The sequence below is a fragment of the Lytechinus pictus genome, chromosome 2, assembly GCF_037042905.1.
Source record: "Lytechinus pictus isolate F3 Inbred chromosome 2, Lp3.0, whole genome shotgun sequence".
Classification (NCBI taxonomy): Eukaryota; Metazoa; Echinodermata; class Echinoidea; order Temnopleuroida; family Toxopneustidae; genus Lytechinus; species Lytechinus pictus.
Genome location: NC_087246.1, coordinates 62,722,543 through 62,794,631, shown reverse-complemented (window position 1 = coordinate 62,794,631; position 72,089 = coordinate 62,722,543). Strand labels below are relative to the sequence as shown.

The 72,089-nt window shown below is 34.7% G+C and overlaps 3 protein-coding genes across 7 annotated transcripts in view; 2 read left to right on the top strand and 1 right to left on the bottom strand.

The window, feature by feature from the left end:
• The first annotated feature begins 29,145 nt into the window (after positions 1-29,145).
• Positions 29,146-39,745, top strand: LOC129269945 (development-specific protein LVN1.2-like). Of its 4 annotated transcripts, none has more exons than XM_064095364.1 (7): positions 29,146-29,502; positions 30,953-31,055; positions 35,153-35,310; positions 35,948-36,032; positions 36,234-36,428; positions 37,599-37,693; positions 38,304-39,745. In XM_064095364.1, the coding sequence occupies exons 2-7, from the start codon at positions 30,965-30,967 to the stop codon at positions 38,361-38,363; spliced, it is 684 nt and encodes a 227-aa protein (XP_063951434.1). In that variant the 5' UTR covers positions 29,146-29,502; positions 30,953-30,964; the 3' UTR covers positions 38,364-39,745. The 4 variants fall into 4 exon arrangements, with proteins under 4 accessions (XP_063951434.1, XP_063951432.1, XP_054763365.2 ...); XM_064095362.1 differs by having other exon boundaries at positions 29,383-29,625; XM_054907390.2 differs by having other exon boundaries at positions 29,394-29,619.
• A 6,071-nt stretch (positions 39,746-45,816) lies between these two features.
• On the top strand, positions 45,817-56,523 carry LOC129269963 (mitochondrial import inner membrane translocase subunit Tim21-like). 2 transcript variants are annotated; one of them, XM_064095361.1, is made up of 9 exons: positions 45,817-46,076; positions 46,718-46,876; positions 47,415-47,605; positions 48,802-48,931; positions 49,865-49,927; positions 50,493-50,590; positions 52,729-52,802; positions 53,946-54,045; positions 54,724-56,523. In XM_064095361.1, the coding sequence occupies exons 3-9, from the start codon at positions 47,444-47,446 to the stop codon at positions 54,811-54,813; spliced, it is 717 nt and encodes a 238-aa protein (XP_063951431.1). In that variant the 5' UTR covers positions 45,817-46,076; positions 46,718-46,876; positions 47,415-47,443; the 3' UTR covers positions 54,814-56,523. The 2 variants fall into 2 exon arrangements, with proteins under 2 accessions (XP_063951431.1, XP_054763380.2); XM_054907405.2 differs by lacking the exon at positions 46,718-46,876.
• A 9,554-nt stretch (positions 56,524-66,077) lies between these two features.
• The window catches only part of LOC129269980 (protein O-glucosyltransferase 2-like), a 12,793-nt gene continuing 6,781 nt past the window's right edge, over positions 66,078-72,089 (bottom strand). Inside the window, exons 3-5 of the mRNA XM_054907422.2 lie at positions 70,233-70,322; positions 68,992-69,096; positions 66,078-68,225 (exon numbers count right to left, since the gene is read on the bottom strand). Of these exons, the coding sequence (XP_054763397.1) occupies positions 68,208-68,225; positions 68,992-69,096; positions 70,233-70,322 (213 nt within the window). The 3' untranslated portion in view covers positions 66,078-68,207. The remainder of the gene's footprint in view (positions 68,226-68,991; positions 69,097-70,232; positions 70,323-72,089) is intronic.

Sequence of the window (72,089 nt, the reverse complement as noted above, 5' to 3'; positions counted from 1 at the left end):
TTTTTTAATGCATTTAACCTTGTGTCTGAAATGCACTCGAATACTCTTTTACCCTACCATGAAATTAATAGAAATGTGTTTTGTATATTTGACATTTTAATATGCGGTTCTGCAAAAGTATGGGATAAATCTTTTTAAGAATTCCTGATGAAAAGGGAATTTCAATATGCATTCAAATATAAACAAATGACTTTAATAAAGCACTCACTGTTCACAACATTGAAGACATTTCTTTTTCTACCTTACTTTATTAATTTTCCCATGTGTTTTCTTTACTTTACGTTGTTAAAGCCCATCTATAAAGGTAAAGGGTCGATTATGTGAATAACATGAGTATCATCTAGTATTCAATCTCATAAATGTGCAGTGGTTACAGAATTTTGCTTTACGATTAATCTTCATGAAAATTCATTTTCGATTTATTTGGTAAACAGTACCCTCTCTCTGTAATGATTTTGATTTTTCTTAAAATAGCCTTTTGATCACTTATCTCACAAAAAAAGTAATCTTATACCGGGGGCTGTTTCACAAAGATTTAAGTATGACTTAGAGTCGCACTTAAATGCCAAGGCGTACATGATATGCAAAGCACAATCTTATTGATCAATACGCAATAGTGCGCATCCTCTTGGCGTGATCTGACCAATGCGGTCATGCCTTTAATACCATGCACAACTAGGTATGTAAGTACAACACGAAGTCATACTTAAATCTTTGTGAAACATCCCTCCCCCTATATCAGAAAGCTACAGAGATTATATCCTATCATTTCTAGATCATGCCAGGATTGAAAGAGTGGTTCAATATATAGAGAGATTTATTTTTATCAGGCACGTAAAATTATGATATATTTCACATTGCATTTGTTTTATAGCATATTATACAAACTGCCATACATATTGTTATAATCTAGTAATGAATTGAAAAAGTTACATTCGCTTTAGTGGAATTTATCAAAGTCAATTCACCCTTATTTCACACACATCCACAGCCAAGTTTGACATAAAAAGGGTGTTATTCATAATCATCCTCATTATCTGAACTTGAAGAAGGGGCTCCATTGAATCAGGATTGTGATCTGTGTTGCCTTTGATCAAATTCGATGATTTTGGTTCTGCAGAATTGCATTATTTCTGTTCATAACCTGTTATCATTACGACCGACACTGTCTAGACACCTTTTGACAAAATATTTATTGTTTTGGGCAGATAACTCAAATTACGTTATATCGTAAATCTCAGCTGATTCAGGTTTTGGTAAGTTTTACTGTATCTTGAATGGGATAACAGCAAGTAGGAAACGTTCAGTAAGAAAGAGGATTCTTGTAACAATGATTGCCTCATCATGTCATATATCATGGAAACAGAGAGAGGCTCATAGCCTAAGATGAGTCACGCCTCAAAGTCAGATTTAATGAATCGCAAATGGGATAACTGTCGGGAGACAAGCAGCAGGACATTAATTCGAAACACTTAACCACCACACCAGACTGTACGGCGCCAGACCGAAACACTTCAGTGTACCTTTCGCACCTCTCTCCCTCCCTCGTGGATCGGACAAATCGGGAGAAACAAAAATGTTTTTGTAGAATTCCCAGAGCTTTATTTAACATTCTATCTGATATATGATGGGATCATCAGATCCGTTCCTAACCAAGCACTCTCATTTGTCATTCATACATGTATCCTCTTCAGAGAACTCTAACTTCTGGCCGCCAGTTGCTATGTCTGTGCATGATAGTTTTTTAGCCAATGAGTTCAGTTAATAAAACAGTGGAAAGTTCTCTGCCATTGCCCAATATCCTTAGAAGATAAAAGTTTGATCAATATTCGGTCAAACAATTAAACTTAGGACTAAAAGAATGCTGTCTTTTTAAGTAACAAACGAGGCACATCTCCAGATGGTAGTTGCGAAAGAAAGCAAAGGAGTGACACAGAGGATTCTATGACATTTGCATCTGTGACAGTTGTTCCTGTGGAAAATACTAACATTAAGCCAATCACAGCATTAACGAGCCAACCGTTCATACTTCGTTCTCTCAAACCCTTTTCTCAAGTTTTCTTAATCCCGGACTATCAATAACCCCATACTATCCTTAACCCCAAACTATAATTTTTCCTTTTCGCACAGGCCAAATTTGCTGCGTTATCCCGGCTAAGGAAATGCTTGCTTTTCTCAAACAAAATTCAGTAGTCCCAGACTAGTGGTAGCCATTCATGAGCGCTTATCTCTGATTGGACAACAGGGCTGGCTCCGTTGCCCCTAGATAGGGCATACATCAAGCACCGTCCTTGCTTGGCCGGGTCTCTTTTCTCACAGTGACTCTTAACCCGGGACTTTCATGCTTAAAGGGATGGTCCAGGTTGGAGATATTTATATCTCAATAAATAGAGTAAAATTCACAAAGCAAAATGCTGAAAATTTGATCAAAATCGGATAACAAATAACGAAGTTATTGAATTTTAAAGATTTGCATTATTCCGATGAAACAGTTCTAGGCATGTCTTTATGAATATTCATTAGGTGGGCTGATGATGTCATATCCCCACTTGTTCTTTTGTATTTTATTATATGAAATTAGGTTTATTCAAAATTATTCTACAAAGAATTAAAACAATTGGATTGACAACTGATTAAGTGCATTAGTTTTTTACTGCCACAACTTATTTCATCGTAATGGAGACACATCATTTACACATGTATGAAAAAATGAAACATTATGATTTCATGTAAATAACATAAGAAAAAGGAAAGTGGGGATGTGACATCATCAGACCACTCAATGAATATTCATGAGAGGTGCATATAACTGTTTCCACAAAATATTGATAAACTTTAAATTTATATAACTTCGTTATTTGTTATCCGATTTTGATGAAATTTTCAGCATTTTGCTCTGTGAATTTTACTCATTTATTTAGATGTAAATATTTTCAGCCCGGACCATCCCTTTAACATCCCGAATGCTCCGTTAACCCTGGTATTTTGCAGGGCCAAATAATCCTGTACTATATACGGTGGGTTAGGAAACTTTGCAAAATCGCTGTGAGAAAAGAAATTGGGTTAAGCTAGACTATTATAGGATGTGCTAACTTGCCATTTAGCCCCACCTATATGTACAGTACAGGGTTAAGGAAAATTTCACCTGTGAGAAAAGGATACCAGTTTTAACAGTAAAAAGCATGTATTTAGTGTCATGTGATCCAAGCACATGTTCACTATTGAACTATTTCTTACTATTAAACAAAGTGCTGAAATAAGTTCCCAAAATCTGCATAAACTATGGTGTCATATCATGGAATCAAAACCACATTTGTGAATTTGGTCCAGAGAGAGAAAGAGAGAAAGACAGACAGATAGGTAGATAGAGAGAAAAGGAGGAAGTGAAATAGACAAAAAATGATAGAGTGAAGAGAAAGGGACACGAAGCAAGTTGAGTTATATCCTAATTTTCATATACGGCGAGGCACCAATCCCATTATGGTGAATTTTTCAAAGAAACACAAGCACAAGTGACTCTGCATAAAAATAAGAAGTTGAAAATTGCCCTACATCTTCATGACGTCAACTCACTCGTCTAATACAAATAAAATCTGATATCCGCTCCCTCCCACTTTAGGTCTTGCAATAATATCAAATATCATTGTGTAAGCTGTCCCACTTAATTATATTTTTATCTTTAATTCTTATTACTAATGCTATTTTCGAGTTTGAACTATTCTTTATCCCATTTGTTTGAAATACATACTTCATTTGTCATCCCCTCTAAATCCTTCCCCTTCACTAATCTCCTTTAAAAGAGAATGAAATCCTTGGAGCAAGTTAGCTTGGGTGAAAGCAGAAATTAAAAAAAATAGGATCTACAAAAGTTTTAGTAAAGTTGGACAAACAATAAGAGCGTTTTGAGCATTTGAATATCAAGATCACTAGTGCCATGCAGATCTTCCCAATGGCAATACAACCAAGATCTCTTCCAAACACTGAAAATAAACCCCAAAACATCTCTTTTTTTCTCATTCTAATGATATGACAAGCAACCCATCCACGATATAATGTTGTAAAACATCTATCACAAGTCCTCATTCAGTGATATTTATAGGAATAGAGCAAAGTTGATCTGACGCTGCACCGTAGCTGCGGGCCTGCGATCAATTGGGCAAAATGAATTTTCAGATTTCTTGTTCAAACAAAATATGGATTTTCACATTTCTTCATTTTCATCTATGATATGACACTGATCTTGTATGGCTATTCTGAGGCACAGAATTAAATGAGTACAATATCTGTTTTCATTGCCTATTTCGTCGGCGGTCATCCGAACTGTCCTATCAGCCAATTTTGGTCAAAAAATTGATTTTGAGATATTTTCATAAAATGAAAGTACAAGTCCTACTCTATTCATAACTAAATTTCTAGGCAGCAATCTATTTTATTTTCTGAGATATGAGAGGATTTTCGAGGCGATGCCATAAAAATTTTTAATAAAATGCGCAAAATCCATTGGAAACATGTACTGTAACAGAGCGATACAACGTTTTGACTGACCGCGATTTCATTTCGCGCAGTAAGCCAAACCGTTGTATCGGCACTGGGAACTGCATTGACTTTGCACGTGAAAAGCGATACGACGTTTTGACTGACCACGCACATTGAAATCGCGGTCAGGGTTGTTGTAATCCCTATGGCGTTTTTGTACAGGGAAATTCTAAACCGCTCAAACCAAAATTACAAGCATGTAGCTCTTTAACGATATTTTCTCGGATTCTTAGTTTTGTGTAAAAATAAATATACCAATGTCAAGCAATTGTCTTGGTCTTTCCAACCATGTATTTTTTTAGCAATGAATATGTTGTAAGGCTGGGGAACTAAGTGTGAAAATCATAGTAAACTTTGAAGTTGATTTTCTCTGAAATGGGTTTGCACTGTCGTATATGTGATACGACGGTTCGGAAGACCGCCGACGATTTGGGCTCTTTCAACATCTCTTCGAAATCAAAGAAAATTTTACTTTATTTAGACAAGACAATTAGATTACCATCAATGATTACCCTTGGTGCTTTTTCATTTTATCAGCTTTTCAGAAATTATAGTATACAAATAATGAATGATTATGAGTGCAATGGACAGAATACCTCATGAGATGAAAGATTATAAAATGATCCACTGAATGACACGTCTGCAGTCTCGGTGCGCACGTGCAATGGACAAAATCGTATGGATCCAAAATTGCACGGTTGATGACGTCAAAATGAGCTAAATGATCGATGTAAAAAATCCAATCAAATCAATCAGGATCTATCTAGGTGTCATATAAACCACATTATTAAATCAACATCAAATAGTATTAATATCCCACATGTACATGTAAATTCAATTCTAAGATATTGAATCACGGAATTGCTGGTGATTGAATAAGGCATAAAATATGATAGCAAAATATCTATATATGCTTCTCAATGAGCCCCCTTTTCAAAGTAATAATACCTTCAAGTTTTGACACAATCTACAGACATTCATACAACATGCCTCAAATGTCAAAACCCTTGTTTCAGCATAGATTGCATATTTCTTGGCAGGATGAACCAACAGTCATTATTTAAGCACTGTTAATTCTCCAGCATTCTGAGGAAATTGATCCGCATGGAAGAGGAAATGCACACAGAAATGGAATCCACCATTCTTTCCTTTTCCATCTCCTTACGACGGAGCAAGCGCACTGGCCGTTAACATGAAATCTACCAGGGTCCGACACCACTTCACTGACATCTTGAGTGAACTCGACGATCACCGTGTTGTCTTAGTAGCTCCTGATTTAAAAGTCAAAGAGGTCATTACTGCGATCATCTGACAGTCAACGATCGTGCCAACTAAAGATCACGCGCCAAAGAGGGAAAAAATCAAGATCATAGCGTTAAAAAAAACTTTTCAACAGTCACACAAAGATGAGGAGAGATTGCAAGGCAGACGTTGACATTCTTGTACACGATCTTTCTTTTGCAGTTTGTTGACAGTCAAGTATATCCCCATAAAAAAGCAAGCGTGATACAAGAAATTTCATCACAATTGGATGTAAAATAAGAAAGGACAATTTAAAATGTAACTTAATTTTTTTCAATTACAAACAATGGTCAGTTGCAATTGGGATAGCAGATGTCACACATTTAATTTTCGTCACTATGATGGAAAACGCAAGTTTGATTAATTCATGAACATGATGAATTTACATCATTTTAAGTTATATAACTCAAACAAAGATTCTTGCCATCTGATTGGTTGAAAGGTGTTCAATATTTGGTCCATTCTTTACTGCATGCATTTTTAAATTTTCCATTGCACGGTGACCGTGCATTTTTTATTTTTCCATTGCACGGTACGCTAGCACCCCCTCAGTATGTACCACTAATCATGTGCATGTCTACTTCAATTTTTAAGTGTATATATATGTGTGTGTGTGTGTTTGCGCGCGTGAAGTTAGAGCAGATCAAACTAGAATGACTGTGCGCACTTGACAGATCCAAGAATCTATGCGCGTCACAAAATAATTAAAGCAAGGGGCTGATGAGCTGTCGATACATGGGCTGGTGGGGGAATCTGCTGTAGGTCGACTATTAATTATCAGAGAAAAAGAGTTGCTGGAAATAGGCCTACCTCATCTTTAATTTTATCTATTTTATTTCTTTAAATTATATTTTCTTTAAACTTTGTAACCTATATGAGTTATATATAACAAATAATGAATGTAAATATTTGTGCAATGGAAAGAATATTTACATTCAATGAAAGATGAAAATGTTCCATTCAACTTGGCTAATGCCTCGTTGAATGGAACTTTTCATATTTTATCTAATGAAAATATTCTCCCCATTGCACGCATACACATTCATTATTTGTATATTATTGTGTTTCAAGAAAGAGCATCCCAAACATGCACTTTTTTCAAAAAAATGAAAGTTATTTTAATTGTGGGGTGGATATATCACCAGATACATCATTTCACGCCCCTTTCTATACAAAAAGCATTTTTGTATTCATCAATAAAAATGAGAGTTTATACTATATAAATTCATATTTATGGGTTATCATTAAACTTTCACCAATATTTTTCTTTATTTTCTGATTTTATTGGAGTCAATTATCTTCTGGGTGAACTCCCCCATTACGCATACGATGAGAGAAAAAGGGAATTTTAGCTTTTAAATGCTCATTCACAGATGAGTCGATGGATCAAGCAAATTTTCACACAGGAGCTTATAGTCAAGGAGTAAAGTTTCCTCCATTCATACAAGATCAGCATGAAAACGGGCTCCCACAACACCAGTGCAGAGAGAGAGAGAGACATTATTAAAAATATTTAGCCATTTAGATCAAATCTAATACTATAAATAGATTAAGAATGTCAACTCATAACAATCTCAATTTCATCACATTTTATCAATTTCTGCCTCTTGGGAAAATTTTTGACAATAGTGACATGTATCTCAAATTGATGTCACAAATGTATTCAGTAAAGAATTTCATTCCACAATTTGTGGAATTGTGGAATAATTTAGTAACATAATAACCAATAATTGGTAATAATTTGCATAAAGAGGAGTTTATCAATAACTTACAAATATGTTAACAAAAAAGCAATATTTTGTTTCCAAACGCACCTGCAATGATTTTACATATGAAAATGCTTTACATAGGATACTATACCTTCTTGAGCTTCATTCTTAAAATGGTTATATACTTTTTAACTTCCTTCAGCATTTTTTATCAACTTATGTTTATATCTAAATAATAAAACAAAATCATGAAATAGCATCAACTATCACACATTTCCTGATAAGCATTACAATGATTCTGCAAATCACAGCTAAACTTTCCTCAAACAAGCAAGTCAGTGGCACTCAGAAGTAGTCAGGAGACCAACGACTTCTCCCAGATAAAAAAATATTGAACATTCCATTTTGACTCCCACAGATTAATCAGCGAACATACCCAATTTGATGTGGAGATTTCCTCCAATATTCTGCATCTGTAATTCATTATTTCAAGTCATTTGCGGATACCACTACCCAAAAGAAGGAGTGCAATTTACCCCAATCAGCTCTCCATAAAAACTGATTGGATAAAGTATGGAAGGGGATTTTCTTTGTGCTTTGTAGCACTGTCGAAAAGTGGGTAGGTTTCAAAGTTTGTTGATGTCTTACGGGTTTATGGCATTCCATGGTAATGAAATATGCATTTGGGCCGTTTTCTTCTTGTAAGATATTCCAGCCCCCATTTCATAACCTACAGATAATTCACCAAATATTTCAAATGAACATCTTGTCAATTCTCACAGCTTATGCCACAGTCCCACTTTCAAAACCGACTCTAGACCGACAAACGCTATCATGTTATGGCCAATGACATACTATCGGTCCATTTGGAGTCTGTTTGGTTATTGTGACTGAAGTATTATTTTCAGTTTTTATCAATCAATGGCATCACTCTTATTGATGCTTCATGTAGGAAAGAAAGATAAGCAAAGTAGAGCAATATATTAAAATAAGTGGAGTATTTTATCATTGAGACTCCTCACTACGTTGAAATATCTGATAATTTTTTGCACGCACAGATTATAATTCACTGAAATACTTCATTTTGCATTATCAACAAACAAGAGCATGGCAGGCCCTTGAATATTTTTAGGGCACATTCTTACATTAAAGCACAAATGCGTAAAATCAAAGAGGACACAATATCCAAGGCCAATCAATTGCACATGCAAAGCCATGGTCTTGGTGGCCTTGGACCAGAAGAAAAATTACACAGGAGCTCGAGGAAATTTTGCACCTGAAATCAAATGCCCAAAAAAGCCAAAAATCCCAGTGACTTACAATGCTAAATCTTATCCAATGTTGCAGATTTAAGCTCAAGGTCCCGAAAAGTAACCCCTGAATATAGAAATAAAACAAAATCCTGCCTGGGATTCAATTCAAGCCCTGGCAAAGTCTCCTTTAGAAAAATGCGCTCACCTGGCTTAAACTTAGAATGTGAAGAGCGGTTGCTAAAAGTCACTCTTCCATCACTGAACATTTCCTACTCTGATTTGGAGGAAGCTGTATAGTCGAAAACTAAAATGCCCCTTAATCCAGATACATAGCAAGCATACATACCACTTCCTCCACTACAAATGTCGAAAGAGAGTGGCTCCTTTTAAATGTCTTAAGAAAGAAAGGAACCACTTTTCGATGCTGGTAAAGGATGAATTTGATGAGTAATGATAATGACTGATATTACTTAAGATCAGCACTAAGACTTCATTTTGAAAGCCATTAGACCGGTCCCAATTTTCAAAAGCAAAAAAAATATATATTCCCTTCTATTCAATATTGTAAAAAATGAATTGAAAGAAATTTCCTTAGGCAAATCCACTTTGTTTAATTCTTAGGGGAAAAAATTTGAATTAACATTATCTAATAAAATACTAAAAATATTGGACTGTAATCAGTAAAAACCTTCAGAATTTAATCTTTTCTGTTTCACTTCCAATTTCAAAGAAGTGTTCATGGTTTGTTTCTATAATTTCCAGTGGCCTAAATCCAGTCCGAGCAGTGGGGGGGGGGGTGATAGCAAAATATCAAGCTGAAAATTAAAGATTTGGGGGCACCCCCACATCAAGGGCTATGTATAAAGGAACTGGAATATATATAAAACGTGTACACAATACAACTCAGTTTTGGTGATGACAGTTACGGCCTACATGTATCATAATTTTTTTAATGGTTATTGTAATGGTTTTGTTGAGATCAGATATATAAACTACAAATTTCAATTGGACTGATCATTCATATCGATATGCAAGCAAAATGAGCAAATTAGGATTGAAGAATCAAATTTTTTTCCATGAAAACTCACTGGTTAGAGGTGAGATGAGATTTTAAAAAGATGGGATCATGATGATTGGGAATAAGGGTGTCTGACATGAATCATATGTAGGGCTGGGACTAAAACCCGGGAACCCGGGTCCCGCCTGGAAGCCTCGGGTACCCGGGTAGAAAAATCAATACCCGATACCCGAAAATTGCTTACCAGTGTAACGTATATGTATTTGATTTGTATTGCGTAGTGTAAGACATGATTGTAGCTCATCACAAAAGTACACAAGTCTCATTTGAATCTCACCAATTACCCTCGAAATATTCATAAATATAAGTTTTTCAAGTGATGATGTCAATGAGACCGTTCAATCGTTGCCATGTTTCTTTTGCACAATTGCAGCCTGAGCATACGAAGCGCCAGCCAATCACGTTCGTGTTACCATTTTCAGATCATCATACACCAAAATTGGTAACACGATCGTGATTGGCTGGTGCATTCGACGCTCCGAAACCTGGAAATCAATTGACTTTGTGCACGTAGCGATAGATTCTACAAACTCACGAACATGATGTAATATCAACGCTACTTCGTAAGATTTGACGGAAAAGCAAGAAGTAATCAAAATTTGCTTACGTGTGGTATCGGTGAGAAAACAGATCCTCCGAGAAAACCGTTCATAATTCATATAAAATATAGGAAAGTGGAATTCTAGGTCGATTTTGGTACGAGATGACAGAGTATTGTAGTCTTATTTTGATGGAATACTGCGTGGGGGCCAGCACGGGAGGCTTGTACTGCGCATGCCTACTATATTTTCATTCATAATTGGCTAGCGCTTGCGATGCGATGCTGCGCAGTAGCTAGATGACGTCACCTATGGGGTTTTTCCACTGGTCATATTTCATGCAACATGATTTTGGGTACCCGGGTACCCACCCAAAAATTATCACGGGTACCCGAAGACAAAAATTCCCGAAAGTCCCAGGCCTAATCATATGCCATAACAGACCACAATAAAAACTCTCAAAACATGGAAATAGCATAATGATGCAAATGAATAGGAACAAATTGTAGAAAGGACAGACATTAAATAATCTTTATCCCTTTGAACCCTGAATTATTAGGGGCGGCAGTGACCCATACCCTGAATTATTTGCACGTATTAACCACATTCACAAACTCCCCCATGATTCGGGACCAACAGCATCTTCTCCCCGCTAGTACCCGGACCGGGCCAGGTGAAGTTGTTTAGCTTCTCGTAGACCTAGTTTACAAACAGAAATATCAACTTTAGTGTCTGTTTTGGGCTCAAAATCACTGCTTTGACTAAAGTCAGATTTATCACCCCGTATTACATCATGTATTACTGCACATGCTACACAAGCCACCGCTGTAGAGAAGCATATTTTGGCTATTTTTTATGCTAAAACCTTCCGAAATCAATACCAATCTTGACTGAAATTATCAACTAAATATCCCTACACGTACTAGAAAGATGACATAATTTTTAAAAGATCACCTGACATTTAAAACCCATGTTTTTTAAGTCACATGGCTTCAGGCCGGTATTCCGGCCTATCGGGTATATGCGCGTTCACTGGTAGGCCGGAATACGGGCCTATCGGGTTCAAAGGGTTAAATTCATATTCAGAGATGATGCAAATTCAAAATTCTGAACAAAAAGTCTTTCACATTTTATATGTGATTAAATTGCTATGCTTTAAGGCAATTATAAGTCTCGGATAAAATTTGATAAAATTTAAAAGAAATGGAAGATATTGCTGTTAAATTTTTATTGTTCGGCATTTATTTGATCGATGTCATCATTAACTCCTTGTAAATTTAACTTGAAGAATGGGATATATTTGTACACTTCCACAAAGATGCCAGGATTTGATCCGCCCATTCACACCAGTGTATCTAAAAGGATGGTTGATTGGTTTATAATCCAAGTTATAATAATAATTTAAAAGTCACTGGAATCGTACAAATCATACATGGACTTATCAAAACCATAATATTGTGATACAGTAAATATAACCATTGCAGGAAAACCAAAGTTAAACGTAAGAATTTGTCATAGCCAAATTCTTGTAAGATTTGCATTTTTAGAATGGAAATTTGAGCCAAATTAAGCACTTTCACAACATTAAAAGATAAATCCACCCATCAATAGTAGTAAATAATTATTTGATGATTGAAAATATATATTTCTGTCTTGAAAAGTTGTGGAATGATTGTACAGGCCATCCCCCTCTCCTCTCCAACAAGTGGGGGGACAAACCTCCCGTCCCCCAACCCCCCCCCCCCCCCAATTTATGCCGATGTTAATTTCATTGAAATTCTTTAGAATTTTTTTTTTCTGGTGAACTCACCTTTAACTGATAAAAGCAAACTTATTTCCCTAATACGCAAAGGCTCTATTCAAAATTAAAATCAGCTTTAAAAAAAAAGAAAATTGTATTAGAAGGGCAGCAAATTCACTAGGAAAAAGAAAAACCCTCGAGTATCAGCAATTTTCTACTATACACAATGATAAAAAAATGTTTTGAAAGTAATGATCTCTTCTGAGCTTCAAAAATATTTAATAATTAGGCTTAAAAAAAGAGCAACACTGCAGATACACCCCCCCCCCCGGATTTCATACAATATAAGATGTGCAATACATGTACACCCCTACACTGCTTCATATGCAATCATTGAAATGGTTCTCATTCTAGAAAAAAATGACAATAACAAAACAACCCACTGCAGACCTATTTTGTTTCACCACCTTCGGGGATAAAGAATGTGCCTGGTCAATTCTCAATCAGTGAGGGGGCTATTTATCTCTTTCAGCTGGTTAAAAGATATATATATTATGGAGGAAAGGAACATGAACGAACAATTACAATGATGCATTATTGCCTCTTTCTCTGGTAGCAAAAAATGTAGCGGGTCTATTTCTGTTTCAAAAGTTGCTTTAAAAATGAAATTTAATTAGGCTCAGTTAAGGCTTAGGATTCACTAATGCTGCAATTATCTTTTCCTATAGGAGACCTTCTGATGTAGAGATGTGTGTGCAGGGAGCATTATACTGAAACTTACACTTCTGTAATGTAAATGAAGAAAAATCTTTATAAATTTCGAATCCTTTATTAAAAAAAATACAAATGATTGATTGCAGACAATACTTACCTACAAAAGAAACACATGTACATGTAGTTGAAAAGTCTTGACAGCAATCCTGCAACAGCAAAAGAAATATACGCATATTGTGTTAAATGTGTCAAAATATTATACCATCTAGTCCATCTTTGAGATGAGACAAGTGTCAAACTACTGCTTAATATACTTTTTTTACTTGACTTTTATTTCATGAGGTACATGTACATCAACTTTTAACTCCTTTTGTACTCCATTTGACTCTACTTAGGACATCATGCATATCACACCCAAACAAAAAATAATAATAATAGCAATAATAATAACAATAATAATAATAGTAATAATGATAATAATAATAACAATAATAGCAATAATAACAATAACAATAATAATGATGATAATAATAATATACATAAAAAGGTAATTAATAAAATAAATGAAGGAATAAAAAATACATCATAAATACATAACAATTTTCATTATTGTTGACTTGTTACTAATTTTATCATCATTGTTATCTGTATTACTGACTGACAGACAGAATGACTGACAGACAAAATATCCGACAAACTGACAGACAGAATAACTGGCAGACAAAGAGGCTGAAAAAGACAGACAAACATACAGACTGGCAGACTGTCTGAATTGATACTAATTATTATAAATAAATACATGAATTTATAAACATCTAATGAAAGTTTAAAAGTGGATTATCAATAATAATAATAATAATAATATTTGTTATCATGAAATGGTCATCCGAGTTCTTCTATATGCATAAAAGTATTTATGATTATTCAGTAATTGGGAAAAAAACCTCAGTAGACGAGTCTCTTACCAAAGATAATAAAACTTTTTTGACCTACATTTGTGATGATACCAATTAACATTGATAATTTCCGATGTCATTATTGGTAACTCATATCAAAATATATTATATCCTTTTCAGTCATAATTTTTTTATTTTTTATTAAATGATCAGAAGTACGTATAATTTCTTACAATGACAATCCAAATGTTCAGTCTCATCTATTTTACCAGTAATGTTAGGTCACATCAATTGTCTTTCTTTAACTGTTAGAAGGGATTATTAAAATATTATATCAGGTTATACAATATTGTTCAATAATTACATTCTTGATTTTCTGAGCTACATGTATACTCTTTAAGTTTTTCTGTCTATTTAATGTTACAGTGTATTTCCTTTTATTTTCTATCACTTGCTTTTCCTCTCCAGCCAAATAAAGTCTTTCCTTTACCTCCCAGACTCTAAAAGGAGGTTAGAAATGAGCAAACTTAACTCTCCAAAGAAAAAAAAAATCAACAAAACAAGATTCAAAGAATAAACTCAAATTTGTTCAGCATGCCTGCACTTGTACGCCCTAATGGTTTTCCCCCATTAATAAACTTTTGCATTTACATTACTCGCTCCATTATGGCAAACAATTTCATCACTGCCTGATCAAAAACATTGACAAGGGTTCCAATTTGCGATGCCATTTGCGGTCCCCACCAGTAATTTCCCTCCTTCCGGACAAAACAATATCTTCTTTATTTATCCACTTCATTCAGCTTTTCATCTCTTTTGCAGATCAATTTTCCCTCTCTTTCCCTTATTCTTTTATCCACTCCCTCTTTCCCTTTCTCCTTCCTCTCTTTACACTCCAGACTGTTCAATTTGTGAGGGGGCAAACTCAAAATTGGTAATTGTGTCACATTCTATTTGCCTGGGCATTAATCATCATCCGTGTAATCAAAATTCTCTACTGGATGTACCTTTCTACCCAATCCGCTACATAATCCCTCTTACAAACCCAAATGTTAAGTGTGTTCATAATTAATTGCAATTAAGCGGGAGAACACGCGAAAGAGGGAAATGATAATTTTATGATTATACTGCCAGTCAGTGAACTGCCATTGTAGAATACAGACTGCACTTTTATCAACTAATGAGAGTTTTGATTCTTAATTTAATCTCTCTCTTCGTAATTCTTCACCTTTCTCCCTAATCTCTCAAAAATGAAATACACAGACGTGAGCCTGATATTCAGAAATTGATGCACAAGTAACTGTTTTTGGCTAAACCTTGAATTTCCTAATTGGGTATTCATAACTTTGAGTCTACTGGCTCATGACATAATTGAATTAATTTACTTCAATCTGACTGTACTTTTCTAATATATTCTAAATAGGAAATCAAATTTTGTAATCTATAATCTAAGTAAATACTCTGAGCAAATGAAAAATATTCCTTAAACAAATAACTAATGGGCTTTTAATCATTCCCACAGCAAAGAATTCTATTAGTATCCCTCAATCTTTTTCTATTTTAGAACATGAGCGTGGTTTGAAGAATGATATTTTGCAGTCTGTTAAAAACCACTTTCATTCTTTTTTTCTGAATTTCTTTTCATTTTTATTCTCTTTTCACATTCTTTTCATATCTCCCTTTGATATCTTTATAGATTTTCTGTACTTTAAATGCTTAGCTTTTCTACCATCTATATACTGTGTATATCCAAAATGTTTTCCTTAACCAATTTTTCATTCTTAAATTTTATACTTATTAATTGCAAAAAGCTCATCTTTCTAATGTCGTTCCAAACCTGGGCCAGTATTCTGAAAAGTATTTTATCTTGTATGTTAAATTCAATAGTCATAGTGATCAGAAATGAGAAATGCCATTTACTTTCTTGCTGTTCCATGGGTGCATTACGCACTTCAACCTATCTCAAGTACTCCTTGAAAATCCTTACTATAATTTGCTAATCTTGAGTCACCCTTTGTCCCTAAATGTATGTCCTCCCATCCATTTTTTTAAGTCGGATTTCTGATTTTCTCAAAGCTTTTTTAGAGAAATTTCTTTGTAAACATGTTAATTCTTGATGTACATGGGGGCATTTGTGGTAATTTGTTGCATTCTGTAACAGTTTTTTTTAAGAATTCAGAACTTAATTTTGTAGCAGCAGGGCCTGTTGGGAGAACAGTTTTCGGAACTACAGTGTAGGATGCAAGCTAACTCGGCAATTCAGACAACTCAACCCATTCCCTCCTGGCATTCAATGGGCAGCATAACTCAATCGGTAACACAAACGTTTATAAACTTAACAAGCCCAAGTTCAACCCCATTCAAAGTTGTTGTTTTTTTGTCTCGCTCATATTTCTTAAATGTAAAATATTGTCAATATAAAATTAGCACCTGAATTTTTTTCCTTTTTTATCATTAAAATTACTCTCCTCCTTTCCCTACTTTACACTATCTACCCCCCCCCCATGCAGTCTCTCAGTCGGGAGTGAGAAGATAGCGAGCTTACTGATTTAGGATAGGAAAAATAGTTTTAAAAAAGGACAGCTGATAAGAACAAATTATACATTATTATCATGACGTACATTTCTACAATAAACTGAGATTCAAGATTGAAGGCAACAGCTATTGTATGTATACAATGTGACTGAGCAAGAAGAATCCAGGAAATTGGTAGCCCCGGAAGTTGTATTTAAAGATAAATATGGTAACGATCGTACGCGCACGTCGTGACCTCTGCATGACCTTTGATGACATGGACAGTTGACCCTTGACCTCAAGTTGATGTGATGTAAATATGCTTGATTTTTTATAGTTGATAATGAAGATATGTTTGATAATGTGATTTTACAAAATGGCGTCTAGATGACATCACAATGACCTTTTGACCTTGAACTTGTTTCATACAGATGACATGATAAGTCCCCATGATGATATTTTGAAGAAAATTGAAGATGTAGATTTTGAGATTGTGTTAACAAGAAAAGGGCGGAAAAATATAAATAAATAATAAACAATAAAAAAGATCCATATACTTTCTAAGTTATGCTGCCATTTAAAAAATTTTACCTTCGGTTAAGATTGATGTTGACGCCGGAAAAGCGGCGCCTATAGTCTCACTCTGCTATGCAGGTGAGACAAAAACTACTGTAAATTCAAATTTTTTGTTGGACAATGTGTAGTATTATCAATACTTTGATTGAAATAAATAGGTAATAGCATATCAATGATGTGGAGCTCATCCGGCATTTCGAAACGAAATTTAACACAATTTTAATTTCAGCCCAGTTGACACTGTAGTGAATTATATTGCTGACATAAATTGAGGATATAGAATTGAAATTGATAAAGAAATGACATAGAAGCATTTTTTGTGAACTACGAATAAATTTCATATAAATTAAAAGCATAAATAATTTTCTAGTCAAAATTTCTTAACTCTGTGTAGAACCTTGGTGAACCTCATGTAGCTCTCAGATGAAACAAAAATAATCAAATCAATCAACAAATAAAAAAAATAAGTATTTTTTGCAAGTTTTGAAAATGTATGAATAAATTAGCATATTCAATGAGTTTCAAAATTCTGTGTTGAAATTTTGTATCACCACCTAGAGCTATCATATAAAGCAAACAAAATTGAAATTGATAAACAAATGAAGGAGAAAAAAACATTTTTTGTGATTTATGAATAAATTTTGCATAAATTAGCATAAATAATTTTCTAAATCAAATTTCAAAATTATGTGTGGAACTTTTGTAAAGCTCATGAAGCTCTACCAGATGGAAGAAAAAAATCAAAATCAGTCAACAAATAAAGAAGAAGAAGCATTTTATGTGAATTTTTTAAAATATGCATAAATTAATTTCGCATAAATTAGCATAAAATTGTTGTCAAAATTTCAAAATTCTGTGTAGAAGTTTGGTGAACCTCATGAAGCTCTACCAGATGGAAGAAAAAAAATCAAAATCGGTCAACAAATAAAGCATTTTATGTAAATTTTTAAAAATATGCACAAATTAATTTTGCATAAATTAGCATAAAATTTCAAAATTCTGTGTAGAAGTTTGGTGAACCTCGTGAAGCTCTACCAGATGGAAGCAAAAAAATTCAAAATCGGTCAATAAATAAAGAAGAAGCATTTTTTGTGAATTTTGAAAAATGTGCATAAATTAGCATATTTAATGAGTTTCAAAATTCTGTGTAGAAGTTTTGAATCCCCTACTTACTACTTAGTTTGGTGAACCTCATGAAGCTCTACCAGATGGAAGAAAAAAAATCAAAATCGGTCAACAAATAAAGAAGAAGAAGCATTTTATGTGAATTTTTAAAAATATGCATAAATTAATTTCGCATAAATTAGCATAAAATTTCAAAATTCTGTGTAGAAGTTTGGTGAACCTCGTGAAGCTCTACCAGATGGAAGCAAAAAAATTCAAAATCGGTCAATAAATAAAGAAGAAGCATTTTTTGTGAATTTTGAAAAATGTGCATAAATTAGCATATTTAATGAGTTTCAAAATTCTGTGTAGAAGTTTGAATCCCCTACTTACTACTTAGTGCTATCATATAAAGCAAACAGAATTAAAATCGGACTTAAAAATGGCGAAGAAGAAGCATTTTGAAATTGTGGACAGACGACGGACGCCACGCCATGAGCTCATCTGGCCCTTCGGGCCGGATGAGCTAAAAACAAGTCTGCATTATAAGTTTGTGGGGCTCTCCTGAAGCTGTCAGAGCTTCCAATGCTTTTAAGTTGGTTAGGAAGCACATTCCACAAAACAGTTGCTGGTTTTGAGAATGCACAAGAGCCATAAGTTTGGGTTGATGAGATTGGAAAAGAAGATTTTTAGTTGAAGAACGGAGGTTTCTAACGGGTACATAGAAACTGATAATTCCAAACAAATGAGATATCAAGGGTCTCATTGGCTTACAGTGCAGTGCATGGTTGATAATGATTTTGAAAAATCCATCAAATTTTTACTAATATTACTGTCTATTTCTGGCGGTATGTACATGTAACAATCAGAACAGTTGTGATCTTTTCATCAAAATTCCCTCACTCGCAAAAAAAAAGATTATTCATGTGTGGATTTTTTTTAATATAAATATTTGGAAGGAATGAGATAATGATCATGTTTGATTGCCCACCAAAGGCACCAAGTCGTTAAAGATGCGCTATCGTGACTACTCCGCTCAATTTATTTGATCCCTTTCAATCTGCATATCGTCCCAGCCACAATGTGGAAACTCTCCTGGTCAATGTGTCCAACTCCATCCTTCAGGGAATGGACATAGGAAATGTCACTGCCATGTTCTTACTCAACTTGTCTTCCGCTTTTGATACGGTCAATCATACTAGTCTGCTTAATACACTCAGTTCCTTTGGCGTTAGGGGTCAGGCATATGAATGGTTTGAGTCTTATCTTTCCTGTCACTCACAGATTGTCTGTTTTAATGACTGCAAATCTACCAGTATGCCTCTCACTCACGGTGTACCGCAGGGTTCTGTGGGAGGGCCCACTTTATTTTTTATTTACTTGATTAGTTTGGGACATTTTTGATGCCATATTATCAATTATCATATCTATGCCAAAGACATCCAAGTCTATCTCTCATTCAAGCCAGACCAGGCTGATGCAATAAATGCAATCACCCGTTTTGAGAATTGTCTATCTGACATTCATTCCTGATTGGATCGTCATTCATTAAAATTGAATCCCTCCAAAACTGATTTCCTTCTTTATGGTTAATGGGCTCAACTCAGAAAGGTAAAGTCGTCATCTGTCTTTTTTTTCGGGATGTACCGTAAATGTGTCCCAGACGTGTCATAACTAATAGGGGTCATGTAAGATTGTGGAATGTTATGTCAAATCAAATAACCAACATCTGTAGATCTGTGGTATTAGCTCCACAATATTGGGTTCATAAGAAAATACTTGCCAAAATATGCCACTGAAAAATCAGTTCATACTCTGATTTCTTCACAACTTGATTTCGGTAATACCTTGCTTTACAATTTACCCAACACCCAGTTGTCTAAACACTAAAAGCTCCAAAATGCTGCAACACGCATGGTCACCCTATCCAAAAAACAAGTTCATATCACACCCATTCTGAAATCTCTACATTGGTTAAGGTCAACGATCGCATCATTTTCAAAATCCTTCTTGTATTCCATGCAATTACGGTTCTGCTCCACAATACAATATTAATGTAATTAACAAATACACTCCTGTCAGGTCTCTATTATGCTTTTCACATTGCATTTCCTTAACCCCATACTATCCTTAACCCCGGACTATCCTTAACCCCATACTATCTTTTTTTTGGATTCACACTGTCTTTCTTAAAAACCCCATACTATCTGCTTAGCCGGGGTAAAGGCCTTAATCCCGGACTATCCCACAGCTCATTAATATTGATGATTTTACCATACAGAGCGTGATTAACGTGCAATTTCGACTTGTGATTGGCTAAATTGCTTAGCCCCACTTTTCCTTAGCCCGGTTTCGTTTCACACTGCATCTCTTAGCACCGCAATTGTGGTGCTAGCACCACAATAAGCCGGCTAACCCTGCTTTTTTGCAGGGCCAGATAGTACCGTACTATTTACCGTGCTAGCCCACTTTGCTAAAACATAGTGTGAAAACGAAGTGGGCTACCCTTAACCCCAGGAAATTGGTGGGGCTAAGGCCCCCCATTAGCCCCACCAATTTCCCGGGGTTAAGGAAAAAAAGTAGTGTGAAAAGCATATATGTTCATCTAACTCTGGTTCCCTAGTTGTTCTTAAATCTGTTAACACATGGGGGGCATAGGCTTTTTCTCACGCTGGCCCTGTTCACTGGAATGATCTTCTCCTGGTTATCTGTGAATGCACTTCCAGTGACACATTTAAACGCTACCTTAAGACGCGTCTATTCAATGCTTCCTAAGTACTCTTAACTGTTCCTTTATTTATCTTTATATTTGTACTTTTCTCTCTTTCACTGCGCCTTGGGCACTCTGCAGAGTGAATTTAGCGCATTACACATCCCATCTATTATCATTTTTTTTATTATGTGTAAATTACAGGAGTTTCTCATGGGAAAAATCCCCTATGTCTGTCAAACACAGACAAGAGGGGTGCTCATTTTCATCTCATTAAATTAGGAAATGACAGCTAAAAAAAACCCAAGGCCTATATATTTTCATATTCAATGGCATATGAAAGTACCTAATAGTACTACCTAGGTACTACATGTAGTTAGTAGATATCAAGTATACAATATACATGTAAGGTTAGGTTCTAGGATCTAGATCTCTAAAGGGGAAGTTCACCCAAAAACCAAAATACCAGAAAAGTAATAAAAAGTATAAATTTGTGAAGGTTTGAGAAAAAACCATTAAAGATTAAGAAAGTTATTATAATTTTTAGTATTTGATTTGTAACATCATACGAGCGGCTGTCCAATACATTTTATATGACATAACATACCGTAATAGATGTTATGACTGCAATATAAAATGCATTTTCATAAATTTAAATTATTTGATGGTCAAATGACTAAATAGTTTCTTCTTTTAGGAGCAGATGTGAAATAATTTCTGTTAATATACATTGTACTGAAAAAAGTAAAACCCATTTCAATTGATTTTTTTGAGAAAATGACATTTCATTCAAATCTAAATTCTAACAACTTTTTAAATCTTTGATGGATTTCCTCATACCTTCACTAACATTTCTTTATTATTACAATAAACCCGTTTCCAGGGTGAAGTGAACTTTCCATTTGTTAATGCTCCACTCCTGCGCATGCTCCAGGCCAGTCTCTGCCTCTCTGGGGGGGGGGGGGGTCAGTCAAATATATTGCTGCACACGCGTGACCAAAAAATGCGTTTAAAATTAAAGGGGTGTTTTTTCAGTTTTGGACGCGGTCCGCGCGTGGACTCATTAAGGGTTTCAAAAACACTGATTTTCAAGAAAAAGGGTGGTTTTGAAAGACTGGTCAATGGTCAATCGCGGGGCAAACGTATTTAGGGTATACCCTAAATACGTACATGTTTTTTCCCCAAAGCTTTTTTTTAAAGACTAGCCAAACTTTTTATTTAGGGGCCAAAATAAAGCCAGCAAAAAACTTGTTTAGGGGGTTATTTTGCATACAGAGAAAAACTCATTTAGGGGGTGTTTGGAAATTCCTTGGTCTCGCGTGTGTACAGCAATATATTATTTGACTACCCGGGTTAGTACCCCCCCCCCCCAAAACAAAAAAAAAGGGGCAAAATGATTTGCACACAAAATTTAGCTTGCTAACTTAACTTAAAGGAGAATGAAACTCTTGGAGCAAGTTAGCTTTTGTGAAAGCAGAAAAATCAAAGAATAAGATCAACAAAACTTTGAGTAAAATAGGACTAGCAATAAAAGAGTTATGAGCATTTGAATGTCGAGATCACTAATGCTATGGAGATCCTCCCATCGGCAATGCGACCAAGATCTGTGATGTCACACACGTACAACTCTCCCATTTGGACACTGAAAATATACCCCAAAACATATCTTTTTGCTCATTCTAATCATATGACAAACGATTCATCAATGATATAATGTTGTGAAACCTCTGTACTTGTCATCTCATAAAGAGAACACCTCACCTTGTTTATAGACTCTATAAAAGTGAGAATATACGTGAAATAAGTACTAAAGTAATGAGGGAGTTGTACGTGTGTGATATCACAGATCTTGGTCGCATTGCCGATGGGAGGATCTACATGGCACTAGTGATCTCAATATTCAAATGCTCATAACTTTCTTATTATTCATTCAATCTTCCTCAAACTTTCAACAATATGTTTCTTTGATTTTTCTCTTTGATATGGATTCAGCTGGTTTCAAGGGTTTCATTCTCCTTTAAGTTATATACAGATATACGCCACATTTAACATCTTCCTATCCTGCAATACCTGCATAATTAGACCCCCCACACGTTGTTTGGCATTGGGCTTGGGTCCACTCGAACTCCAAAAGCCAACGCCACCGCCGCGCCGCCTTTTTTTGGCCGGTCGGGCCGCAGAGCCAGAGCGGCGGTCATGATCATGCTCATATCATGGCGCGCTGGCGGAAGAGATGGCCGATTGAGCAATTATATTAAGTCCACCATTCCACCAACCATAACTAACTGCGTCTGCGATTGTTCACAATTTTCATTCACGCAGTACTGTACACACACTTGCACTTCAATACAATAATAATAATATATCAGTCAGTTCCCTAAACTTTATGGGGGAGAAGAGAACAAAATCGTAGATCTAATTGTAAAAATATGACCGGTTTTACAAGACTATTTTGATCACATTCGGTATAATATAAGCTGCTGACCGAAAACTACTTGCATGTCGAATTAGAAAGAAATACACCAATTTAAATGAACAAATTAACTCTTTTAAGATACAAAACTAATAAAAATATCTATTTCTAAATATGTTAAACTCAAAATAGAGTTGACCCTTACCTAATTTACTCGGCCGGCCAGTCCAAATAAGCTCAAAATAACTCAAAAGCTAAATTCCAGCTCCGGATTCTAGCACTGTTCGCACCACACAAAGACGATAAATGAGACAGACATTTTCATGCGTTGCCAATTTGATTTTCATTTATGCATTTTTCTATAGAGATATACTGTTACTAATAATTTTTTGTTTGCTTATTTATCAATTTGTTTTTCAATTATTCATCTAGGGGGTGGGTGCGCGAAGCTTTTGGTGTTTCCTAAATTAAAATGGAAAAGAGCCGTCTCTCTTGTCTCTAGTACCTATATCAGCTCCATAGAGATGTATATACATCTCTATGATCAGCTCCAATTCAGTTGACTATCTTGTTTTAAATATACCGAGTTTTTTACCTGACTGCTAAGAAAGCACGAATGCCTGTGAGCAAGCAACCAGGGGACCAACAGCTTAAGGTCCTCTCCGAGGGACCTGGTAATGAGGATAAATGCCTTACCAAAGGGCACTAGCGCACCACTTGGGAATCGAACCCGGGTCACCGGAATCCGAAACCCCCGCTTTACCGACTGAGCTATCGCGCCTCCTCAATCATGAACCTTGTTTTCAAAAGTGATTGTGAACGCACAAAAAAGGAATACAATGGAGGAAACTAAAATGATAATAACCCGCGCGAAGCGCGGAAGCTAAAGCGTTTTATCAATTTTTTTGCCATGAAAAGGGTCCCGAGAAAAGGGTATTCTCAAAGATATATTGAATACTTCACTTGGAAAGATCAGATTTGATTACAAACAATTTACCGACAGTGCGTATCTTTAACTCCCAAAACAGAGGAGAAGAAGTGTATATGCCGGGAGGAACATATTCCTCCCCGCGCAGAGCAATAAAACTCTGAAATTTCAAAGGGCGGACGTTTCATCAAATGCAGATATCTCTAATACCCCATCGGCTCTAATTCAATTGATTTTCTAAGATTATTGAACTTCATTACAAGGAAAATTGTGCCCAAAAATTGAAACTTCTGTAATTTATTGAAATTATATGAAAAAGCTGCCTAATTTATTTGAATTATCCTGAAGCGCTTCATTTTGAATTATAAAGAAACTTAAGTGTCATTCAAAATTTTAAACTGAGGGCGCAAAACAGGACAGGAGATGAATGTGCAGGGAAATGACTTAAGTTTAATATAATTTGATAAAAAATATTGTACTTTTTTATTTAATACGACACTAATTTTATACCTTCCAATTTTTAAATTAGGAACCTGTTTGCCCCAAAATTATGGTTGTTTAGTTATGAGCTGAAAAGCGGGAGAAGTTGACTTTATGGAGGTGACGGCAGAAATTGATATAAAGATTTTACCACCCGGAACCGACCCAACCAGAAGTTGCGCGATAAATAAAAAAGAGATAACTCCATATACTTCGGCCTAACCTTATACTTGCTCTAATGTTTACATTTGAACTTTAACTGGCTTGAAACACATATAGCTGAGGTGGAAAAACAGAAAAAGAAGGTTAGAGAAAGGGTGGGGAAACAATGGAGAACTTCAATATTGTCATTTAACCACGCGCAGCGCGGAAGCAAAATTCATATATAAATTTAGAGCAAGAGTGAAGGAGTTTCTCTTTTGAGAGAATAAAAAAAAAAAAAACCACAAAGCTACCTTTCTTCCCTTTCCTCCCTTCCCTTTTCCTTTTCTCCTCTCTTTTTTCCCTTCTTTTTTTTTCTTTTTGGGGACGTTTATTTGGGGGGGGGCGACCGCCCCCACCGCCCCCCTGGCTACGCGCCTGGTAGTAGTAGTAGTAGTAGTAGTAGTAGTAGTAGTAGTAAGAGTAGTATATTCTATTAGTGATAAAAATTAATGCTTCTTCACTTGCTACTACTACTATACTACTACTACTACTCAATAGTAATGGTATTATTATTACTATTATTATTATTATTATCATTTTCATCATTATCATCATTATTATCATTATTATTATTATTATCATTATTATTATCATCATCATCATTATTATTATTATATCTTATTATTATTACAATTATTATTGTTTTTTGTTGTTGTTGTTATTATTATTATTATTATTATCATTATTATTATCATTAATATTATCATCATTATTATCATTTGTTATTATCATTATTATTATCATCATCATCATCATTATCATTATTATATCCTTACATTATATGGCGAGTTCCAAAAATGAAAGTCTCAACATGACAGATATAGTTGGGAGAAACATTTTTTGTTACCAATGTATATAGAGTATTTTGGAGAGAAAATGATAAATGCACTGCAGGAGTAATTGTGTCCTGGAAGCAATTTTTTCTGATTTTTTTTTTTTTTTTTTTAAAGTTATGTATATACGCCCATTTTTACGAAAATTCGTTATTCCGAACACACTTACGCAAATTGCATACAAGACGTTCCTTAGTCGTAAAATATGAAAGGGGCTTTGTTAATCCTAACATAATTATGTGGTATCACTGCATGCAAAATAAATAGTTTGCTATCAGTACGTGATAGATCTGGAGGTGTCAAGATATTTCGATATATAGTGTGGCAAGACGAAAATGTTACTATTTTTTTACCCAAGTAAATTTTATCTACTCTTCTTTCTTCTCTATTTCTTTTTCTCCCTCTTTCCTTTGGCCTCATTCTGTGTTTTCTTTTTGTTTATACCAATTAGAGCGGTCGATCGCCCCCATGTCCGCGAATGTGCACCGCCCTTGTGGAAATTAACATTCCTGTTCGAAACATCGATGCTATTTGTGTGTTGAACAAAAGGTGGTTGATTGGAATAATTACCCTTTTTTTTTTCAACTGTCATAAAATGTTTGAAGAAAAATTGATTTCTTTCAGTGGCGGCCCGCCCTAAGAAATGCTGGATCCGCCACTTGATCGTTATTCAGAAGGTGGTTCGGTGAAAGTCTGAAAATGAAAATAAGGTTTCTTAAAGGGATGGTCCGAAATAAGGTTCGTTACTCGATCAAAAGAATCGATAGTCAGAAATGAAAAACGAATCGGTAATTTTCGTATTAAAGAGATGGTCCGGGCTGAAAGTATGTATAGCTTAATACATAGAGTAGAATTCACTGGGCAAAATGCAGAAAATTTCATCAAAATCGGATAACAAATAATAAAGTTATTAAAGTTTAAAATTTAGCAATATTTTGTGAAAACAGTCGTCATGAATATTCATTAGGTGGGCTGATGATGTCACATCTCCACTTTCCGTTTTCTTTTGTTAATACATAAAATTATATTATTTTCATTATTTCATACTTGTGTGAATAATATGTCTCCCTTATAATGAAATAAGTTGCAGCAATAAATATCTAATGCACTAAATCAGTTGTCAATCCAATTTTTCTAATTCTTGGAGGAAAAAATTTGAATAAACTTAATTTCATATAATAAAATACAAAAGAACAAGTGGAGATGTGACATCATCAGCCCACCTAATATGAATATTCATGACGAATGTTTTCACAACATATTGCTAAACTTTAAAATTCAATAACTTTGTAATTAATTTGTTATCCGATTTTGATTAAATTTTCGGCATTTTGCTCATTGAATACTACTCTATTTATTAAAGGGGAATCCAGCCTTGGCCATAGAATGTTGTGTTGGGAAGGAGAAAAATAAATTAAACAGAATGGCGAAAGTTTGAAAGAAATCGGACAAGCAATAAGAAAGTTATAGCTGCTTTAAAATTGAGATCACTAATAGTATGTAGATTTCAAATTGGCAACTGGGTAAGTAAATTATGACAAGGGGCAAGGACAACTTTCCCATAGGCCATGTACTTTATTATCAGGGATTTGTGGTTTTCTCCTAAGTACCCATTCCCCTGTGGCTGTAATTCTAAATATAATCCAGGTAGTATATTGTTTTATGTCCTCATGAAAGAAAAATATACTTTGAAATAAAACTTTTGGGAAAAATGACATTTTAGCCATAATATGTATTGGAGTACATGGAAGAGTAGTCCTTGCCTTACATCACTATGACATCCCATATGCGGCCAATTTGAAGTCTCCATGGGTATAGTGATTACCAATATTTACAACTTTTAAAAATTCATAACTTTCTTGTTCTTTGTCCAATATTGTTCAAACTTTCACCTATCAACTTGTCTGATTTTTCTTTTTCTTATAAAAACAAGTTTTTATTTGGATTGGATTCCCCTTTAAGCTATACATACTTTCAGCCCGGACTATCCCTTTAATACGAAAATTACCGATCGATTCGTTTTTCATTTCTGACTATCGAATCTTCCGATCGAGTAACGAACCTTATTTCGTTTTCGAATTAACGAACTTTTCGGAATAAAAACATTCGGAAATTAACCTTTGGAATTAACAATGAACCTTTGGAATGAGAAATATTTAGAATAACGAGGTGAATAACCAATTATAAGGAGAGAGAGGGGATGGGGGGGGCAGGACGAGGAAGAATGAAAGGACCGAGCTGACGTGATTAGGTGGGGGTAGGCCTATATAATGTCACCTAGCTATGTTGATTTGTCTGATGCCATGATCACGTGGAGCGGCATTCTTTTCGTTTCGTCACCTAGTGACCCGAATGTAGGCCTATGCAATACAATTCACTGGAGCTATAAATAGGCTTTACGCATTTGACATTTTTTTGTGAAGTTATATGCACAGGGGCCGCGGAACGGTTTTCAAAGTGGGGGGCTGACCATGCAAAAAAAATCACAATCATATAGTAATTTTTACGTGTTTGTACATGGTTTTCGAAATTTAGCAATAATTTGTGAAGTTATATGCACAAGTGCATATCATCATGACCATGCACCCTTGCAACCATCTTATTTATTGTGATTCATTTGATTATTTGTATACAAAATTATTTGTTCATTAATTTAAATATTTATTTTATTGTCTAGATTTCAGTGAAAAATGTTGCAAAAACCAATAAATGAAATGAAATAAAATTTGTCAATCATTATTTTTAATTCTTGAAGGAAAAATTTGGAATTAAAATAACTTCATATTATAAAATACAAAGAACAAGACAGTGGGGATATGACACAGTCTGTCCATTGAATATTCATGAAGACAAAATAATGCAAATCTTAAAAATGTCATAACTTTTCAGATTTTGATAAAATTTTCAGTGTTTTGTTTTCTGATTTATATTAATCTGTTTGAATCATACTATTTTCAGCCAGGACTACCCCTTTAAAATGGTTCGTTAAAACAAATAACTCCTACTTCTCTGGTTGAAAGTTACATCATAAAACAATACACTGGGATAAGAAGTAGGGGAATCCCCCGGGGAATCCTATCCTAACAGCTAACTTTGGGGAGGAGGCGTTGGTCTTTACAATGAATATAACCCATGCAGCAAGAAAAGGGAATAATGAGTTACTAATAACATTCAACACCGTTAAAAAATGATAATGATATTTCCCATATTTTTTACGATTTCATCAATTTCAATAGGTATTTTTGAAGATCTATTCATCTATCCATCTATCTTTTTACAAGCTTTATACTGTCAGTAACGTCCAGGAATACTTTTTTTGGCGATGAAGGTATATATTCTTATAAACCAGTTCGACACGTCCAATGGATGTGCACCCTAGCTCTCACCCATTCTTTGAGATTCAGGACAAAGAGGGATGAAATTTTGGGATGAAATTTCAAAAAGTCGGCATGAGAAGGGGGATCAGAGGATCATACGAGGTATTACAAAAAAAGAAGAATGCATTTCATCATTATCATGTGATGAGTGATTACGTCAGGTGGATTCCATGTTGAAACTGCATACTTAACTTGTAACATAATGCCTCACGTGATGATCGATAAAACAAGGGGGCGTGGCTAAGTAATATTCCAGCTGACCTTATTTCCAGCTAAAATTATATCTCTATAATCCGCATGCTACGTACCTAATTTTTTTAGAACTGTTGATGTTTTCTTTTATTTATTTTTTAATATTATAATATAAGTTTGCCTAATTTTCGTTATTTTCATTAATTTTAATTTCTTGATAAGACGTTTATAACATCCACTATTATGATAGAGAAGCCTGAATTTAGGCTAATAATCCGCACTCACGTGAGTACCGTTCATTATTTGTAAACAACGTCGTTGACGAACCTGAGCTGAGCTATTTTTGTCTTGGACTGGCTTGACGAAAAAGGTCTGATGAAAAATCGCTGATCAGGCATATAAAGTAAGATGTTTCATGGATAAAACTTGAGGGGGCTTAAACATCTGATTAATTGCACCGTTTGATAGACTTCTTGCTGTTACATTCCACGACTTTTTGCATTAGCAGCCAGCAGCGCAGGTACCGGTACGTAAATTGAACCAAGTCAGCAAACCACGGCACAGGCCAGGCCCAGCCAGGGGCAGGGAGCTCCGCCGCGAAGCTAATTTTGGACCGGCGTGGACGTGGTTATTGTCAGTTTCGTCTAACTTACTAATCATTTCATCTGCCATCAGTTCGTCCACTATCCACATTGTCTAATAGCCAATTCGCCTAATAGTACCAACCAGTTGTTGGTCCAATATAGCCATTTCATAAATTCAGTGGACAGGTGGACTGTGTCGACTGTCATGACTTAGTCTAGTCTTGAGGACGCAATGATGATGACTTTTAAAATAATGATGAAGAAGTCTAGATCTATGCTAATTGTGCAAAATGAATTGGATATTAGAACAACTGGTTATGAGAAGAAATGGTCATAGATGAAAGGTTATTAGAAAAGAGGCCATGGCATGTATGATGTAGTGAGTCACTGAGTGGACGAGTTGGCAGTAGACGAATGGGCAATTCACCGTTATGTCACCCTTTGTACGCTCGCGCTCTCTAGTATTATCTGTACTAGTAACAAGTAGTAGTATGGCCATGGGACTGCTGCAGCTGCGTAAAAGCCGAACAAGTCGTTTTTAATGAATCACACATTTTGACCTACTTTGGGTTGATCTGTATGGACAGAAATAGATCTAGGCCTAACCATCTTTGTCTTGGCCAGGGATTTATTGAAAATTTCCAGAAATTTGAATACTGACTCTGTGCAGCAGCAGCCAGAAAGAATGTTGATAGGGTCTTAGACTTAGAGTTAGAGAGAGTTGTTATTTTAGTTTTGGCTGGCATGGATCCAAGAAAATTTGTAAAAATGGTTTCATTTGAGAGCAGGGACTCTCTTTTTTCCATTGTCAATTTTTTTATCCACGGGTGTTTCTTATATAGTTGAAATTATGACATTAATGCCATGCTATGAATTCCTATACATAGGCCAAGGACTGTCTGGATGCAGTAAACCGCGCTGCAGTGCTGGTACGCTGATCATCTTGAAGCAGCACTAGACCGATTAATCAGTCTATTTTGGTCAGGGATATCATGGATATGATCCGCTGAGACTCGGTATGGAGGACTGGAAAATGTTGAAGAACTCTACTTCTTCTTCCATGTAGTCCAGTCCACCTTTGGTGTATATAATCGTACACAGCGGATATATCAGTCTAGTGTCACTTTAATACTCTGGAAGAAGACGACATCTTGTCACCGTTTCTGCACCATTTTGGCACAGCTCAGTCACAACTGTGTCATGGTTTGATTTATTTTGTCTGACTGGTACTCAAACTCTTATTGTTAATGTTATATGATTAAATTACAGGTACAAACCAGAATGCTAAGACTGATTGTCATTGCCGCTGTGCTGGTATCATCAGCTAGTGCTGCATGTAAATGTGGTCCTGCTCAATACGTGGGAGGCCTTGGTAAGTCTCCTTCAGACTTTAGCATATTTATGTTGTGATATAGACCAAAAATATCAGTCTATTTTGGCCAAGAGACTTCGCTAACTTCATGGCATTCTTCCCCCCAGGAGGACAACTAAAACAAAATCAGGAAATGTAAAAAAAAATCTTCTCTGAAAAAATAAATTTTTCAGTCTAGTTGCGATACGGATAAAATATATAAAGTACATGTGCAAAATGAGCAGCTAACAATACTGTTATTGAAATAGGTCAAAGAGTCCCTATCTGTTGCTGTTAGGTTATTGAAGATTTTCGGAGTACTAATAGGCTATTCCCAGTACTCCTTAAATTTTTCTGAATCTGATAGTTGGACCTATTTGACGTGGAAATGTAGGAAGTTCACATTTTTCTGTCACATCATTGTACTATGAATGCAAATGACAAGAAGGAAACCCCTGTGGTGAAAAGTAATTGAAGATTCCAATTGTGCTCTTGGGATCAACTGACTTCAAATCACTTTCTAATTTATCTCAAATGTTAAGGTTGTTTGTGGCTAAGTAATATTTTGTGGATTGCTAATTAATACATACTTAGTTTGTATATCACAATTTTGAATGCCAGCTGATTCAGTATACTGTATATGAACTACATTTTGAAGAACAAACCCATAAGAATTGTTGGCGAAGTAAAATGTTAGTTTTCACTCTCATCAATTATATAATCATACATGATAGTATGATACACATAAAAAATTTAGGGCAAGCTGGTCTGTTAAAGAGATGGAGGCTTAACTGCAGAATACCCCGACACTGCTCACTACCCAATCGTTGGTCAGCCAACACAACGATGTCAAGACCTATAGCTATATACTAATTCAATGGTATATAGCCTAGATATATCCATACTATTATATACGTACATGCATTACTGGTACTACTACTACTACTATACTACGTACGTACGTACGTATGACGGTACGTACGAGCAATGCATCCAGGCCATACGTAATGACCTTTGCCCTTTGACTACTACTAGAGCTATAATTAAACATCGTTGGGTGCGCTGCTAGCCAACGACCCACGTTGTGACGGTACGGACGGTGCAATATAATATTCAAAACATCGCTAGCCAACGACCAACGATGTGACGGTGCCATGTAACATTTAAAACATCGTTGGCTAACCAACGACCCACGATGTGAAGGTGCAATAGTACAAGATTAATACACTCTTTTAAATTACCTACTACTACTAGCTATTGCTATACATCGTTGGGTGCGCCGCTAGCCAACGACCAACGATGTGACCGTGCAATGCAACATTCAAAACATCGTTGGCAAGCGTTTCAAAGTATGGTTTCACAAAACAGTTTAATATATGCATATCCTGGTTAGTGAGGTGATCGATGTCATTCACTCTCTATTTCTTTTGTATTTTTTATACATGAAATATTTTGATTTTTTCTTCATTAAAATATGAAATAAAGTTTTAATTCCCATTGAAGGAATTCAATGGGAATTGAATTCAATGGGAATTGAATTCAATTAGGGTTAGGGTTAGGGTTAGGGTTAGGGTTAGGGTTAGGGTTTAGGGTTAGGGTTAGGGTTAGGGTTAGGGTTAGGGTTAGGGTTAGGGTTAGGGTTAGGGTTAGGGTTAGGGTTTAGGGTTAGGGTTTAGGGTTAGGGTCAGGGTCAGGGTTAGGGTTAGGGGTTAGGGTTAGGGTTAGGGTTAGGGTTAGGGTTAGGGTTAGGGTTAGGGTTTAGGGTTAGGGTTAGGGTTTAGGGTTTAGGGTTAGGGTTAGGGTTAGGGTTAGGGTTAGGGTTAGGGTTAGGGTTAGGGTTATATTCACATCGTTGGCATCGCCGGCAATGTTGGCCTCTACAACAGGCATATTCACATCGTTGGCATCGCCGGCAATGTTGGCCTATGTAAGATACATTCACATCGTTGGCACTGTTGGCATCTACTACAGGCACCAACACATCGTTGGCATCGCGGGCGCTGTTGGTATATACATACTAAACATACATTCACATCGTTGGCATCGCCGGCAAAGTTGGCCTATACTTACTAAAGATACATTCACATCGTTGGCATCGCCGGCAATGTTGGCCTCTACTACAGGCATATTCACATCGTTGGCATCGCCGGCAATGTTGGCCTCTACTACAGGCATATTCACATCGTTGGCATCGCCGGCAATGTTGGCCTATGTAAGATACATTCACATCGTTGGCACTGTTGGCATCTACTACAGGCACCAACACATCGTTGGCATCGCGGGCGCTGTTGGTATATACATACTAAACATACGTTCACATCGTTGGCATCGCCGGCAAAGTTGGCCTATACTTACTAAATATACATTCACATCGTTGGCATCGATGGCAAGGTTGGCCTGTACTACAGACACCAACACATCGTTGGCATCCTGGCCGGCGCTGTTGGCCTATACGTACTAAAGATACATTTACATTGTTGGCATCGTTGGCACTGTTGGCATCTACTACAGGCACCAACACATCGTTGGCATCGCGGGCGCTGTTGGCCTATACATACAAAAGATACATTCACATCGTTGGCATCGCGGGCAAGGTTGGCCTATACTACAGACACCAACACATCGTTGGCATCCTGGCCGGCGCTGTTGGCCTATACGTACTAAAGATACATTTACATTGTTGGCATCGTTGGCACTGTTGGCATCTACTACAGGCACCAACACATCGTTGGCATCACGGGCGCTCTTGGCCTATACCTACTAAAGATACATTCACATCGTTGGCATCGAGGGCAATGTTAGCCTGTACTCTACAGTACAGACACCAACACATCGTTGGCATCGCGGGCAATGTTGGTCTACATAGGAAACTACAGATATGATCGCATCGTTGGCATCGCGGGCACTGTTGGCATGTACTACAGACACCAACACATCGTTGCCATGGCGGGCAATGTTGGTTTACATAGGCAACTACAGATATGATCGCATCGTTGGCATCGAAGGCAATGTTGGCCTGTACTACAGACACCAACACATCGTTGGCATCGCGGGCAATGTTGGTCTACACATACTACGGAAATATACACATCGTTGGCATCGCGGACACTGTTGGTCTACATACTACAGAACACAGATATAGATCGTTGGCATCGAGGGCAGTGTTGGCCTGTACCGACTACAGACACCAACACACCGCTACCATCGCGGACTGTGTTGGCCTACACGTACTACGAAAATATACACATCGTTGGCATCGCGGACACTGTTGGTCTACATACTAATCGCGCGCGCTCGCATCGTTAGCGTTACAGTGCAGTCTGAACACTTAGAATCTATTCAAAAAATACTTGTAAGTTGTAAATCATTCAATTATTTATTATAGCTGATTTTCTGATTTGATAGCTTAAGTACATCGTTGTGCGTTGGCTCTCCAACGATAAGGTAACGCAGTGTCCGGGTATTCTGCAGTTGTTCCGAGATGGAACACTTATGCATACTAAGTTATGAGAACTTTGCCATTTTCATGATATTTGACATATTACTGAGAATTGCCTTGTCCTTTGGGTTGAAAGTTGTGAAGTTGCCTATTGTGACACTTTATATAGCACTGAAAGGAATTGGCGGATTGTGAGTTTTTGTTCTCTTTTTACTAGATTCCCATCATTGATTAAAGTGACAGTTAAGTGATATATGTATGTAGAAAAGTAATTGGGGGAGTTATACAAGTGTGGTATCACATATGTAGGTCATATTTCCAATTGGAAAAATTTCCATAACATTAGTGATCTGAACATTCAAATGATTATAACTTTCTTATTATTCGTTAGATTTTTCTAAAAATTTCATTGATTTGCTTCTTTCATTTTTCTGTTTTAAAACAGGATAAATAGTTCCCTGGGTCTTCATTCTGAGTGGGTGTGCTAATACACCCAGGCCATAGTATTTGAGTATCATGAGCCAGATCTAGATCTACAATTAAATGATTACAGCTAACATTGATTTTAAAGACTTTCTCACAAATTCATTGTTTGGTGTGACTTCAGGTATTTATGGTTGTTTATTGTGGAAACAGACCCCTGATTTTTATTGAGTCTCTTTATTTTCTTCATTGACAGGGAGTGTTGTCGGTGAATCAACACAGCCTCCTCTTGGACTGAACGTTGCTGAGGTTGGTGCATGGGACTTTGTGAACCGTAGGTTCGGATTTAAGGTTGATCTGGTTTATTCCAATGGCACTGCAGTCAGCTACAGGATGATCCAGAACTATACAGAGGTATGGGGATGCCACCATACAACCCTACTGGAAAGACCACAATGTTCCACAGTGTGTTCACAGTGTGGAACACAATGTGAAATCACCTTTACGCCATTAAATTTGAGCAACAGTGTGAATCACACATTCACGTAGTCAACCATGTGAAAACGCTGTGAATTTTCACACTGTCAAGGTGTCCACATTGTAAAAATAATCTTCACTCTGTTGACTTTGAGCATTTTAACAGTGTGAATAATATTTTCACAAAGCCCACTATGTGAACACACTGTGAATCTGTGTTCTTTCCAGAAGGGAAGATCTAGGCCAATATCACTTTTCAAATATAAGATGCTTCAATATGTTCAAGTACTGGTAGATTTTATAACATTAGATTCAATCATAAAATTGGTTGTTTGGTTTTTGCATTGATTTTATGCTTTAATAATGTTGGGAGTCAATAATTCTGTGCCTATTTTCACTTTCAAGAACAAAAAGGAATAAAACCCCCAAAACTTGATAGTAATAAGTATTAAAAGCCCACATGTCAAAAATCTTTTGTATTGGAAAATTAATGAAAGCTTGTTTTACCACGTCACATACAATAAACTGTCGTTCAGGATCTCATGATTTCCTTTTGATTTGCTTTGTATACTAGGGTGCTCAGTGGATTTTCATAGATGAGTACAAGTTCTGTGAGAAGCAAAAGGCAGCATTACCAGAGCCTTCAAATTGCATTCCAGGTAAGATAAGCCATATCTCTCAAGGGTGGCACTCTCACTGCATTGGTGTTGTGTATTCTAAAAATCCATCATTTGTATATATTTCCACATGCTTGTTGTGTTTGTTTTACTCCCCAAACTAGTATACACTCTATAAAACATGCCTGTCTTATCTTATTAGTATCAATGTATATTCTAGATGTTTTTTTTTCTCTCTACCAGAAACTGCGACCTCCTTTGGTAAACTGTACATTGGAGGCTTTAGTGGATCTAGTGAGACATTAGAAGTGGAGACCTGGGTTAATACAATCAGTGAAGGCACTCTGATGGGGTCTGGTAGTTTGTCAGTGAGGACCAAGGACTGTTTCCCTGTAGGTGCTCAATTCATGGGCACCAGTACTGAGATGGGACAAACAAGTGAGTCTGGAAATCATGACAGATATTTATGTTCTCTATTTGGGTGTGACTTAACCTTAAATAGACAAGGATATGTTGATATCTTGAAAGACTTGGGGAGCTGATTTAGCCAACCCCACTCTTAAAGATCTCAGCTGTTGACTGCATGATCTCAATGGAACTCTGAATGCACATAGTGTCTGTGATGTTTCTCTAAGATGGAGATTTTTTTTCTTCAAAATTGTTTTTTTGTTCCCTAAATTATGCCAAATTATGCATGAAATCAAATTTTTACTCCCAGTCACAAAATGATTCTTTAAAATTAAAATTGGCAAATTTTCTGTCTAAATACTCTTATTTTTCAATCCTGGTTTATTATAGCTGTTTTGCCTTAATACATTGGTGAGATTTTTACAACAAAAGGCATAAAACAAATTGAAATTGAATCTGTACCTGAAATCATATTTTTTGAGCAATTTTTGGTCTGCCATGCAAAGGACCAAACCTAAACATGCGCAAATTTGGAACCATAATTGTCACGAAATTGGTCTTCGAAAGATGCTCAATAATAAAAAGAATGATATACAACATTGCAGTGATAGATTCGGGCATGTAAGACTTATTGCAAAAGCAATCAATCAGCCCCATTATTTTTAGGGTTAATCCCTAGTCTGGATATATGATTGAACTATGGGTAGCTATAAAAATGTGGAAAAATTTCAATTTTTGGTCAGGTGGCAGGACATTTGGCACCCAAACTTTAAAAGCCTTCTGGGATTGATAAGAACAATAGTACCCTTTCCCACTGGAGCATGAAGAAAAAGTGCAGAGACCCGCTTAAAAAACGTCAGAAAATTTATACATGATGGAATGAATCATTGCAATATGAAGTCCCAAACTGTGAGGTTGATCCTTTTCCTGACATATGAAATGAGCAATAATTCAATTGTTTTTTTTTCTTCAATTTATCAATTTACGCAAGTGCTCCGGAGTATGTTTAAAGACCAATATACTCTAAATAGTTCTTGGTTTTACCTAGAAAAGTATCATACTTATCAAACAAAAGTACCAAAATCACCATCACCAACACCACCAACACCACCACCCAGAGAATAAAATTGCACAGAATAAATCACATTTAAACTCACTATTTATAAGCAATATCCGATGTATTTTTGTTGTTGTTGACAGCTTCGGTAATTATGTCCTCTGGTTGGTATAACATGACAGAAGGTATCCCCCATCCTGAAGATTGGTTTACCCTTCCCAGCTACTGCAACTCACAGGTAAGAAAGACAATGGGACAGGTCGAAGGTCAATATGTAAATGAGAGAGCTGATGATGTCACACTGTATTAAAAAAAAAACTTTATATGATACATAGAAGTTTTCAATTTTTGTAAAGACGGCAATAAGGAAGTTCTTTATTGATTCACAATGGGTTGCAGTAATGGAATTACTGATGTTCACAGAGAAATTAAACCAAGTTTTTATTATGAATAAGAAAAATACAAAATTTCATATCTCCCATAATGAAATGCAAAAGAAATACAGAATGAGTTTTGTTATTGGTTCCCTTATTTCCTTACTGCATCTGTTGAACACATTACTCATTTGTGAAAATAAGCCAAACTGAAAATTTATTACTTTCTTTTATTATTTTTTTTTTTTAATGAAATTTATAGCATTGTCCTTGTTTGATTTTTAGCTATTCATTCAAATTCATGTTTATGTGGGGTGGTCTTAACCTTAAAAAAAATTTCGGCTAATAAACAATTATCAGATAAGTATCAGTTTCCAAATCAATCTCTCCTTTTGTGAAATGTTGAATTCTTCCTTGCTTGTAATAATAATCCAAGTTGAGTATGAATTAATTTCTTTGTTCAATTTCTTACAGGAATCGAATGCAGTAAAGTTCCATCCTATGCATAAGCTGAATTTCAAGAGGTTCTTCTAAGTATTGTCCTGTTGCAAAGGAATCCAGATCAGATGTATTTTACATAGGGAATTTGATATTTGAAAAATTTACATTTTTTTATTACCAATTCGTGATTTGTAAATTATACAAAATAATGAATACACTATAGGATAAATATTGACTCACATGGTCCTTGTAAAGTGTAATGATGTTCTCTTTATCATGGAGGCTTGCACCAATCAGAGTGGAAGAAATTTTATTTCTATTTTGTGCATTTAAATAATACATGCTCACCATCATGCATTACTAGTATCATGTTAGTAAACCATTCTTTCAAGACTTGCATAATAGCACTGGTGGTAAATGAGAATTTGAAAAAATAAAGAATTATCTGATTTTTATCTCACTAAAAGATGAAGCCAGCACTGGGAAGAATGAAGATCAATTAGTAGAGTTTAAGAGTGGGATCCAGGGAAGACTAGTGTTCAATTGAGGTTTGTATTAACTTAGAAAGAGAAATGCAGTGATTAATACATGATGTTGAGTATACTTTGGGCAACCAATCTCTTGGAATGACATGAAGGATTGGTGTCCCAATACAGCCACAATTTTTGCCCATGTGTTTTAAAATGCACAAATTATTCCCTCTCCGTTCTAATTGTCAACAGTACTGTGTGTAGATGCAATGGAAGCTATAGCTTTTGAATAGTTGATTAAATAATTTTGAAGATATTGTTATCTTGATTCTTAAGATAAATTTTGAAATATTCAATCATCTAAGCAATAGAAAATCAGTTGATATAATTATATATACATGTAACTTTTTAATGTGATAAAATCATTTATATGAAACCAATTGTCTCCCTATGATTGAAGATATCTGTATATAATGATGAGTGTACAAAATAATTTGTGATGTTCTTTGAGTCAAAGCTTTAATTATTGTGCATTTTATTTAAAAATAATTATATTACTTAACATTTCATGAGTCAGTAATAACTAAAGTGTATCAGTTTTAACTTTTCTTGAAATCCTCAGCTGGCCGAGTCATATAAATTGCTAGTAAATATAAATGAACAAAAATAACAGTGATAATAATACATCTAATGATATGATTATTATGAAATGATGAAATTGTTAGTCGTGAAAAAGGGGAGTGCCTCGTGGAGAGTGACTGCAATCAGGATTGTCCCAATAGAAAAATGTAATACAAAATCATATTTCATAATTACATTTGATAGTATATAACTGATAGTTATCAGATAAAGAGAGTGTATAAATATTGATTATAGACAATTGTTGGCTGTTCAGATGAGTAATTTCCTGCTTTTATTGTATTGTATCCTCAAGTATTCTCATTGTGTGCCTTTCCCTGTCTATCATATTAAAGTAAAATCATTACTGATTTGTCTTCAAACTTACTCCTTTGGCTTTTGTTTAGTTTGTTTTAATGTTGATTTTTATTGTTGGCCCGTAATTTATTTTTTTTAAAGTCAAACAGTCAGCCTTAGAAAAGGATGGATACATGACAAGAATCTGAATTGATTAATAAAAATCACTAAATTTTACAAAATACCAATTAAAGGTAAAATGTTTCAATCATTTATAACCAACAGGTGTAGGCTATATATCCCCCTTAAAACATATTTTCAGTCATGTTTTCATATATCACAAAGAAAGATGAACAGGGCTAAAGAGAAAGAGTGTGACCAGTAGTGGGGGGGGGGGCAGAGGGGCACATGCTGCCCCCATTTGACTAACTGTGCCTCTTGTGCCCCCTCCCTATTTGAAGTGAGGGTGAAAGTTTTCAGAGAGAATACTCAATTTGCCTGTCAATTCTTGTCTTGTCTGCATAGATAGTTTTTTTTTTATAGAGGAATTAGTTCAGCATATAGGGGGCCTATTGTGCAACTAGATGATGTTCTTAATATTGTGTTCAGGACCGTTTGCTATTTATTTCGGAGCATAAACATGCATGAATGAGGAACTCTATATGAATAATCAGCTACAGTTACAATTTGAAGTATATGAAGATATCAATGAAGATTCAGAAAACAGGAGATGATGAATATAATATTTTCGAAGTACAGTATAAGAATAAAATTCTGAAGTTGAATTAATGTTGGATGGAAGTCTAAGTCTTGAAGATGTCAGTCAGTCTGGATGAGTGTGGGTCTAGTAGATCTCTCTCTAATCAACAAGTCTTATGTATATATATCATTAGTTTGGGGGCGTAACAATTTAAGGTGGGAGTAATCTAAAGTTGCTCTGATTGGTTTACAGGCTACTGTCTATCAAACTTTCTCTGATTATAAGGGGTGTATTCATTGAGGGATGGTCTTTTATGGTCAGGGCCATTAAAATGGTAATGGGGTTTTGGGAGTTCTAACGTTAAGCCCGGGGGGGGGGGGGGGCACTTACATGGGACGTTAATGGGATGGTCCGGGCTGAAAGTATGTATAGCTTAATAGAGTAGAATTCACTGATAACATAACAAAGTTATTGAATTTTAAAGGTAAGCAGTATTTTGTGAAAACAGTCATCATGAATATTCATTTGGTGGGCTGATGATGTCACATCTCCACTTGTTCTTTTGTATTTTATTATATGAAATTAGGTTTATTCAAATTTTTTCCTCCAAGAACTAGAAAAATTGGATTGACAATTGATTTAGTGCATTGGATTTTAATTGCTGCAACTTATTTCATTATAAGGGAGACATATTATTCACACAAGTATGAAATAATGAAAAAAATATGATTTTATGTAATAACATAAGAAAACGGAAAGTGGAGATGTGACATCATCAGCCCCCCTAATGAATATTTGTCATCTACTCAGGGGCCCGGTGCATAAAAATTTTGCCAAACTTTTTTTTGCCAAAGAAAAACTTTGGCGAACGCCATAGTTTCAAATTCGGTCAAAATTTCATGGCAAAAAAGTCTGGCAAACTTTTTTCAAGTTGCCAGAGTTTTTTAAGATTAAATAACCTCGAACGAGGATGCGCCGATATCAGCTGCTAATACGGTATATCGCGATATGATCGGTACCGTATACCGACCAGAACTCGAACACCTGGCTCAACTGCCAGCGGCTGCGTCAGTGCGCCTTTCATTGCCAGCGCAAACGCTTATCGGGGAATGACAATACGCAACGGGGCTACTGCCGGGTAGGCCACGATCGTGCCTTTGCAAACATGCGCGATAAGCATCGAAAACGATAATTAAACTTTGCAAAAACTAGTCTTTTTACTTCACAATTTGAGTAGCGGTTGATCTTATTCACGATTTTCTACGGGGTGCCCGTAATCAGTATTTTTACGGAAATTTCACCTTTTTTAATAAAATTGGAAGAAGTTGACCAAAAAATATACAATATTCCGAAAGTGCTTCTTACGTCGGCTCGGTGTTCGTCAGGGCATCTCGTAATTACGGATAATTTTCGTTTCAGAAGGGGAAAAAGATGACACCAACATGACAATTTTTTCATGCCAGAACTCGAACACCCCGATTTATTGATATTTGCACTTCAACACGTAATTAATTAATGGTAGACTAGTCTTTATCAAGCATTAATTATGATCTCTTTTCTTTTGATATCAATTTGTTTTCTTTTATTTTTTGACCAAATGCTTTTTTCTTGTGTGTTAATTTGCCCATTATAATACACATATTTTATTATTTATTTAGTCTTTTTTTTTGGGGGGGGGTGGCAAATACTAAGGATTTAAAATGACCTTACATTTTGGGTGAACCCCCCCTTTTTTTTGCTTGTAAAATTTTTCTGTTAAAATAACATTACATTTTGGGTGATAACACTTTTTTTTTGCTTGCCATTTTTTTTTAAATAACCTTACATTATACTTTTGGTGATGACCTTTTTTTTTGGGGGGGGGGTTGTTAATTTTTTTTTTGGGGGGGGGTTAAAAAGGCCTTACATTTTGGGTGATAACCTTTTTTTTTCTTTGCTTGTCATTTTTTTAATGACCTTACATTATATTTTGGGGGATTTTTTTTTTTTGGGGGGGGTTGTTAATTTTTGGGGGGTTAAAAAGACCTAACATTTTGGGTGATAACTTTTTTTTTGGGGGGGGGGGTCAGGTCCCCCTACCTTTGGGGACAGATTTACGCCCATGTCAAATCTTTCTGTTAAAAGTACCTTACATTTTGAGTGATCTTTTTTTTTTTGCTTGCCATTTTTTTTAAATGACCTTACATTATACTTTTGGTGATAACCTTTTTTTTTTTGGGGGGGGGGGTTGTTAAATTTTTTGTTGGGGGGGGGGTTAAAAAGACCTTACATTTTGGGTGATAACCTTTTTTTTCTTTGCTTGTCATTTTTTTAAATGACCTTACATTATATTTTGGGTGATTTTTTTTTGGGGGGGTTGTTAATTTTTGGGGGGTTAAAAAGACCTTACATTTTGGGTGATAACCTTTTTTTTTTGGGGGGGGGGTCAGGTCCCCCTACCTTTGGGGACAGATTTACGCCCGTGGGAGGGTTTCCTTTTTATTATAATTTTTCAACCGTTTCCTTTTATTTATTTTTGTATAGATCGGGTGATTTTTTATCCTTCATATACAGACCTTTTTGGTCAGAATACCCCTATTTTTCATTTTTAATATTTCTTTATCGGGCGATTCTCCCTAATATTAAATTATTTTGATCCAATATCTAATTTTGGTCATATATCGAGAACCACCCCACGGATCCTTGAGACCTTGACTATGATTGATATATAATTTCATCTACATGTTGCTATTGTTGTCATCATTATCATTGTGACATTACTTTTGTCATTACTTTATATTAAAATTATAATCATTATCTCGAACATTCTTACCTTTTTCTGTGATGGTATGGCCAGGACCGAATCCATTTTTTTCTTTCTCTACATTCTAGGCTGGGTATTTTGCTCACTGTGGGCATGCAGGCTATGTATGAACAGTATATCCAATATGCAACGGCAGCACCAAGATTTTGACTAGGAGGCAAGTGGGGGGGGGGGGGGGTTGGTTTCAAAGATATATTTGGGGCCAAGTTTGGCAAAAGCACATTACAATTTACTAAACACGTTTTTCCAGGTTTATTTATTTTAAATTATCAGGGGACAACTGGGGAATGCCCCATAATGCCACCCCCCCCCCCTTGCAACCACTTTTAATTTGTATGCCATGGACAATGCCCTATTTTGATGGAATGAAGATTTTAATATTAACTATTTCTAAAAATTACAGGACTAATAACTCAACTAATACATGTTCTCTTAAGCTCCTTTTCTTATTTCCCTTTTTTTCCTCATTTTATCCCTTTATTCTATCAGGGGGTAATTGTTATTTTCACAGCCACGACTCATTGAACCCCCCCCCCCCCCCCCCCGTTGTATACTTTCCTGCACTTTTATAACATGATATTCTCTCTTTCTCTCCTATACTATAGAGGTGGATTTATTGTCATATTTACAAGAAGATCTGTAGGCCTACCAAGTCCATAAAGATGTCTTCTGTGGATAGGCTATACCTAGCCATCAATGTTCTCTGCGGTTATACATATACTTTGAAATGTAGAAAAAGATGCTTTTACTGTTAATATGGAAAGTTTATTTGTTTTTAATGAACAGTTTCACAGTGATCATATGATTAATAATGCTTTCACTGTTTCACAACTGAGACTGATTGAAAGATGAACGCAAAAGATTTTGAATTGAAAAAGACTACATCATTCATACTCATTGTGCTTTTTATTGCATAGTATATAAGCGATACAATTATGATTTTGATTTTGCTAATCCATAAATGATTGGTCTCAAAATAAATATGTTTCATTTATGATTACAGCATTTCATCATTGTAGAAATATTTATTCTGCTTAATTAATAAGTATAAGATACAGAATGGATCAAGAATAAAAATAAGGGCTGCAGTGATCAAGGAAAAAAAATGTCTACTGAAATGATGCATGACAGGCAATAATTTTCCTGGTATCGCATCGCAATTTGCTCCACACTTTTTAAAGACTGCTACGCATAAATTCTTTCGTAAAGCATATTTTTACATATAGGACTGTACATTACTTAGTTGAGAGCTAAATTATGACCAAAATGCTATTCGAATATGTAAGCAAAATTATTCCCTGCATGATATAACAATTACTTTTATTTGGTTGTCTCATCTTTCTTTCTTAAAAAAAAATGATTGACAGTCTATGATCACTAAAAACAATTTTTAAATCTCATTTTGGGACATGATAAATGTCTTTGTGTTATTATATTATAATTAATGCATTAATGCTCATAAGTAATTTATTGAAGTTGATGAAACCATTAAAAGTGCTTTATGAATATATTTTATGATTTTTTTATATTTATAATTCATTTATTCATTTTTATTTTTATTTATTTATTTATTTAAGTTGATAAAACAAATAAAAATTACTTATGATCTTTTTCAATTTTGTGTATTTATTTATTCATTTTTTTATTTACTATTACATGTATTTTTTATTTAGTTATTATTGTATTTACTGTATAGTTTCTGTTATGTTTTTGGAGATAAAGGAATCGATAATAAGGCAAGAGTGATCGATATATATATCATCAGTAAGTTATATTTTATTATGCAATCGGAATTGAGCGCCCATGCAGAGTGTGCTAAGGTAAGTGGTAAACTTCTATTTCGCACTTCTTTAGATGAACCAAGAAACCTGCAATAAAACACAGAAATCAAGTACCGGTAAGTGATATATGGAAATCAATAAATCAATAATGTTAAATCTCAATATGAATATAAAAAAAAAAACTGAAATACTCCTACTTGCCTCAATAAAAGTAGCGAGACAACAGACATGCATTGTGGTTATATCCTCCAAAATATATTCCCTACATGAATTACTCCATGAAATAAGTTCATATACTGGCAGAGAGAAATTATACCAATGTGATAATAAGTAATAATAACACAAATGATATAGGCCCATATGAAAGAAGATGCCAATGATGGTGATGATATTGATAACATTGATAATAGTAAATATTATTTTAAGAATGACAATAATGAAAATGACAATAGATATAAAAATATGATAATGAATCAATAACAATATTAATAATTTTATAAGTCATAGAAGAATAGTAATTGAGAGGAATACATAAAAAAGCTATTGCAAATAAATGTATCCATTCTCATTTTTCTAAATAAACAAATTAGAAAATCTATATGCACAAAACTCAAAATAAAAGTAAGTGATATGACTGAAATTATTCTAAAATTGAAATATAAATTAAATGTAGCAGAAACTCATTCAAACAATGAAATTTATGATTTAATGTATAAATAGTTGAAGAAATTAAAAAATAACTACATGGAAATAGATAAAGAGGTGAATTAAGTCAATAAACAATGAATTAACAACAAACCAATCATTTAATTATCACAGAGCGAGGGGGATATGATCGCGCGATCATCAACAGGCAAATTGTATTGCGCCATCTGGTGTTCGAATTCTGGCATGAGGTGTACGAATTCTGGCAGGCTCGAAGCCTTCGGCGATCGCCGCGCCACCCGAAACTTTCCCCAGAAAATCCAAATCGGACGGCACCTATGGAAAGCTTAGAATTTCGGCTACATCGCAAGCCCAAGAATGTAAGCCAGAAACACCGTAAATACATTTTATGCGACCTTTATTGAAAAGGTGTACGAGTTCTGGCGGTTATACGGTATGTCTGCTGTAGACAAAATGGAAACTCCAGTGAAAGTAAGCACTTTTTTTATTCACTCATATCATTGATGTTTATAATTTTGATCATTCCAAGTCGATGAAATATTTGCAAAAATATCTGTGTATTAATTTGAATCACGATTGGTACCGTAATTGTGAGACCCACGATGTTTTGAAAGACGTTTAATTCGTTCTGTTTTGTGTCGCAAGCGCTCGCGGTTGTCAGCGTCTTTGCCATGTCTATTGCCGCCGGAGCTTCGGCATGGTAATGTGACTCTGCGGGTTGCACTTGTGGCTCGAGCAGCTAGCAGCTACTGCTTCATGCTTCGGCACATTTGGAAAGATTTTATCTGTCAGTTGATTGTATTGGCCATTGTATTTCTATTGCTATGATCATATATTCTGATTTATGACTTATGTCATAAAATTTGAGTTTATACTAATTTGAATAAAAAGATTATTTAAGAATCAGACAAGCATATAATATAAATGAAGCTGAAAATTTGTATCCAATTCCAAATACAATTTTTTTTTGACATTTCATTTCAGATTTTATAGGTGACGATATGACATCACTCACATTATTTTTTTTTTTTGGGGGGGTATTTTATTCTATGAGAGAATAATCATTTAAAAATACTACTCTTGTTTTTTTTTCTTTATTGTTGGAAACAAAGTTTGATTCATCCCTGAATACTAAGTCTGACTAAAGTCCCGAAGAGTAAAGGGAGCTCCGGCCCGCGAAGTGGGCCTGGGCCCGGGATTTTGTGTCCGGGATTGTGTGTCCTGGGCCTGGGATTTGTGTGTCACGATAGACATTCATCCATATAATCGTAGTAAGTGCATAATTTCTGTTTCCACATTTTATTAAGATTACTATTGAGACCCCAATCTACCCCAGTGACAAACATTTCCTATTCAATTTTTTCTACAGAGAGGGTGCAATATATCACTAAATGCAGAGGAATCCAGCAACTGTTTGGAATTTTAGAGTTATATTCAGTATTCACTTTAATTTTGTATTTTCCTATAATAATAGGAACATATTTTAGAAATTTCGGCACAGGAAATATTATTTCTTTGCATGATAAATCAAGTGCGTAGCTTTAGGACCCCTTCTCCATTCGAAAAACAAGGCGGGATTTTCGTATTTAGTGAGTTTTTCTTGGTTAAGGATCTCTATAATATTGACCACAAATAAGTGAAAGATTATTTGTCCAAATATTAAGATGAGCAAAGTTTTTATCATTTGTAAACAAAGTGCGTAACTTTAGGTCCCCCCATCATACAGTTTTGAGCTAGATGGTCAAATTGCATTTTATATTTTTCCATTATATTATTTAAAACCATTAGCCTATTCTTATTTTGCCACAGGAGTCAAATGAGCAAAGCACAGATTGAAGATGTTGAATGAATTGAGTATCAGAGGGACGCAATACATCTTGACCTCACTGTCATACAGAGTGATACAGAGGTGCACATTATGCAGTACGAGGCCTTCAGTGGATAAATGGCAGAGTCCATATCGACAATTCACCCCTACTAGGCCATATTGTGTGAGGCAGGTAATTTATCCAAACCTGGTAGTAAAATGAAATCTGAGGTTCAAGCAGAAATATGAGAAAAAGCAGGTTGCTGAACAAAATTATGAATAATCATGTAGAAGTCCAACGGATATAGTACTTGAATATTATAAAAAAAGATCACCAAGTCTGTGCTCATCTTGAATTGGCAATATACATTAATAGTTAGTTGATTCTAAAAAGGGAAGGGATAGGCCTATCAACCCTCAGATGTGTCTTAAAAATTAAAATGTGTATTGATTTTGGGTTACTCTCCAATTCCTGTTTCTTCAGGTTGTAGTAAAAAAAACATTGTATAAAATATTTTGATTGGTTCTCAGAAAGGAAAAAAATTGGTGAAAAATTTGTAAAATTATTGCATTATAATATTTTTTTGTGAATTTACAAATTACTATAAAATTGCATCGCTGGGACTATGAATATACATTGAGAAAAAGAAATCATCCTAATTGTTTGTCTTGTATTTGATTTACACAATACTTATTTTCCATCTTTCACAACTTTTCCATCTTTCACATCTATTTGGGATGTATTTACATGCTTTCACTATACCTTTATTAGATTTCATTTTATTTTGAGCACCGGAGTGGAAAGGACAGGCAGGAATAAATATTCAAATTTTTGTCTGATCATAAATTTTAAATAGAATTGAACATTAGGTCCAAAATTTCATATTGAAGCAACCCCTTTTTCCATCTTATTGCTGGAAAAATGTATGAATAACAAGACAAATCTCTTTATGATATACCTTAAAATATAACACCCAGGCTTGTTATTCTAAGGCCATGGTCATGGGTGCCCTCTTGACTGGCCTTGATTCCTCTCTCATTGGCCTTTTTTCATTCCACATTTGTGTGATCATACAAAAATGTGGAAATTGGCCTTGCCCTGAAATTATTTCAAATTTTTAAAGTCTGTAACACTAATTTGTGTTTGCCTCTGTGGTGGTTCTCATCAAATCTTGGTCAGCAACCGGATGAGGGTGTCTTGTCTCGAATCATGGACATAGATGTAGACCTAATTGTGATTTTAGCTCAACTTTTTTTACCTCTTTGCATTTGATAGTGTTGAAGTTTTCTCATGTGATTTTTAGCTTTTTATCTAGCTCTTTAAATATATTTGTAGTAAAGAAAATAATGCTTCTGTTATCATTTTCCATTAATGATCCTTTACGATAGAAGTTTCCAGATCAGAATGTGATCTGTCATCGATGGTTCTCTACTACTACGAGGGGCACTCAACAGAGAAAAGCTGTGACAGAGAGAAAGACAGGCTCAGATGGACAACAATTAACTTTAGGAAAGAGAGGTAAATACCCATTCTTGACAACTTCACGTGTTCATGGGAATCTCAATTTCTCAAAATTGTGATTATATCCTTTTTTATAAATTAATTTGTGTCCTAATGTTAAACAATTTGTTTTGCTAAATCAAATGATGATGACGACGACGACAACGATGCCGCTGCTGCTGCTGATGGTCACATGGTGGTGGAACACATTTTATGAAACAAGACCTGAGCGCCATTTTACAAAGCTGTTTCTAAGTTATGCAGACTTAACATATTTTTTATGGCCTTTTCTTGTGCGGCAATCACTTTGATTCGTATCAACTATTAATACTGAAAGTTGATATTTGTAGGTTATTATTGCTTGTCTTTTTTTGCATTGAAAGCATCTGAAAGCTAAATTCATAATTTGTTAATATTTGATTAGGAACACAGAAAATTCATTCTCACTAAGAAAAAAAGGAATATTGGTATCACATTTAGCACAAGACTAGGTTACCAGTCGATCAATATATATTGTGTGTACTAGAACTTACGAACAGCTTTTTGAAACTTGCTTTTTCTGTTGACTGAATGCATTCTAGAACAAGTTCTGTTGCAAAACTCTTGGGCCAAAATTTGATGTCAATCTTTGATAATATGATGTATGTTGTGGATTATTTTTGGTTTAAGTTTTAAATGGCATTGTACCACCAATTTATCATCAGTCAAATTTTTTTACCTCTTCCTTCATTCACTGTATATGTTAGTTATTCATAAGATACGGTAATTTGCATTCAAGCACATTTTGGTTTAGATTTTGTACAAATTTTGCCCAGATATCTTTTTTTATTAACGAAAATCACATTGATATGATTGGACAAATATTTATTAAAATATGGTAAATTTTAACAATTTAGAATTGCCTTATAATTGTATGTAAAATTTCTCCTCCAACTCATTTTTTTTTTTCAGTTGCACAGACATCCAAGGATGCATCTTATGCAGGTATCATTGTCTTGGGTGTTGGAATCACAGGTAAATTTAATTCACAGGGCAAGTCCATCCCAGCAATATATTCACCATATATTTGAAGATACATTTTGATGGGAAAATGTCTATTTCAAATTTTGAATGGACTTCATGGATTTTACAGTGTAGACATCGTGGAAAGACACACATTTTTAAATCATCTGATAGATAACTGATTCCCAAAATTACCCTCGTGACTTTTAAAAAGTAATAGATATGCCTTAATGTAATTTTCACATAGAATTTGGTCAATAAGTTTAAGCATATATACAATACATTTTTGTTAAAAAGTCATGGTACCGGTATTTTGAAAAAGGGAGGAGTGACTTAATTTGTGTGTTTGTATCTAATTTAGAGTTGAGAAGTTATACAGTGTTAATACTTGATTTCTTTATCCGGGATGCCATTTTCCAGACTAAAGTCTGAATTCAGACTTTTCCAATATATTTCTAGCCATTTTCATGGAGAAAATGGTAATTCTAGATGATTTTCTGACTTTGTTTGATCCTCAAGAGCATTCCTGTCTTTATTCAGTCATTGACATTGTTTTTGTTTTATTTTTCTGTGACAGGGCTAATGTTTTACACATTGGGGAAAGAGCTCTTCTCATCAGATAGTCCTAATGGTATTTACACAAAGGCCTATAAATCGTGTAAAAATAATGTAGAGGTATGTATACTAATGGACTTCAGAAAAGAAAACAAAATGGCATTGAAATAAATAGTAGTGTACGTGTAGTGGTCGGATGAAAATAAAAATCAAGACAAAAGTATTTTACAGGAAATTTGTAATTTGATATAGAATCATATTGGCATGCAAAATTTCATATGCACTAGTTAGCAAATATATGACATCACAATTCCTTGATGCATGTATTCAAATAGCACATGAGCAAAATGTAAACAAACAGAGTGAAACAGAGGTGTAGAATTGTTTTAGGGCAGAAGTATTAAGTCTGTATGACACTTGATTGTACCTTCAGTTTTTCATGGTCTAAGGCGCAGTCTAAAGCTCTACACTATAATACAGTTTTGAATCCTGCTATTGATAGCTAACATTGATTTTAGAAATACATGTATAAAATAACCAGCTTTTTTAGTGCTTGATACAGAAATAGTTGAAATGTCATTCCGAGTTTGATGGCCCAATGTCTGTTAACAAAAGAAGTGAGAAATATATTTCCAAGTGAAGAATGCGGTAGTCCTAGGGTGAAACTCTCTTCTGAGTGCAGTTATTAATAATGAGGTTTCTTTCATTCTTGCTCAAGTCTATTTTCCGAAGTTGCTTATTGTTGCTAATTAAGAAAGCATCTTTGGCCCATTTCATCATAAAACTTGTTAAATAACAAATTTGCAATAACAGATTGAGGCAACTGAAACAAATGAATTTTATTGGTTGATATTAAAATCGATTAGAAATTGTGCATTTGTTATAATAAGTCTGCATGAAACATTCTCCTATAAAAGAAACAGCAGTTGAGTATTCCTTGGATGTACATATAAGTGCATGAATTTATTATTGGCTACTATCAATGAAGTCTAGACCAGTGGTTACACAATGGAATCAAGTTGAACATAATAAAAGCATTGAATTGTGGATCACCTCTCCTATGTAGGATGAAAAAGAAAAGATCAAAGTTATTTGATGATAAAAAGTACAGCTACTAACTAATGTGTAAAGTAGCAATGCTGGGATAAAGGCCTAAATATTTTTTTGTCATAAAACCTATACTTAAAAGGCAAAGTAATAGAGTTAAGTATGTTTGTTTATATAATAAGATTCTTGTTGTAATAATTGTGCTTTGTCAGAAATTAATTGTAAGACAAATTATAATATGAATAAATTATTATCTTAATAATAAACAAATATATCAGGCTTTGAGAAAGTATAGTGGAATTATTTATCCGAGGTTGGTCTGGCAATTACTATTTTTCCCGAGGGGCGAAGCCCCGAGGGAAATATAGTAGTTTTGCCAGTCCAACCGATGATTAATAATTCCCACTATGCTTTCGAATGAAACGCCTGGTATATTTGTTTTTATATCCTACTTTTGATAATTTACAACCAAAATCTATGTGTTGAGCTTGCAAAGTCCGGTTACTTGAGTTGAATTACCTACTTTTCTCCGAGCCACCGCGCTCAGCGCAACGCAAGATCATTAGTGCCTGCGCCGACGCATCGCTGGACTTGCCCGGGAGAGAGAGCGCGCTGGCCGGTGCGCCCGAGAGTTTAGCTAGATATCCAGTTTTGCGAAATAATGACGTCAGACCTCGATATATCCAAAAATATATCGAGGTCTGACGTCACGCAACATCATAGTTGAAATATATTCAGTCACATGATGCTACTTGAACCAATCACTATACAGGATTTACTCTGTGTAGGATATAATAATATATATGCATACAATGACTAGAATAGCCAGGTGTGATGGCTCTTTAATAAATACTGGGATATAAATGATTCTAATCTTTACTTGACTATTTTTTTCCACATTAGGGACTAGTTCTTTCATTTCAAGTGCTACTTTTATTTGTGCAACCAGCTACATTGTAACGCAACTATTATTCTGCATTATGTAGAATTTTGAATTTTGAGATATTCTTGAATATTGTTTATGGTAGATATTGGAGATCTTGGGGTGAATCTAAAAAAGATGGTCACCCCAAAGCTTTTTATTTTATGGGAAATGTTGGGGGAAATTTAGGGGCAATTAGGGTCATCGTGAGGGCAAAAAACACCCTTGTGTATTTCCTAAATTGTTGCTTTGTCCCACATGTACACTTTCCGGTTCTATATCTTAACAGATTCAAGATGCACTGGGAACACCCATCAAAGGGTATGGAGAAATGACTAGGAGGAAACGTAGACGGCATGTAAGGTGAGATTCAAATCACCCTCTGAATATCATTCTTAGACCAGGGCCCCATCTTAGAAAGGGTTACGATTGATCCAATCAATCTCAACTGTGTGGAAATCCATCCATACCATAATTTTTCTGCAGGAAATTTGCACAATCTCCTTAGTTAACAATGAGAATCACACTGAATCTTCAAGAGAATGAGTATGAATGTACATTATATCTAGAAAATATTTTAAACAAATTTGCATTTTAGGTATTGACGTTGCTGGCCGTCCATAGTTGTGATTGATCGGATCAATTGCAACTCTTTGTAAGATGGGGCCCAGAGTCATTATGTTTATTTTATAAATTATTTAACTGCATTTTTAACATCCATTGTCCAGTATTTCTACTCCGTTGAAAACTGCCAAGAAAGAAGACTCCTTTCATTCAGGTCCATTTCTGGAAATTTCAATTGATGTTAGATTATCACTGTTTATACTTTGTACCAGTTACAAAAATCATCATTCTTATAGGCATAAAAATGCATTTATGCAAACAGATAAATCAAGAATAAGTAATAGAAGCAATGATTATGAACTGAATTATTCTTTTGGATTCCTTTTCTCAACTTGAAAAAGAGAGATCGAATTAGTTTCAAAATGGAATCGCAGGGCATCTTGGGTAAAGCAAAAGTTCAAGGACTTAACCAATGACTTCATCTTGGAACTGATTTCTATATCCTTTTTCAAGTCAAGAAAAGGAGCCAACTCTCCACCCAGGTGTTAAATGGGTACCCGGTAGGATGTGAAAGTCAATGTGATTAGATTGGCATTGGTGCACAGATAAACGGTTGGCTGGCCAGGATACTCCCCAGGGAGTTGAGATGATGCACTATATGTGTGGAACAGTGATGTATCCTATGACTGGGGTAATAATAATTAAAATGTAAAGTGCTTAGAAACCAAAGTATGAAATGTAACTTTTATTATTAGTATTATTAATAGCAAAAATAAGCTCATATTCATTGATTTTGGGGTCAAAAACTCAAAGGTCATAGAAGTCATTTTAAACTTTTACAAGTTGGTATGTAATATATTGTAGATCTGGCATTTACGGAGGTATAAGTTTGACTATGTGCAGTCGAGAATCCATCTATTTTTTATTTTATTTGTTTGGCAGCCATCTTGAGTATTCACAGGAGGGTGTTAACTTCATGAGAATGAAATTCTATTTAGAAGGACCAGAGAGGAAAGCTACTGTACACCTAGAGATGAAACAGGTAAATAGTCATATATGGAAATTACCCTTGAAAAAAATGATCAACATAATTCATATTTAGTGCCAATAAAGTTGGGCTTTTGGGGGCATTCATTCCACTTTAATGTATCAACATTCATGTGATTGACTTCAATGGCTGATTGATTCACCCCCCCCCCATCAAAATCTTTCTTCTGTTTTAGGGCTAAATTAAAAACAATCATATATCCAGAATTCTCAAGTGCTTGGCGTTGGGGGTGATTCCATCAAGTAGTACATCTTACCCTTATACTGCTGTCCACTCACTGACATAAGGAAGCAACTCCGTGAAATGTGTTTCTTAGTAAATGAGGAAAATTTTTAATTGTTTTATGTGTAAGTATATACAGTTACTTGCTTTTGAAATGTGTATATTTCAGAAATTGGGGGCTACGCGACTCCATTTCCTTCAGCATCATGTAGAGCATACATGAAATGCCCCAGTTCAAGGGAAAAAGTCAATTTTGAAATAAAATTACAGTTGCTTGCTTTTGTCAGCAGTACTGTATACATGTATGTGGAATCTTCCTTTGATCCTTCTGAAATGACCCGTTTTCTTTTTTCTACTCTACGTGAAAAGTTATAATGCTCTTAAGCTAGTGACGTGACAAGTGACAGAAAGGGTTATTCATATATTTTGTATGTTTTTTTTCAATTGCAGAATGAGAGTGGCCGATATGAGTACAGGTATCTGTTTGTTGAACTGGACGGCCATCCCAAACGAACAATCATTCTCGAAGATAACAGATAAGACAAGAGGACAATGGTCAAGTTTGGGAAAGTCCCACCGTACAAAAAATGTTTTTTAAAAATGTGGATGTGCATTAGCATGAAATGTCTTCCAGTTTCTTTTTATAAGACAATCCAGACCTTTTGCATTTTCTACAGGGAAACTCTACAATGCACCAATTTCTTTGAAAATGCAAGTCAAATCACAGTGGAGAGCTGAGAGGCTTTTGTCGAAAATTGGTGGACCGGGACAGCATCGGAATCTCTTGACTCTGGACAACAACATAATTGCAATTATTTGTCTGGTGCAAATCTTCAGATGATCTGCTGTCCCAGTCTACCAATTTCGACAAAAGCCTCTCAGCTCTCCATTGTGATTTTAATCGCATTTTCAAAGGAATCAATGCGTTGTAGATAGTTTCTCTGTAGTAAATGTAAAAACTACCTATTGGCAGTCCTGGGGGAGGTAGCAGGTTGGGCTGCTCAATATTTTTGTACACATGTATGCTTGACCACAGGTTTCAAAACCACTTCACTTCGAATCATTAATTTTTTTTTCATTTGTCAAACTGATACCCATTTCACATATTTTCATATTTCTGTGTTCATTTTACCCTCTTATTGCCCCAAATCAAGGAACACCCTCTACGTGTAGTTCCATTTACTTCCCCTTTTCCCTTCATTTTTTGCCTTTTTTTCCTTCAAAACATATTGTAAACATTTTGATGAGTTTGACACCCTAAATGCACCACTCGCACATCTCATCTTAACCAGGAAAAGTTCCCCCCTTTTTTCTTGGATTTTCTGGTCATGCCTGTGTATAACAACATAGCGAGTAGTAACTCTCTCCCCCATTACATAGCATAACTATTTATGTAGGGTAGAAATGGGACATACAACTGCAGCCATGTTGGCTCAGTCATTTCACCATTGATATTTTCATAGCTAAGAGAGAAATCTAATCTTGGTAAAGAAAAAGTGATTCATGTGATAGCACAAAAGACAAAGATGTGAAGAAATGACCCCCAAAGAAAGACTGTAAATTATTGTCGAGGTTGGAAACATATCAGATCTTATGAAAGTTATGGATGTCAAACAACATTATCACCCTGGCCTAATCCCGTCAGCCTTTCAAAGCACCCAAGCATTTCAAATAATGAATCGTGCCAGGTCCTGTTTACCTCACCTGGGTTGAGTGCAGCACAGTGGATGAAGTTCTTGAACAAAATAATTGTCATGAGTGCTAATATAATGAAACTGCTGAAATCTATGTTAAACCCAAATTAGCAGAGCTGTTTAGGAGATCTATAGTGACAAAATTAGAGGGGGCAGCTCTTGCACTTGCCATGTACCTAAATATCATTAGTTTGCAGTTTGCTTTCCCTTTGGATCAGCAATTAACAATCAAACAAAAAAATATATTTTAGTTATTTCATGTATTAAAGGAACGATGGAGCAAAGTTTCTATTTTCAATGAACACCGATTCTAATTCTATAAAAAAAATTATTCAAATTATATTATGTCTGCTTATACCCCTTTTCTCTATTTTGTTAACATGATAATTCAATACTTTTTTTTGTAATTTCAAATGTGAAAACCATGCACTGATATGTCCATCTTCATCTGATGTAAAATGAAAATGAATTGTGGTGTAACTCAAATTTTTGAAAGAGTGTATACCATTTTATAGCAATCAAATTGTTTTATATTCATAAAAATATTAAGACAATAGACCCATGAAATGCATTTACTCTTTGTGTATTCAGCAGGGAAAGAGTGGAAAGGAGAGGGGGGATGAGACACGAGCGGGAGGGGGTGACACAGAGGTGCAAGAGAGAGAGAAAGGAATAGAGAAGTAAAAGAGGGCAAGAGAAGGAGAGATGAGAAAGTGGTAGCTATTGGATTGTTCCATGTAGTATAAAATTTATTAAAAATGATCTCACATTGACCAAATTCCATGAAAACCTAAATACAAGACAATTTGACACATTCTCACAACTTTTTAGTAAAAATAAGTATTTCACAGATCAATGGTCACAATTCATACAATGCTCGGATGATTCTTAGGGGAGCTTCCTGTAATATATGTGTTTACAGATTGCAGTATAATCAAGAACCAAATTCTTGTTAATTCTTCAATTCACATGCATGGCTCTGTATGACACCCCATTCATGCTTTGCATTACTTTCACCTTTCCTGTTACCTAACAATGTTTTTTTAAGAGGAAGAATTGCAAGAAGAGTGGGGTTGGAAAAATAGGGGAAAGAGATTTTAAAAAGGAGAGAAAAGAGATACCATGCAGATGAGAGATGGAGAAAAGGGAAGCGAGAGATGAGAATGTGGAAGATAAGAGATGCGAAAAATAAAAAGAGGAGGAAAGAATAAAAAACAGTTACAGCCTCTGTTCCACAATGCCGATCTTGCTGCAATTTGGGAAACCTACAGATCATACAGAATCAAGGGGGAAAAACTGAACCTTTTAACAGGAGAGGGGGACAAATATTTTGCAGGAATAAAATTGTTAACTTGACGTCCACATTCTGCTAATACTAGTAGCACATCTGGAAAGATCTGATTGTGCTCTTCCCGCTTTTCCTACAAATAACAAGTGGAACGCCTCTGGCAGTCTCGCCTGCATTACGCAATTTAATATAGCAGCAGTGCTTACTTTGAAAACTACTATAAAATAATCATTCACAAACACACCATTCATATAATGACATAATACCACGTTCATTGACCATAGATGACATTTGAACGGTGACTTAAGACTTGTCAAATACACCCATGTCCACATTTCATTCACTCTATCCATAAACTTTCAAAGTTATGATGGCAATTCAACAATTACCCCAACATGGCCTAAGTTTATTGACCTTAACTGACCTTTGACCTTGGTTTTGTGACCTGAAACTCACAGGGGATGTTTAGTGATACTTGATTAACCTAATATCCCAAGTTTTATGAACTAGATCCATAAACTTCAGAGTTAGGATGGTAATTCAACAAATACCCCCAACACAGCCAAAGTTCATTGACCTTAAATGACCTTTGACCATGGTCATGTGACCTGAAACTCGTACAGGATGTTCAGTGATACTCGATTACTCTTATGTCCAAGTTTTATGAACTAGATCTATAAACCTTCAGAGTTAGGATGGTAATTTAACAAATACCCCCAACTTGACCAAAGTTCATTGACCCTAAATGACCTTTGACCTTGGTCATGTGACCTGAAACTCGAGCAGGATGTTTACTAATACTTGATTAACTTTATGCCCAAGTTTCATGAACTAGGTCCATATACTTTCTAAGTTATGATGTCATTTCAAAAACTTAACCTTCGGTTAAGATTTTGAAAATAATTCTCCCAACATGGTCTAAGTTCATTGACCCTAAATGACCTTTGACCTTAGTCATGTGACCTGAAACTCAAGCAGGATGTTCAGTAATACTTGATTAACCTTATGTCCAAGTTTCATGAACTAGGTCCATATACTTTCTAAGTTATGATGTCATTTCAAAAACTTAACCTTAGGTTAAGATTTGATGTTGACGCTGCCGCCGTCGCCGTCGGAAAAGCGGCGCCTATAGTCTCGCTCTGCTATGCAGGCGAGACAAAAATGGATGCTGACTGATCTGAATAAATACCTGCTGTTCTCATTGCTATACTGCTCCTGGGGCCCATCTTACAAAGAGTTGCGACTGATCCAATCAATCACAACTATGGAAAGCCAGCAAAGTCAACATATAAAATGCATGTTCAAAAGATTTTGTACATATGAATGTATATCCATGAATTCAATGATTTCTTGACAATTTGGTGTGTTCTTCATTTACAAAGGACATTTTGCAAATTTCCTGTAGAAAAAATTATGGCACTGATGGATTTCCAAAGAGTTACGATTGATTGGATCAATCCTAACTCTTTGTAAGACGGGGCCCTGATTTCAACCGATTCCTCTCCTGTTCTCTGTTGATCTAAAGATCGGGATGGATGGGGGTTTCAGATCGTGATATTGGAATAGACACCGAGACACCTTACCCATTCTAGAGTTGCCAATGGCACCATTTACCGAGTATTGATACACATTTATCCCTTCTGTTTCTCTGAAAAATATACCGGTATGCGAGAGAAATGGGGGGGGGGGGGTAATATGATAGTAGATGCAATTTGTTCGTGTTAAATTCACCTTGATCCTCTCTTTGACTCGATAATTTCTCACACAAACCATTTTTCATCACATTAAATAAATCAAAAAGTCTGAAACAGGATATTCCTTCATCAGTTTTAATAATATTAATCACATAACTTAAATATAAAATGAGTTACAATGTTATTTTCATCAAAGCAATTGATTTAACATGAAACCAAGATCCTAATCATGATTCTACACACACTTCAATATACCATATGGTTAGGCGTATATAATCCCTTCAATATAGATTTACACAACAGAAAAAAAATGAAGGCATATTTTATAAATGATCCAAATTATTGGATGAAACAATCACTCACAGATAGTGGTCATTAACACAAATTTTTGTTAAGTTAACTAGTTGACTTCTGAATTCAGTTACTAAATTACTACATACATTACAGAGATCACATTGCATAAATACATGTAATTACACATATCTAACTAGCACACAATAATACACTGGTTACTAATCCAGCTACAATGTACAACTAAAAGGAAAATATTTTTTAGAGATGAAAATGCACTCTCAACTTTGTATTTTATTGCAAATTCATTGCATATACCACTTATATCCAAGAGTCCATTACATCATGCAATCCTTGTACACGTACATCTGTTAAAGCCCTAGAACATGCAGCCATTTTAAGGTTCCATGACATTTGCTCCAGCGACAAATGCTCTGCTCTAAATTCCTCACACTAATCAAATGACCAACTTCAACCCTAGGTTTAACACTATACCCTACCCTAAACCTAACATAAAACCCTATTGCAACCCTAACCCTATATCTTAGACGAAAGTAAGCCTAGAGCAATTGTCGCAGGAGCATAAGTCATGTCATCCCATTTAATGACACTAGCCAAGAAACAACTGTACATTTATTTGATGTTTTCATTCACTTTTCTGCTGGTTAAGAGATTAATATGTATCTAGCAGTTGACAGGCATTTAAACTTTGGAAAAGTTCAAAATTGCATTTATTAGGGCAAGTTAATTTAAAGAATCTCATGTTGTTGATAATTTACATCCCTGCAGCATGCTTTGTGATAAATATGTTTTTTAAACAAGAACAAACAAAATACACAATGTAATTCACTATAAAAAAAAAAAAGCTTTTCATTTTCTTCTGTTTGAAGAAGGTGGGTATTAAGCACCACTTTAGGTCTTACTTTGTAAAACACTCCCAGATGTGAAAATAATACATTTTAAATGAATAACAAATTTCTCCTGAGTCAAACATATTTCTTTGGCCTCAATGGATTTGACTCAACAGGTAACAATACATGTATTAATTCTAATCTTCAAATTAGATATCCCGTCCTGAATAAAAAAAAAAAATTTGAAAACTATACCCTGATGGCATGTGATAGGTTATACACACTTCAACATCATGCTCTATCAACAACTTCTAATATCAGAATCCCACTTCATAAGAATAATAATCACTTTGCCAGTATGGTTGAAATCCTTGGTTATGATTCGCTTCTGAGTCTTGTTAATAATGTAAATTATTATAATGGTAAAGTTAACATATGAATTAGTCTTGATGCAATAACATCCAGACAAGTGCATTAAAAATGTCAACACTATCAAAATGCAAATTGATATAGCCTTGTGGATGACAAAAACATTAAACAATGCAGATATCGTCAATCAAACTTATGGTACCATTCTTGCAAGTTATGAGTGAATATGAATTGTCATTTCATATTAATGAAGAGGATTTCCTGCCGTAAGTTTAACTGTCTGCACAATGATCTGATATTAATAAAATAAAGAGAACAAAAAATAATTTACAATGGAATTTCTGCAGTATTGGGTAAACTACAATTAAAAAAGCTGATAACAATACTACAAATTTTGGCTATAAGTCAAATCCCTGAAAATAAATATAGTTAAACAAAGGTATTTATAAATTGGTTTGATCCATATAGAGTGCATTATTTCATAGCCACACCAACCAAACCATTCAACTCAGGACCATTCAAAGCTTCATTTTGAATGACATGTCATTGATTGAATTGAAGTCAGTTTCGTTGGTGTGATGTAGCATCCAATTTAACAACAAAAAATGATGGGAAAAATAGAAAAGGAATTTTGTAAATATCACCCTCTGGTTATTTGATGTTGCACTTTGCTATATAAAACATCTTTCAAAAAAAAAAAAATCTAAAAAAAGCCTACCCAGTCACCAAAAATATAAAGTGAAATTGCACTCGTATGCTAACACTTAGGCTACAGCAAAATAATGATGAATGGTTTAAACATGACATGTATATATAGGTTTATACTATATTTCTAACATTGTACACGCAAGTATAAGAAGTAATGCCATTTTTCATAACTAGTATACAATTTGGTATAAACTGATGCAAAATTTAGTGAAGAGAAGTTTCATGATTCGAATCGAGCAATATTATCACAATCATCAAAACTTTGATCATGTATTTACAAAAAAATATATACATGTAGGTCTTACATAAACATGTTGCACTATTATAAATTTTCATTAAAGACCCAGTCCGGAGGAAAAGTGTAATTGACTAATGAGAAATATATAAGTTACAATGTACAAAATGTAAGTTTTAAGCATATTTCACTGATTGACAGCTGACCATTTTGCTTAAGAAAAATCAAATTGATTAGTTTTGATAAAAAGGCTTGATGGAGCTTCTTAACAGCCTGAATTACGTGACATCACAGGAAGGTTGGGATACATAGGTTTATACATATAAAGGATATATTATTTGATTTTTTTTTGTTCAATTTGTAGAGGAAAAAATGGCACTGAAATCATTCAGTGCTCAAATGGATGGAAACATACGATTGTTCACTTTTTTGCAATTTATTTGTTTAGCACTTATTAGGTCTACTTGCTATGTCAGGAAAAATTGTTACACTTAGTCTGAATGCAGATAGAATGTTGTGCCAAATAAGCAGAAAATGATATATGGCAAAACTAGTCCAGAGCTGTAGATTTCATCAATTCAAGCAGGAAAAGATACTAATGATATCTCTATTAGATAGAAGTGAAGAATACAAAATGGGTAATTTGAAAAGCAGAAAAATCATTGTTTTTCTGGGTACAAACGGATGGAATCACTACGCTTCTAACACAAAATGATGTCAGGTTTTTGAGGCCAGTGGAAAGCACAATAAAGCCTATTTTCGACGGCTGATAATTGGAGCTATTCTTATGCAAAATACTTGGCTGGGTAGAAGTAAAAATACATTCAATGCATACAAACTTAAATATAACAGAAAAATAGTTGTGTGTGTTATTGATGAGCATTTTTCAAGTTATATTTCATTTTTAACGCTTAGGATGTGCTTTTTCAAACTCAACAGACTCTGAAAATTCATTTTGGGCAACTTGTTGTTGGTGTTGAGGTGACTGGTCACATATGCTTAATAAAATGCCATCATCAGGTTGTCTGGACAAACAACCGGGTATTTATAGTGTGTGGTACAAATAGTCACTGCTGACTGAAAGCACCAAACAAAAAAGAAATCAAAAGGAGGAAGGTTAGAACTAACAGAGCAGGAGGAAATAGCAATAAAACGATGATAAAATTTGAATAAAATAATTTTTTTGTAATTTCCCCCATCTTTGGTTACTTTTAAATATCTCTAGGTTCTTTCAAGCTGTTGAAGGGTGCCTTCAAGATTATATCTCACATTATTGGCAAGAATAATTGGAATTAAACAGAATTTTAAGATATTATCTCATGACAAACAAACCTGACAGGCAGAATTATGAAATATAATTAGTGAAATTATAATTATTTATGAAGTTGTAGTGTGAGTTGATATATTTTTATATACTGTTTATCCATCTCTAAAGCAAATAATTCAGTCACTACCTGTGGTTAAAATTTTGCTTTACACAGCTTCAAATGCCCATGTTAATGTTTTATTAGACTCCCCAAAAGTGTTGGTCAGTTTTTCAGTCCAGTACTACATTCTATGATTGTGTGTGTCCTTACTTATTATGTGGATATGATAAAAAGCCATTTGTAAGTGGATGTATTTATTTTACAATTATACATGAAAATTTATTTTGGTCAGGTTCTCGACCATAATGAAAATGATAGAATAATTCTCTTTTCAGTATAAATGGTTTATCAAGCTTGGAATCGGCTGAAAATTTCAGGAGACAATCTCTGTGTGTTTCTGATTAGCAATCACAATATTTGTAAGGAAAGTGTCCAAAAGATGATTCTATATATCTCAAATGTAAAACGTAAACTTCCACAAATAATCAAGAGATGAAAAAAGATTTTCACAGTTTGGAATGTTCGATTCACATTATTGAAAATTTACAAAGAATTTGACAGGCTTGAAGATTGCACTTATGCTATGATTATTACACCTCTTATTTGCTTAGGTTAAAGGCATTAGTTCAGGCATACAAGTATGGAATATAGCAAGTATAGAAATAACTGTCACTGATTTTCCATCTTCTTCAAATTAGCAAACGAGAGTGTGCTGAACATGTAAGCTCTTCACATACTTTTGTTGATGTTTGCTGTTTTGGTTTTCTTTATGGTCATCACGCAGCCTTCGATTGCTCTACTACCAGATTTGGGAATAAAATGTTATATTGGATGTAAAAATTAAAACAAGGGAAATACAACTGTCCAAAATTCTGAACAAACAGTGAGCACTTGATGGGACATATTTAGTTATTTTGTTCCTCCTTATAAATATAAGTGCTCTTCTATTCATAATCATCATGATGTCATAGTAATCCTATGAGAGTACAATTTTATGCTGATACAGCCATTACTCTCAACATAAAGCATGTTAAGTAATCAATATTCTGATATTAGCATTCTAAATGTTTTACTGAACTTTGAAAAAGATCATTTTAGATGAATTTTATGCTGATACAGCCATTACTCTCAACATAAAGCATGTTAAGTAATCAATATTCTGATATTAGCATTCTAAATGTTTTACTGAACTTTGAAAAAGATCATTTTAGATGAATTTTATGCTGATACAGCCATTACTCTCAACATAAAGCATGTTAAGTAATCAATATTCTGATATTAGCATTCTAAATGTTTTACTGAACTTTGAAAAAGATCATTTTAGATGTTTATTTAAATGATGAAATTATTCAAAATATGAACGATCAAAATATATCCCAATTGAATCGCGGACCAGTTGTAAGGTGTGCAGTAGTCATTACTGAGGGCAATGAGAGAAACAGAGAAATAAATATGTGAGAAATTCAACACAATCCACAAAAGAATAATTCAAACTTGTTTTTCACACATAAATTGCACCTCTTTGAAATTGCAATCTAGGCAAAAGTGACTAATCTTGTTCCATAAACCTATTGCGTACATAAAATTATAAAGGGATTTTAAACACTGAGTTTGCTGCCACTTAAACATCATAGGAGCAAAAACTTATACAGCATAAAACATAACGAAGTAGAAAAAACAACAGTATTATCTGGTTATGATGTAAATTGCTAACTTAAAAAAATATCCTTTGAAATTACTATTTAAGAAGCTAATAATGCATCAAAGATTTACTATGAATAATCAGTGCTACAAAAAATAAATTATTTGATGAAGAACACAAGAGAAAACTCAGCCTCCATTTACAATTCAGCTTTATATAAACAACTAAATGTATATAAAAATATAGTCTTGACCTACAAGAACAAAAAAATTACAATATGGGGGGGGGGGGCAACTTAACACACTTTACAAATTGTAGAGGAAAGTGTACGTAGTTTATAAAGTATTTAAAATATTTAAAAAATACAATATTAAATAAATGTGAGTTTGGGGGGAAGTGGCACTATTAATGAAATGCAATTCAATTTGCTCTTAGTCTATTTAAAGATTCATTTCAATGAACTCGACTAATGACCTAACAAACAGTGTGCGCTCTGTACACTCATTCATTCGTTATGGATTTTATCCACATACCCACTAAAAAGGCACACGTTTATTACAGCTAAATATAAACCAGGATTAAACTTAACCTACATGTATCTTGGTGAATTTGGAAGGTGTTGTTCCGGTGAATCTCTTATGTTGGCAAAATAATCTGACTTTGTTTAATCTAAGACACTTTCACAAATTAAGGAACAAAGCCAAACTAATGCAAGCAACAGGTAGGGGGGAGGGGTTACAAGGACATGCCTCCAGAAAGTTGGTGTACAGTAAATGAAAGAAGAGAGTCTTTCTTTTCCTTCCTGCAGAGACAAAAAAAAATATCTCAAATTGTCACACACGATTGAGGTGAATTAAACATTCCATTATTCATAATACTTAGTTTCCTCTATGTGGACTAATAGCTGTAAGTCCCCTATTTTCTAAACAATAAAAATATTGTATTATGATGTTGATGGCCTTCACCCATTAGAACAACTATAAACTATTTTCCAACATCCAGGTTATAACTACACTAAAAACAATCTTTCAAAAAGAACCAATTTTGCGTAAGAAAATATAACCTCTATGAAAAATAAAGTACCGGTAATGAGTTTCGGGGACATTTATGAGTGTTTAAATAATTTTTAGCAAAGATATAAAAAAAGATCCACCACTTGAGAGCTGAAATACAGTGCGTATCAAAAAAATGGGACAGATTTGAAAAGTCTATAAAATTTTTGTTTCAAATTATGATCTCTATATTTTGGTGTCAATGGGTGCTTTAAAGTCTTATCCTTAAAATGCCATAAAAATAATTTAGTTTCGTTCAAGCTTGAGCAAACACGGAATGTTTTTGTCTGGAGTTAAAAAGGAGGCTTGCGCCAAAATGGCATAAAATGATAAATATGATGGTCGGACTTCTTGCTAATCAGCAGACTTCATCTTAACCTTTTCATTATCTTTGCCATAATTTTCTAATTATGCGGTAAAATTTATTTCCAAATCTACTTATTTGCTTGAATTGTTTGCTTTGAATATTCCTTCTTTAGGCAAGAACAATTTTTTTTTTAACCGAAGTATGGGAGAGCGTGTTTTTTTTCTTCAAATCCTTTCATTGTGTGCTACAAAGGTTATGGTGCCTTTGAATAGTGGCATACTGATGGGTGGGGGCTCGGGGTGCTCCCCCCCCCCCCCCCCCCAAATAAAAAAATTGTGACCAAGAAAAAAAAAAGTGAAAAGGAAAATAACAGAAAACATAGAAAGTGAAATATGATATCATTTTCTGAATATTATGTCAAAATCACAAAATTGTTATATTTTAATAAAAAAAGTGGAAATTTTTGCTTCCTCGCTTCACAACTTTTTAAATACATTTTACCCGATCTGCCATATCTTGATCCTTCAAAATTGACTCAATACACCTTTGCCATTGAAAGACATGAATCCTTTCCTGTTTGTCCTGTCAAGCACATAATTAAACTTGGTGAAGGATTCAATAACCCCTTGAAAATAGGATTCATGTATTTTATAGTTACCATAACATAATAAAAGGATTTGAATAATTACAAATTCTCTCAATTAATAATGCAAATCTTCTTACTTGGGTTGACAAAAAGTCTTCTTTTCTTACTTATGAAGGAAATTCAAAGGTAAAAAAGGTTTAAATGAAAAACAAAATAATTCAGGTAGATAAATAAATTTGTAAATGAAATTTGACAGCATAATTCAAAAATTATGGCAAAGATAATGAAAAGATTAAGAGGAAGTCTGCTGATTAGCCAAAAGTCTAATCATCAAATTTCTCATTTCTGCCATTTTGGCGCAAGCCTTTTTTTGAACCCCCGACAAAAACATCCCGTGTTCGCTAAAGCATGAACAAACTTTATTTTTTTTAAATGCCATTTCAAAGATAAGATCTCATAGCATCTATTAACATCAAAATATAGAAATAATAATTTGAAACAATTTTTTATAGACTTTTCAAAACTGTCCCTTTTTTTTTTATACGCACTGTATACTATTAACCTTGTCTGTAATGGCTACCAAACCATAACTAGCCAACTTCTTGTTAATGAAAGCTAAACAGTTATACATGTATATAGTAAGTACTCCGAAACTTGGATAATGCTTCTGTACAGTGTGGCCCAGAAAAAAAGGACACCGAGAATTATCAATGATTTATCATAACTTAATAGACAAATGACCTATCACTTTGAAGTACAAAATCTCTTCTTTCACATATGAGTGAGAAAAACAATTTGAATAAAGAATACCGAAATGTCACTTGGCGGGCAGTATCTGAATTACAAGAAGAAATTCCCATTGCTAAAATTTCAATATCTGCTCTTTAATTTCATACCTCAATTACATGAAATGGTCAAGAAATAACAAAGTTCTATTTATTTGAAAATGATTGAATCCCAATAATTTTATAAAATGAAGACATTTTCCAGGCTAGCTGTCGCACTTACTGAACACTCCATTTTGTTTAAAGATCAGCCAGGCATCAAGTTTATTGTTAACCATGCAATAGCTACGGTATGGAATCCGTGAAAGTGAAAACACATTTTTTTGATAAAATCATGGAAATATAAGCCTAACAGAACTTTGTTATTTCTTGACTATTTCTGTGATTGATGAATCGAATTAAAGAGCAGATATTGAACTTTGTAGACATGTAATTTTCTTTTTGAAACTCAGATACCGCCTGCCAAGTGACTTTTTGGTATCCTTTCTGAAAACTAATTTTGCTCACTCAAGGATGAAGAATCATCTTATTTATAGCACTTAAAATATTCTAAGCTTCACAATGATGGGTAATTTTTCTTTTATACTTGTAGTTACGATAAATCATCAATAATTCTAGGACGTTTTTTGTGGGATGCACTGTGTAAGCACAAAACCTGTATATAGAAACAACCCAAGAGAAACAAGAAAAACAGGCTTCATGAACAGGTTCCTGCAAAAAAATGTTTGAATGAGGTATACTTTTCAATGGAAATCAAACTAGGAAGTCATTCTAGACAGGTGGTCCTTCTATAGAGAGGGTGGCTAAAGCAGGTTTCACTGTAAAGCACCGCCCAAATGGATGTCTCTTCTATCTTTGTGGCGTTGACAAAGGGGATATTTCATAAAACAGAGTCTTGTGATTTTCAAATCCTTGCATCTGATTGGCTGAGAGCAAACTAGTCAGCGAAAATCACTGACAAATCATATCATAAAATGCTCCCCAGTGAATGGCATATCCTCTGTGGCTCCAGGAACAATGCACCAATGGCACTACTACAAAGATTAATCTCAGCTTAAGATCCTATTATAATTCGGTGTGTCTCTGTAAGAATAGAATGAAGTAAAGTGAGATGTTTCAGTAAAAAGAGATTAAATTATTTAGATCACTCTATCCAATCAACAATGTAATATTCTTATTACTAATATTCTATTTAAGAATAATTCAAGAATGCCACTTTAAAGAATACAAAAATAAAAAATCGCTAATTCAGCTGTTAATCATATAATTACAATCCCTTAGGTCTTACAGAAATGGCTAGCGTTTTATATTCCAAGTGGTGTTATTCATCCAGATACATATGATGTATGTACTACCATGCAATTAAAGATAAAGTCTGGTAATGGTAACATCAGAAAATAAAATGTTCACAGAATTGAACAAAACTTACACAGAATAAAAAAAAACTATGAATAAAAAAATAAATATCTGTTGGAAAATTTGTTCATGAAAATGGATAATTACAGATATATAAACTCATAACTACATTTATCAATTAACGTGGTACAATGAACCAATGCGTACACTACAAAATAAAATCATTTTCAAATAAATATATCAATCAAAAGTCTCATGGCCCCCACAGTTATTGTGGTGACAGTTTGAATCGGAGTGTAGATCCACGTTTAAAACGATGAAAAGAATGAGTCGTTCTATTTGATTTTCTTGAATTTCTATGGATAGATCTACGAAATGAATAAATTAGGTAGAGATTCAACATACCCTTCATTCCATCAGAAACAATTTTGATACTGAAAAGGTTCATTTATCCCTTTAAAACCTATTTTAATGTGATATGAAAAGAACATACCGTTGATTGATTGGGGCAGTCACAACCACTATTTTCTGATGGATGCTCCACAAGCTCCATGCCTTCATGGATTCTGGGTTCACCAACTTGCCTTGATGCATATTCCTGCCAAGATAAAGAAATAAAAGAGGTCACAAACATTATCACATTGATGTCAGTGTTTACAGTATATAAGCACCACATTTCAGAATGTATGAGACTGTGCTTTTGGTATTAGGGCAAACTTCATGCATGTTGCTACAATGCATTCAACTATTGACAACACAGCATGCAAATGACAAAGTGGCAGACAACAATTAACAACACAACACACAAGAACCAACAACAACGCATTCAACAACTGACAACATAGCATACAATAATTGACAACATAAATAATAATAATAGGCATTTATATAGCGCCATCTATCTAGAAATATTCTATTCTGAGGAGCGATGTTGTTATTATTATTATCCCGGCTTTAGCTCGAGCTGCCTTTCAGCGCTCATGCATTCAAGGAATTAATCTTGCCGGGTACCCATCCACCTCACATGGGTTGAGTGCAGCACAATGTGGATGAATTTCTTGCTGAAGGAAATTACGCCATGGCTGGGATTCGAACCCATGACCCTCTGTTTCAAAGTCAGAAGACTAATCCACTGGGCCACAACGCTCCATAAACATAGCATAAAACAAATGACAACATAGCATACAATTCTTGACAACACAGCATACAATAATTGATGCGTGTGGGTAAAAAGCGCTTATCTATTTCACACCCTTTTTTACTTTTTTGACTGAAATTTGTATTTTTCCCTCTGTAAAATTATTTTTTGTTTCAACATTGAAAGCAATGTGGTTGGGTTAGGGGTTATGCAATGGGTCATCAATATAGGCACCACCACAATGTCTGACTCATTCATTATCGGACTGGGGATGGTGGCTCAACTTACCCTGCCTTCCCCTACTAGACGAAACATCTAATTTGGGTCTTTCAGGACTAAACATAAACCCACAAATGAATTGTGTACAATGATCGCCTCTATCCTGAAGTTTTTTTTTATGACAATGTTGCCTTCCATGTGTGCTCACTCAAGCATGACCAAACAGAAAAGTTAGCCAATGAGTAATTTGGCTCAAAAGATTACAGCATAAGAATGAGCCATTTTTATTCAGGGGGAACGTACAGTGTACTTTTTGTCAGATCTATTTCAAGAAGGGGCAGGGTCCCCTTGGTGATTTTTTTTTTATGTGTCCTTACCTCTAAAACTTTTAAATAATAACAGTAGACATTGTTGGATGTAAGGTTCTCTCGCACATAGTTCTTCCCATTCTCAGCTATTGTCCTTGCCTGTATTGATATCATAATATAAAGAAATATTCAAAATACAGTGAAACCTGTCTGTAAAGAACACAAAAGGGGGACAAGAAAACCAGTCTTTATGAGCAGGTGATCTTCATACAAAAAGTTCACTTTTGTGTCGATGGGGAATAATTTTCGTGGGAAACAAACTATTTACATAGGGCAGGGTTTCAAGCTAATCTACTTGACGTCATTCACTGTCATGAAAAGTCCATGATTTTTTTCAAGACTTTGAAAAACGTGATATTTTCATCACAGGCAAAAAGAGCAGAACTTGAACTTGAAAAAGAGGAGAACTAAACCCACAAAGGTTGGTCTAAATAAAGATTCTTATAAAAGATAAATGTGTCCTTGACCTGCAAAGCTCTATTACCTCACAAAATATCTCTTAAAACAAATAATCTGTTCACATACCTCACCACCCACTTTGACAAAAAACTTTTATCTCTATGTTGATCTAAATAACCCCTTTCCTTTTGTCTGTCAAAAAGAAAAAAAATGAATGAAATAATATTTAACCACACCCATTTTCATTCATTTTTTAGAAATAGGCCTATCTGTTTCAGTCCTATTCTTCTTGCAAACATTCTCCTCTTCTTAAAGCCCGGATTAAGTTTGGTTACGTTCAAATTTTCAAAGTTCAAAATTTTCTATGTTAGAAAAAAATAGGTCTATACAGTATACCATGATACTCATTTTGACAAAACACAAGATTTTATCTTAAATCTGATTTTCAGGAGTAAAATTTACAAACTTTCTAAATCTACCCATGTCACACCCCTGACAAAAATTCTCATTTTCATATAAAACTATTTCTAAAGGACAAATGGGGTTAAAATTTCAGGACACAATCTCTGTATAGCTTTGTGATGATTTGTATGAAAAATCTTACAATGACCTCAATTTAAAAAAAGAGGTAAATAAATTTGATTGATGGAAATATTCAGATTTTCACAAAGAAGCAGAATGGAATATGATAACAATAGCTCAATATAATTCACATTTGAAATTTTTAGACAGACGTAAAAGGCTTAGTCCACGTAAATTGATCTGAATGAAAAGATAACATATCAAACATGCATAACATATGAAGTGCATGTAACTATTTTGCGACCCTTAGCAAACTTAAAAACCTAAAATATCTTCTAATCTTGATGAAATTTTCAGATGAGTGCTCCTACACGTGACTGACCTGATTATCCTCTTGGTTTATTTTATTCAAACCAAATTCTTGTTGGAGTGGACTTGGCCTTTTAGTAAAATCATTTAGCATGAATATATGTCAATGCTTGTAACAAGTCAATATAACCAGCATGCATGAACTGAAAATCATCAGACTATAAAATTGGTACAGTTAGCTGTATAGTCCTCGGGTCAATAATATTGTGGTAATAATACGAACACTCTGTAAAACTAACAAGTTAGGAAGCATTTACATGTCTTAATCAAAGTGATTAATCAATCAAAATTTATTGCTCATTGGGCCCTGTGATTTAATGCTCAGTGAAATGGTTTTAGCAGGAACTTCTTCAGAAAAAATAAATGTGAACTTAAGACTCTCTTATATCCAGAGATCTGCCTCAAAGAAAAAAAAGTTTTTATGGGAACAATAAATGATGGGAGTTCGCTTTTAAGCAAACTCCCATAATTTCGTTGTTTTAGAGATAATCATACACACAATGAAAAGTGTGTAAAATTGTGCCGTGTAACGTCAGTTACCGTGAAAATGCCCTTATGCATCATACATGTACATGC

Bases quoted from the DNA above. Each gene is read 5' to 3' on its own strand.
- LOC129269945 (XM_064095364.1), top strand. From the start codon at position 30,965: ATGCTAAGACTGATTGTCATTGCCGCTGTGCTGGTATCATCAGCTAGT. The intron at 36,033-36,233 runs GTAAGATAAGCC...TCTCTCTACCAG, and splicing joins GCCTTCAAATTGCATTCCAG to AAACTGCGACCTCCTTTGGT. The intron at 37,694-38,303 runs GTAAGAAAGACA...AATTTCTTACAG, and splicing joins CCAGCTACTGCAACTCACAG to GAATCGAATGCAGTAAAGTT.
- LOC129269963 (XM_054907405.2), top strand. From the start codon at position 47,444: ATGTTGAATGAATTGAGTATCAGAGGGACGCAATACATCTTGACCTCA. The intron at 49,928-50,492 runs GTAAATTTAATT...TTTCTGTGACAG, and splicing joins CTTGGGTGTTGGAATCACAG to GGCTAATGTTTTACACATTG. The intron at 52,803-53,945 runs GTGAGATTCAAA...TTTGTTTGGCAG, and splicing joins AAACGTAGACGGCATGTAAG to CCATCTTGAGTATTCACAGG.